The 72089-nt window shown below is 48.7% G+C and overlaps 3 protein-coding genes across 4 annotated transcripts in view; 1 reads left to right on the top strand and 2 right to left on the bottom strand.

Moving 5' to 3' along the window:
• Positions 1-19984: 19984 nt before the first annotated feature.
• map2k6 (mitogen-activated protein kinase kinase 6) lies at positions 19985-49495 on the bottom strand. 2 transcript variants are annotated; one of them, XM_083932913.1, is made up of 12 exons: positions 49168-49495; positions 35966-36029; positions 35535-35583; positions 34134-34247; positions 32902-33021; positions 31300-31416; positions 31110-31161; positions 30401-30528; positions 28847-28924; positions 27288-27427; positions 26797-26842; positions 19985-26584 (listed from the first exon to the last, which is right to left on the bottom strand). In XM_083932913.1, exons 1-12 carry the CDS (start codon positions 49256-49258, stop codon positions 26507-26509), a joined length of 1077 nt encoding a protein of 358 aa, XP_083789039.1. In that variant the 5' UTR covers positions 49259-49495; the 3' UTR covers positions 19985-26506. The 2 variants fall into 2 exon arrangements, with proteins under 2 accessions (XP_083789039.1, XP_083789040.1); XM_083932914.1 differs by lacking the exon at positions 49168-49495 and adding an exon at positions 48970-49064.
• Positions 49496-53437: 3942 nt separating this feature from the next.
• Positions 53438-62832, bottom strand: btbd17a (BTB (POZ) domain containing 17a; the record flags this gene model as incomplete). The annotated part of the gene is made up of 3 exons (XM_083932883.1): positions 53438-54512; positions 58564-58864; positions 62754-62832. The coding sequence occupies 3 exons, from the start codon at positions 62830-62832 to the stop codon at positions 53438-53440; spliced, it is 1455 nt and encodes a 484-aa protein (XP_083789009.1).
• Positions 62833-71313: 8481 nt separating this feature from the next.
• The window catches only part of gpr142 (G protein-coupled receptor 142), a gene marked incomplete at its 3' end in the record, with an annotated part of 15459 nt that continues 14683 nt past the window's right edge, over positions 71314-72089 (top strand). Inside the window, exon 1 of the mRNA XM_083932515.1 lies at positions 71314-71401. The remainder of the gene's footprint in view (positions 71402-72089) is intronic.

The raw sequence follows: 72089 nt of genomic DNA, 5'->3' as shown, positions 1-72089 counted from the left end.
CAGGTCAAAGAAACCTGCAGGAGCCTCTCAGTTCAGTGAAACCCGTGGAGGAGTTCTCCATTACACACTCAGGGTCCATTCCAGTGACAGATTGAGATGAATTGTGTGAAAGAGGTGCGCTGGGTCGCTCTGGGGACACCCTTGAGAGGTGTCGCTGTGCGGCCGGTGACGCTCTCTCCGGGAGCGGGGAACAATAGGTGGAACCAGCTGCTGTGGAGGAGCTGTTTACAGGCAGCCGGCCCGCTCGGCTCAGGCCGGACACCGGCCTGCGTCAGCTCTCCCGCGGTTTATCGCAGCGCGGCCCTGCAGATCTGTGGTGTGTGTGTGTGTGTGTGTGTGTGTGTGTGTTCACCGGCACGCAGGGAAAGGTCAGCCTTCATCACAAGGTCTCCATATGACACTCTGCATACAATGAAGTTTATCTACAGCGACTGTTTGATGGATTGGATAAAAAGCTGCAGATTTTGCATCGACGACACTTTCGGCCGGAGAGTCGAGGCTCAAAGTGCAGCGAGTTCATTTTTGTCTCAAACCCATGAGGAAACAGAGCCCTGTCAGTTTAAAGCTTAACATCCCTTTATCTTTAATGATATCAGAGCGAATTGTAAGACCGATTTCAGAGGAGAAAACTTCGCTTTTACCAATATGACAGTAAATATAGGGGGTTTTTCAATGCGTTTTCAATGTGGATTGACAGATTTGACTCAGGGCCTGTCCCCACGGAGACGCGTTTTCCTGTAACCGCACAACTTCAGTCTGGTTTTGTCTGGTTTAGTCGACCATCCACAGCAGCCGGTGTTATCTGAGCCTGAAAACAGGATCTTTTGAGAACGGGTCCCAGAGTGGGATGATTGTAAAACGCCCCCCATTGCGTTGTGGTCTGGACGGTGAAACCACAGACTTCGTTAAGGGACGGCGTCATGGCCCCACCTTCGACCTCTGACCCTGTGTGTGTCTTTTTGTGGTTGTTTTGTGTCTTTTTGTGGCTGTTTTGTGTCTTTTTGTGGTTGTTTTGTGTCTTTTTTTCGTGGTTTTGTGTCTTTTTGTGGATATTTTGTGTCTTTTTGTGGTTGTTTTGCATCTTTTTTGGTTGTTTTGTGTCTTTTTTTGGTTGTTTTGTGTCTTTTTGTGGATATTTTGTGTCTTTTTGTGGATATTTTGTGTCTTTTTGTGGATATTTTGTGTCTTTTTGTGGTTGTTTTGCATCTTTTTTGGTTGTTTTGTGTCTTTTTTTGGTTGTTTTGTGTCTATTTGTGGAAATTTTGTGTCTTTTTGTGGTCATTTTGTGTCTACTTTGGTTGTTTTGTGTCTTTTTGTGGCCGTTTTGTGTCTTTTTGTGGTTGTTTTGTGCAACCTCTGACCCCGCGGCGTCACATAACAACAACAGTGCTGCTGCGTGAGAGCACAGAGACGGACCCAGAGACTGTTTCCTGAACTGGACTCTGAGCCACATGCATGGGACTGAATGAGGCCCAGCACAGATTTCCCCCTTTTCCCTGATGCTCTGAATAAGGAGCTAAACTGCTCTAGGCTCTGTTTCTAAATCCAGTTCTAAGAAGCTGTGAAAAGTCTCTAAATGTAGTGAGAAAGTGGCGCCTGGGAGTGCTTTGGGACGGGGAAGGGGCTCCCAGCAGACCCCTCTGCTCAGTGAGGACACTAACTGCAGAGTGAAGGGGCTCCCAGCAGCCCCCTCTGCTCAGTGAGGACACTAACTGCAGAGTGAAGGGGCTCCCAGCAGCACCCTCTGCTCAGTGAGGACACTAACTGCAGAGTGAAGGGGCTCCCAGCAGCACCCTCTGCTCAGTGAGGACACTAACTGCAGAGTGATGGGTGCATCAGAGTCCAGAACAGCACCAAAGTCTCCACTAAGACCAGAACCAGGGACACGTTTGTCTCTAGGATGGAGGAGGATTTGGAGAGGAACTCTCCGGTGTTTGGATTCTCCACAGCGTCTCCCCGTCTCTTCTTCTCTGTTGTTGGTGTGTTTCTGTGGCAGTTACAGCGCCACCTCCAGGCCTGGCATGGGTACTACAGCGTTTGGAGTCGCTGCACCTGGTTTCCTGTGGACAAACCCTTAGAAGGCTGCTTCACTACACATTTGACCCTGACAGATTGAGAAATCTATAAATAATAATGAATGAATATACATATTCAAGCAAGCCTGTGTCCGCTGCAGTGCATTCTTCAGGCCTCACGGACGCTCCTCCGTCGTGGGACATCTTCAGTTACGGTTAAGCCGAATGAACACTAATTGCAACAGCAGCAAACACCACATCTGTGCACGTCTCTGCAGAAAGCTGACACGGCTCAGTGTGGAACCGTCTTCCCGCCCTGTTAGCTCCCGCGGTTCATAGCTGTCCTCCTGACCTCTGCTTCGTGCACGGTCTGTGGATGTGCAGCTGTCCCTGTTTTGTGACAGGTAAATATTGTGTTTCACCTTCCGCTCGAAGGGTAGATTCAAAAATAGGTTCTTTTTAAACGCTCCCGTCTTGAGCCACGAGTAAACAGCGCGTGCCGCGGATTCCCCCGGCTTGGGTTACTCTGTTTCTTCTGTCTCCCACTTCACCTATTAAAGGACTCGGTGATGCCCGTTAAAAACCTCTGATGGGAATAACGGAATATTTTCCACGTGTGTAATAACGTACACACTCACGGTGAATCGGCAGGGATCATATGTTTTCCACCTGTCACTCTGTCGTTGGTGATTATGAGGGGAAGGTCAGGTTTGTCAGGAGATGGTACATGACAGGAGGGAATGTCATGTCGATCACACACAAGTGATTATGACCACGAGCTGTGCACTGTGTCCGAGATTAAACCACAGCATGCTGAGTCACTGCTGTGTCAGTGAAGGCAGGAGGATCACAGGAGTCCCAACTGTGGGGAGAGAGCAACTCCAGAAACCCTGTGCTGCATCAGTGTTGGGGCAGAACAAATCTAAAACACTCTTTTAATAAACTCTGGCTTCACTAACTACGCTGTTGCTGCTTTGTTTTGTGTGTAGGGACTCTTCTCATGCTGCTGCAGAGGTTTGCTGTTATTTTCAGCAGTATTAGTGGTTAAAAAAGACCTTTGAATGCCTTCACCGTGCTGACCCGAGCTAATCAGTTTCAGAGTTTCTCCTGCTGGACATCAGAGAGAATGCAGCTTTAAGTGGAGTCTCCTCCTGCTGGACATTAGAGAGAATGCAGCTTTAAGTGGAGTCTCCTCCTGCTGGACATTAGAGAGAATGCAGCTTTAAGTGGAGTCTCCTCCTGCTGGACATTAGAGAGAATGCAGCTTTAAGTGGAGTCTCCCCCTGCTGGACATTAGAGAGAATGCAGCTTTAAGTGGAGTCTCCTCCTGCTGGACATTAGAGAGAATGCAGCTTTAAGTGGAGTCTCCTCCTGCTGGACATTAGAGAGAATGCAGCTTTAAGTGGAGTCTCCTCCTGCTGGACATTAGAGAGAATGCAGCTTTAAGTGGAGTCTCTTCCTGCTGGACATTAGAGAGAATGCAGCTTTAAGTGGAGTCTCCTCCTGCTGGACATTAGAGAGAATGCAGCTTTAAGTGGAGTCTCCTCCTGCTGGACATTAGAGAGAATGCAGCTTTAAGTCAAATGTCCGCTTGCAGATTTACAGAAACGTGGTAATTAACTGACGTTATTTGTGTTGCATTCACACATTCAAAGATTATTTCTTCACACCACTTGACTCACTTGTCATCTGCCACCTTTTCATTCATCTCATAACGACAACCGCTTTAATCCTCCGCTAACATTTATTGGGAAGCGCTCGCCGCATCACTGCACGCTGATACCTCCGGGTCTTAACGGTGGATTAACTCCCTCCTCTCTGCCATTTGCAGGGACACGAATAAAGACAGCAGACAGATGCAGACGGGTATGGTTTCCCAGCAGATACGCGCTAAAACCTAAATGCAACCCCTCCTGCACTTCTATTTTCTCTCTTTAACGAGGGGAAACAAAGTGCAATCAAGGAACGTGATTGGCCGGGGCTTTTCAGACGGAAAAAACACGATGAGTCAAATAAGCAGAAGGGAGGGAAATGCATGATCTCTGGTCTCCTTTTAGCCACTCAGCAACTCCCCCTTTGATGTCTCAATTTTACCCCCAGCCACAGCCAACTGTGTTGTGTGGTCTTGAATTACACAGAGGAAGAGCGAGTGGAAAGAAAGAAGGGCCGGAGACATACGATACAATGGAGCCACAATGGGGAGAAACTGTGTGAGCCTGCCAACATCTCCTCTCCGCCCCCCCTCCTCGCTCACTCCAAACATTCCTGCTCTTAAACACTCGCCCCGGGTTCATCTGTGGACGTTACGCTTCTCTCAGTGAAGCTGGGAGAGAAGTTCGAGCCGTCCTCAGCAGCCTCCTGACCTCCCACCTACTTTTATCTCGACTTGTTGAGAAAAGTTGCCTTTTGGATCCAATTACCTGCAGAGCTAATTGAGTGTTTCCTTATTTCTGCGCTCCTCTGATGGGCTAATCTGTCGGACATCTTGAAATGTCAGACCCGTTGCGATGCTTGTTCAAACAGCTGATTTAGACCAATTTTTCTTATTAAAGCTGCAGTCGGCAGGTCAGGCAGATCAAGTTGACGCAGTTTCCAACTCTCACGCCCCTCCCCCTCTACCGCCGAGCTCCTCCGCTTCCTCCCGTCGAGTGCTCGTCAGTGCACGTGCACCAGAGAAGCCTGTGTTGTCTCGCACCGATAAACAGCATGGAGCACACGCTACATGGAGATAGTCTGGCTAACTTACTCATAGATAGCAACTGCTAACGTCATTTAGCATGCGCACGTGTACGAGCACGAGGCCTACGGTGGTTCGGAGGTCATTTCCTGTGCGCCTGTTGGGACATAGAGAAAAGAAGGAGGGACCATGCGCGGACATTAATAAAAAATGGCGGTGAAAGGTTCACGTTGGTGTGATGCGGAGGTGGAGTGTTTACTGCAGATTTGGTCGATGAAAAGATTCAGAAACAGTCGACAAGACGCACAAAAACTCAGAGGTCTACGGAAAGATCTGGAAACAAAGCCACGCATCGCCATGACGTCGTCAATGCGTGTGACGTGTTACGGCGTGATGACGTATAGGCAGCAAGAAGCATTCTCCGAGGCCCAGGTAGTGTGAGTACAAACGGGCCTGGAGGGGGGGACAGGGACCCTAAAGCACAGGACGGAGGCACAGTGGGAGGGCGGCCTTAGTTACTTTCTGAAATCCACATGAAGTCTGCTCTGCTCCGTGTGTGTGTGCTCTTATCAGCGCCGCCGTTGCAGAACGCATGTAGGAAAAATTTACGTCTCGGTTAAAAATATTTAATGGGTCAAAATCATCAATTACGACGACTCATCACAGCCGCTTCAAAAATGTGCCAAACAAAAGTCAACGTCAACACTGCAGCTGCGTTTGGGCGGGTGTCCCGTGTCTTCACGCTTCTATATCAAGCATCATCCTACAGGGTCCCCGCTCTGTGCACGTGGTCACACGCCCGCTCTTTAAGTCTGTCACTCCACAACATGTTTACATCGTAAAGCCTGAGGAGTTACGCCGAGGCCGTTCACCCTCTTCCTGAGTCGACACCGTGGAGCTGCTAGCAGGTCGTTCAGGGTCACCTCCACATTGTCGCTTAAGGCCCCTTTGTTGCCGGGCAGAGTCTCTCTCATTGCAGCATTGTGACGAATAGTTCCGCAGTTGAAGTTAATCCTCAGTTCCTCCGGCGGCGGCCCGGAGACTTTAACACCTCTGATGATGCAGCGCACAGGGATCAGGTTGGTCACACTTGCTCGTCTGTAAATCATCTGTGTGAAGGTCAGCGCCAATGGGGACTGATCACCAGCATCAAAGGAGCTTTAACGTGTTGTATTCTAATGCAGGGCAGGAAGGAAGCTCGTGTGGAACAACGGTGTCGATGTTTAGCATCTACGCTTCGACTTTGTCACACACAGCGGCAGCGTTAGTGCCTGTATCAGGTTCTAATGCTACAATGCCAGAGACATCACAGTAAATGGGATCATCATATTATGAATCAAACGTTTTGAAGTCAGATGTAAAGACTCGGTTCAGTCAGTCCCTCCTCTCTCCCTTCAGTGTGAGTTTGTCTCCCTCTGTCTGTGTTTCCCTGCATGTCTCCCCTGTGTGTTTGTTTGTCCAGGTCCGGTAGGCGGGTCCTTCCCAGCTGCAGCTGGTTACGCTGATCACCTGTAGGACTATAAAGACCCAGAGCTGACAGGCGTGCAGCGCCAGACCGTTGTTATCCTTCCCCTGGTAAACTCTTCGTCGCATTGGCTCCCGTTTCTCGTTCGTTCAGGTTTGGCGCTCCGCGTTGTTTGTAGTTTGTTGCTCTTTGTTTCTTTCCGTAGTTTCCCGCGTTCCTGTTCCCCTCTACCGTCTCGTCTTTAGTGTCTCTGTTTCCCCCGTATTGATCCTGTTTCTGTCGTGTTTCATAAATATTTGTTTGTACTTTTACCCGTGCCCGTGTCTGCATTCGGGTCCAGTCTCCCAGTGTTGTTTCCCCGCACCGTTCATGACATCAGAGCTGATATATAATAAAGTAAGCTCATGTTTGCATTGAAACATACGCAAACTGAACAATGGATCAAATATATTTCAGCATATATCTTTGAACCTAACTTCAAATACGACAAAACACCAAAAACAAAAGCAGGAACGTGGTAAAAGGAAAAATAAGTGACAGGACTGTTTGCTCCTTGATCGACTGAACAAACAGATGGTTTAGGAACACACCGTGTTAGCGTTAGCTCTGTTATGCTAATGAAATAGCCGCTCTGGTCCCGGAAAATAACTCCTGTTTATCCAACAGCGTGTGCTGTTAGCCTAGCTCCCGGGCGGTGGAGCTAATGTGGCTAATCCAGTATATATCAGCCAGATGGACGTATCTCCCTCCCCCCAACGTCACATACATGCCCTTTTTTGGTCAGAGGAAATAAGGAGGAGACAAGGTCGGAAGAACGGACCCCGACTGAGACGCTACGTCCATTTTTATACAGTCTATGATTTCAAATCAAAGTCTGTGTAGAGAGGAGTCAGGAAACAGAGCGAGGACTTTCTCTCAGGAGATCGCTGTTCGTGCTCCGCGTCAAACCAAGAGTATGTGACATGAGCGTGTTCTGTAGATCACACGACCAAAGTCCTTATTTTAAAAGGAAGAATCACAGTGAGTCGGGCTGAAACAATTACAATAAATCCTCGAGGCAGAGGACGTGTTTTTGCAGATGCAAAAGAAAAAAATAAACTTTGCAAACATGAAGAAAAGCCACCATGATGTCACATAAACCCATCGTTTTAAAAAGAAATAACACCCTGAGTCTCCCCATGAAGCCAATATTACAGAAGAATAATCAGAACAATGAGCTTTAGAGCAGAACTCACTCACTGACACAATCAACACACAACCAATACACAATATCAGCAGTGAATCAAGCAGTAAAATCAACCCAAATCATCTGAGCCCACAATGTCCCCACGAGTCCAACTGATGCAGAGGCACAGAAACAATAAAACCATAATTTAAGTGTCAGACAGCAGAGAGGAGCTTCGGCCTCCATCACCTCAGCCACAGCAACGACACTGTCCATGATGCAAACACCGGAAATACAAACACAACAGCTGCAGCATTAACATGATGACGTCAAATCAAACCTGCACGCACACACACACACACGCACACGCAAACATAAGCAGTGCATCCTAACATGATGAGGTCTAATCAAACCTGCACACACACGCACACACACACACACACACACACACACACACACACACACACACACACACACACACACACACACACACACACACACACACACACACACACACACACACACACACACACACACACACACACACACACACACACACACACACACACACACACACACACACACACACACACACACACACATAAGCAGCTCATCCTTACTGTGTTGAAGCGTCGCTCCGCAGCACCCCCAGGTAAACCTCCAGCCCCTGGACCGACAGGTGGAGCAACCAGCGGCCGAAGAAGAGGTGCGGCCGCCGGCCAGAGTCGCTGCTGCGTGACGGCGGCCGCCCGGAGCTCCAGACACACTTCACTTCCGCCTTAAACTCATAAAATAATGACAATAACGGGTTGGTTTGTGTATGTGTTGCTGCATGTGAAGCGGCGTGACGTGCGCGGGTCAAACATGTGTGCGGGGCAAGAGCGGGTTAAAAGGCCCGCGTGGTTGTAAAGGTTTGATGCAACGTCACCAGGTGAGTTGATCAGCCAATCAGCTGGCTGCTTTCACTCCACAGGTGGAGATAAGGGGATGATCTTCTGAGTCAGCACATCAGTTTATTATTTTAGATATTAGATATGAAAGAGTGACAAATGAACACAATCAGAAGAAGAATTCCTTTATTCATCCCGCAATGGGGAAATTCAATTTTCACTCTATTTTTTCATGTTACACACACACACACAGGCCCGAAATACACACACATGCACACACACACACAGGCCCGAAATACACACACATGCACAGACAGAACCTGTATACATGCAATTAATGGACAGATGTCAGAGCGAGGGGCAATCAGTTCACAGTTCCCAGACAATCTTCACCTGTGAGAAACTGGAACCAACTGGAAACAATATCACTCATCAACATCACTTCCTGCTAAATATTTGTTTGCTGATCGTTTGAGATACATGTAGGTTCTTGTGTTATTTTACAGTGTGTTTTATTCACTTTCTTTGTAAGATACAGTCTTGATTTTCACTTTTATAAAAATAGCTTCCATGGTCTTATTTGGAGTGGCCCCCAGGAAACAGCGAGGTTCATCTGAATTCATCTGCACTGCTTTAATCAGGCGTCTTCACCTCCCAAATGCTGCACGCTCTGTTCTCAGACACAGGACTGCCCTCACATGCATGCACACTGACTGTCCAGAGATCACTCACATGCACATCACATCTCCCCAAACCTAAACATGGTCAGTGCATTATTGCATGGAGGACAGTGAGTATAACCTGGCCTTAATCAACAAAATCCAGATTTTTGTCAACCTGCAGGGCGTACCCCTCCTCCGTAAACCTTTGGTCTTCTTCTTCAGAGAATTTCATAGAATAATTCCTGATATTTTGGGGTGACGACGACGACTAGTGAGAGGAAAGTAAAGAGGGTTCATATGAACTCAGAGTTCACGTGAACCCACTGTGCTCCCTGCAGCGTCCAGCTCCACACCGGGTGTTATTTACCTTGGTGACAGAGGGAGAGAATAGTAGAGGGTCAACCTGTGTGTGTGTGTGTGTGTGTGTGTGTGTGTGTGTGTGTTATTGTTAATAACAGCTGATCCTGTCAGAGCCAATTGTCCAAACAAAAGCCAGAGGGGGGTTTAGAGGGATGTGGTCTTTTGTCAGGGGTGGGGCACATGTTTGGCACCGGGACACATCGTGTAAGCACAGCAGGGGCACCGAGATGCCCACTGTGGCCCGGGCGGGCGGGCAGGCCTGCACACGACCGAGCAGACACTCAGGAATAGACACGCTTTGAGGGCGGCTTTAGGAATCAAATCTGTGGGATTACAGAAGTGGACTAGAATAATTACACTGACATTTGCAAACAACACTGAGAACCTGCTGTTTGTGTGTGAAGTGTGAAAAATGTGTCACAGAAAGTCACAGATCACTCCGTGCACAGTTGCGGTGCAGCGTATTACCACTGCACATGTAAACGGTCCGATACAGAGGAGCATCAGAGAAAGAAATAAAGTTTATGAATAATTAGGGGCGTGGCCTCTTGAGTGACAGCTAGCCTCTGGCCCTCACTTCTCCTCGGAGGCTAGTTGTCAGGATTAGCATCATTAGCATGCTAATCCGTCATCTGGACCTGGACTGTGATCTTTCGTGTGGTGGATGTTTCCATAAGTGACAAGATGGTTTGCTCTTCGATTGACTGTACAAACGGATGGTTTAGGAACACATCGTGTTAACGTTAGCTCTGTTATGCTAATGAAATAGCCGCACTGGTCCCGGAAAATAATCTAAACATTGACTCCCACTCCTGTTTATCTAGCACCGTGTGCTGTTAGCCTAGCTCTCGGGCGTTGGAGCTAATGTGGCTTATCCAGTATATATCAGCCAGATGGATGTTTCTCCCTCCCCCCAACATCACATACATGCCCTTTTTTGGTCAGAGGAAATGAGGTGGAGTCAAAGTCTGACAAGAAGGAGACTCCCGTAGACGCTCAGAAAGGAAACAACATGTGGGTAAAGGAGATTTTCCCTTTGTGTTTAACGTGAATTTACGGATCAAAGGCCCAATTTCAGGAGCCCGGTCCATATTCAACAGAAGGATCCAGAGAACAAAGAGTTAGTGAGCGGCTCGCTCCATAGCTGCTCATCCCATCCGTGGAAGCCTCCATGTTGTTTACACTCAACAGTCTCTTCTGTTTCACTTCAATCCACCAAAGAAACCAACACTGATTGGTTCAAACTGCTCAAACGTCACCAGACTGAGTAAAACACGACGGAGCTCAGGGATCAGGACGGGCTCAGGAGGCTGGTGGACGGGTCCCAAAACACAGGACTTGAGTCCGTGTCGAAGCCCTGCTAACCCTCACCAAGTAGTTTTGTTTCAGTTAACAACGTGAACCAAGAGTTTCACAACGTGCGCCTGTCACTGGGAACATCACTAGTGTTGTTGTATGGGATGGTGGTTTCTGAGCAGACAGGGTTGGGTGCACAGAGGTGCGTTTGACCACATCACATGAGGGATGAAAGCATCCAACAGTTATTATTTCGATTCGGATGAGCCTCCTCAGATCCCAGACGAGCTGCCAGGATGTGGAGGCTCAGGTGCCGCAGGCGGCGAGCCAGGAACAGGCTTTGTCAATCCTGCTGCCACAGATTTGATTCAATAATTTCATAATGTGCAGTAATCTGATGTTCTCTTTGAGTTTAGTGGGCTGTCCGCGCTGCACGTCAGGAGGGGCCCCAGCGTGTGTGTGTGTGTGTGTGTGTGTGTGTGTGTGTGTGTGTGTGTGCAGGAATGTGCCTGCTGAAATGAAAAACATGAATTTTCCATTGAGGAGCTGGAGGACCTCTATAGGAGCTCGCTGTATAGATAGAGAGAGGCAGCCTTCTGGGAAGTAGCTGCACTTTCCCGAGGGCACCGTATAGTTTCCACCTGTGTTTAGTGGCGGGCAGGTTCACATGTTAGGAAGCTTCTCAGTTTCCCCCCGCGCACCGCCCGATCCACTCTCCCTGTGGTTGTTTTGCGGCGTTGGAGGTCGGAGCAGGAAGCATTTGTTGTGCACAGGATGCCCCCTAAACGCACCGCTCCCTCTCGGCTAATAACTTTAACACTTCTTCTTCCCCTTTGGCCGCGCACACAAACGGGACATGTGCACTTCCTCTTTGGCGGTTGTTTCCTTTGTGGTCAGCAGGCACGACGTTCAGTGTGTGTGTGTGTGTGTGTGTGTGTGTGTGTGTGTGTGTGTGTGTGGTCAGACGAGTCGAGTAAAGCAACACTATCTTACACAAGCTGTGTCTCCCCAGGGACTAGCAGGTTATGGACTTTCCAACGGGGTTCTGTTGTGGTTTGGCTTTTTCCATTTGAACCAATCGGTGCTGAGCGTATATTAATAACACTGGGAGGGGTCGCGCACCCCCCCCCCCCCCCCCCCGCTCTCTGCCCTGAATTATTTCTGGCTCCGTTCACGCTGCAGGTCTTAATAAACGATTCCCATTTATTGCTCAAATCTGATTTTTTTTGTTTGTCTGTTTACACTGTCGCCTCGCAGCGAGAAGGTTCCTGGTTTGAATCCCAGCTGGGGCCCTTCTGTGTGGAGTTTGCATGTTGTCCCCGTGTCTGCGTGGGTTCTCTCCGGGTTCTCCGGTTTCCTCCCACAGTCCAAAGACGTGCAGGTGTTCGGTTCATTGATGACTCTAAATCACCCGTAGGTGTGAATGGTTGTCTGTCTCTGTGCGTCTCTATGTGTCCTGTGATAGACTGGCGTCCTGTCCAGGGTGGACCCCGCCTCACGCCCGATGTCAGCTGGGATCGGCTCCAGCCCCCCACGACCCCGACAGGGACAAGAGGAGGAAGATGAATGAATGAATGAATGAATGTTTACATTACGTCTTTAAATGTGGCCTGTGTACGGACTGCTGTGTGAACACCTGACGCTCCTGAAGTGACCCGCATGTTCAGTTGATCATTGATGACATCACACCACAGCGGTGTTTACGGACGCAAACATGGCAACAGCGACCGGTGTTGGACTTAATGGTTTAATGCTAAAAACAGCTAAATCTTTGCACTTTTAACGTCCGCACTGCTTTTATTATCGTGTGTGTTTATTCTCTTTGTCTTTCTGTGATGCATTTTAACTCATGACATGTTGCTGTGAAGCACTTTGAGTCTGCCTTGTGTTTGAAAAGTGCGATACAAATAAAGTTGCCTTGCCTTGCCGAGCCAGAATGACGTCAAAGTCACATTAAATGCGACCTGGCTGTTCAGATCGCAGTATGTTCGTAGCAGTAGCACAGTTAAAAGTGGCCTAAGGGCGCGCTCACACTATCCTCCCGGACCGAGACCCGGACTTTAGGGTACTTGTCCCCCCTCCCTCTCCCCCCCGCGCCCCAGCCCCGTTTGTACTCACACTGCCAGGGCCTCGGCCAATGCTTCTTGCTGTCCATACGCCATCACGGCGTAACACGTCACACGCATTGATCGCGTGTGTGTGGCTTTGTTTACAAATCTTTCCACAGACCTCGGAGTTTTTGTGCGTCTTGTCGACTGTTTTTGAATCTTTTCATCCGACCAAATCTGCAGTAAACACTCCACCTCCGCATCACACCAGCGTGAACCTTTCACCGCCATTGTTGTTGTTGTTAAATGTCCGCGCATGGTCCGTCCTTCTATTTACATGTCCGAACAGGCGGACATAACGCTACTGCCGTAGGGCTCGTGCTCGTGCGCGTACACGTGCGTACGCTCGTGCTCGTACATGTGCAAACGGCTCCGCTAAAGCCCACCTCTTTCAAGCGGGCTGTGGACGGTGCGCTGGCCGCAGTTGAGCGCGGAGCGGGTGCGCTCACACTACTTAAAGGTACTAGACTTTAGCTGAAATACCGGTTTTGGCCGCGGCCAAAAGGACAGTGTGAGCACGCTGTAATTCTGATTTGAGAATGTCAGATTCGATGTGACTTGTGCTGTTCACACTGTGGCAAGAATCAGATATGGGTCACATATGAGCGGAAATATTGGATTCAGGTCAGTGTATCTGTGTAACTGCGGTGTGAACGGGGCCGTTGATCCAGTATCTGATGAGGGACATCTTAAAGTTAGGGCGCACTCACACTGTCGTTCTGTCCCGAGCCAAAACCGTTTTTTCAGCTAAAGCCTAGTACCTTTAAGCAGTGTGAGTGCACCCGCTCCGCGCATAACAGCTGACTGCGGGCCGCCCACGGCTGCTTGAAAGATCTGGAAACAAAGCCATGCATCGCCATGACGTCATCAATGCGTGTGACGTGTTACGGCGTGATGACGTATAGGCAGCAAGAAGCATTCTCCGAGGCCCAGGTAGTGTGAGTACAAACGGGCCTGGAGGGGGGGACAAGGACCCTAAAGCACGGGGCACGGGACGGAGGCACAGTGGGAGGGCGCCCTAACTTCCAGAAAACCCTTCCCTTAGTTTTGACCTCTGAGTTCATTAAAAACATGACTTCATGCACGTAAAAGTGTAAGAATTGTACTATTTTTGAACGGGCTGCAGAACTTTTACGAGTAGTTTCTCATCCCCACGTCTTTGTTTGCTGCTTAATCCGGACATTTACGTCGTACGCGCAGAAATAATCCATACAGGAAGGAGTGAGTGGAGCAGGAAGTGTGTGAGCTGCTGTACGTGACGCCGACACAATATTCTGGGATTTTTCGTTTCTTTTTTTAATTCTAGGGAGTTCCCTCTCTCTCAAAACTTCCCAAAAGGCAGCAGTGTCACCACATCGATCTTAGTCACGGTCATTGTTTTTGTTTTACGATGAAAGGAGGAGTTACGGTTAACGCGTTTTCACTCAGCAACACAGGATCTGATACGCTGGCGCTGGCGCTGGCGCTCACGCGGAGAGACGGTCCCAGTGAAAAGGACGAACGAATGGGAAGTGTGTGTGTGTGTGTGTGTCAACGGGGGGATGAGCTGTATGATGAGCAGAGGTCGGTCAAGAGGAAGCACCCCTCACCCCTGTCTCACCCTCCTCCCCCTCCCATCCTCACACAGACCTCGCTCTGACTGATTCATCTCTTTCCCACTTTCTACGGAGAGGAGCAGGAAAAACAGCATAAACACTTGTGGGATTGGAGGGAGGGAGGGGAGGAGGCGAGGGCCTTTACAGGATGTTGTTTGAGCTTCAGATCCTGTTTTCATCCCTTTTCCCAAGGAATGACTCTAACGCAGGTGCACCAGCAGCCCCGCACCGCTTCATCGCCTCCACCACCTCCCCACCCGCCTTCCCGCAGCCAGGCCCCGCCCGCCCGCTCCCTCCCGCCTCTTGTCCAAATATGAGCAGCTCTTCCCCCCTCGTTCGGTGACGACACTCCTCCTGACGAAGCCTTTTATCGTTGTTTTGGCCGTGCTTCTGTCTGAGCAGCCTGAGGAGATTAAGGAGGACGGAGGGATCAGAGAGTCTCAGGAGGACTTTTACTTTTACGTAACGCATTTTTTAACACATCATCCATTCGGCTCATTAATAGAGGACCTCTGCCTCAGGACAAACAGGAGAAAACGGCTCATCTGGTGGAAAATGGTACAAACTACAGTTCTGAAGCTGGGCTCCAGATAACGCACAACGCATGATTTTATGATGTGTTAAAATTGGGGTTTTTGGGTTTCAGTGAAAGGTCCGAGTGTCTTCATTCACACAGTTTATTATCTAATTATTTAAAAAGCTGAATTTGAACTGATCAAAATATGTGGGGAGAGAAGAAACTCAGCTGACCAAGTATCCGCCTGTTCAGTGTAACGTAACACCCTTTCAAAATAAGATTTCCGGGTCCAAACGCTCCGTTGAAACAAAACAGACGAACATGTGAACAAGTAGCATCACCTCGTTCATCAGTTAGACGTCTTTTATATCGATGAGGAAGAAACAACGGGGAGCGATCAGAAATACGAGGCTTGGACCCGGAAATCAAAACACAGGACTTTCACCTGCAGGACCAGTGTTCATGTCCTGGAAAAACTGAGGGCGCCCTCCCACTGTGCCTCCGTCCCGTGCTCCGTGCTTTAGGGTCCTTGTCCCCCCCTCCAGGCCCGTTTGTACTCACACTACCTGGGCCTCGGAGAATGCTTCTTAATGCCTATACGTCATCACGCCGTAACACGTCACACGCATTGATGACGTCATGGCGATGCGTGGCTTTGCGTGTCCAGATCTTTCCGTAGACCTCAGAGTTTTTGTGCGTCTTGTCGACTGTTTTTGAATCTTTTCATCGACCAAATCTGCAGTAAACACTCCACCTCCGCATCAGACCAACGTGAACCTTTCACCGCCATTGTTTGAAATGTCCGCGCATGGTCCCTCCTTCTTTTTTCTACGTCCCAACAGGCGCACAGGAAATGACCTCAGAACCGCCGTAGGCCTCGTGCTCGTACACGTGCAAGCGCGTTCTACAAAAGCCCACCTCTCCCAAACGGGCCGTGGACGGCAAGCGGGCTGCAGCTAGGCACGGTACGGTTGCACTCACACTGGTCAAATGAACCAGACTTTAGCCGTGAAACCTGTTCGGGCACGGTACGGATGGACAGTGTGAGTGCATCCTGAGACACATTACAAAACTTTTTTCTAACTTTAACCAGGTGGTTTTGGTGCCTGAAGTTACCGTCACGGTCACATATCGGTCCTGGTTTCACAGCCTTAAATAGATCCCTTTTTTAACATAAGGGTCCAATGTCCCCAGGTCGCGTCCAAAGCAGGGATAAAAGGTACGCTCCCCTCGCTGTTCTGCTCCTTTCCTCTGCTGCACTCAGAAGAAAGAGCGGCTCAAGTTTGTCGGATGATATTTTGAGTCTGTGGGGCTCCGGAGGTAAAGCGTGCATTAAGGCCCCATATGTCTGCAGGCGCTCGTTTCCCCCCCTTCAAGTATAACGACATAAAAGAAATCCTGTTGCTGGACATGACAGGATGTAATGGCTGTTTTTGGTTACTGAGAAACATAAATGTCAAAGGTTTAATGAACATTAAAAAGTCCCCGCTCGTGCCCGCCGTCCAGCGCCCAACCCAAACCCAAACCCCCCCTGCCCCCCCAACTCTGAAAAAAGCTCAGGGGCTGCATTTCATTATAAATCATTCTCCAGTTTTTTAAGTGCAGCGCTCAGAAGAGTTTCCATGAGATCATCAGCTGTCAGTATGGGAAGCCAGTCGCTTATATTCTGAAATTCAAACCAGGGCACGCAGCAGCAGCAGCAACATGGCAGGCGTGCGGCGAGGAATCTCCCCCTGGGACATGTGTAGGAACGGTGCAAAACCTGCAACACGGAGATATGAATGCGAACGACCAAAGAGGCGCCATGGAAAAAAGATATAAAGTGCATGTTGGGATGGAGTCAAGAGGTTGTTGGGGGTTGTTTTTACCTCGAGGGGGGGAAAAAGAGCTTAAAGCAGCAGGAAAGCAACACGTCCCGCCGTAAATGTTTATTGAATTAACAGGCGTGGCTGCTGTTTGTTCACGAAGCCACAATCTGTCGTCCCAACATCAAAAGCTGAGTGTGAAGCTCCTTTTTATCATGTTTTTTCTTTTATTACTGATATTCACACGACGCTGAGACGAGGGGAAGCTAACGGCTGCCTGGGAAAGTTGGTAGGAACACATTTTAAAATCAGAAACTGTGCAGAAACATTTTGTTCTACGAGAAAAAATAAGTCAGGAAGTACCGCGCTTGTGAATTCTGAAGCTTGTGTCACACCGCGGTGAAGTCTAGTTCGTTTGACCAGTGTGAGTGCAACCGTACCAGGCCTAGCTGCGGCACGCTTGCCGTCCACGGCCCGTTTGGGAGAGGTGGGCTTTAGTAAAGCATGTTTGCACGTGTACGAGCACGAGCGTGCACACGTGTACGAGCACGAGGCCTACGGCGGTTCTGAGGTCATTTCCTGTGCGCCTGTTGGGACATAGAAAAAAGAAGGAGGGACCATGCGCGGACATTTCAAACAATGGCGGTGAAAGGTTCACGTTGGTGTGATGCGGAGGTGGAGTGTTTACTGCAGATTTGGTCGATGAAAAGATTCAAAAACAGTCGACAAGACGCACAAAAACTCCGAGGTCTACGGAAAGATCTGGAAACAAAGCCACACATCGCCATGACGTCATCAATGCGTGTGACGTGTTACGGCGTGATGACGTATAGGCAGCAAGAAGCATTCTCCGAGGCCCAGGTAGTGTGAGTACAAACGGGCCTGGAGGGGGGGACAAGGACCCTAAAGCACGGGGCACGGGACGGAGGCACAGTGGGAGTGCACAGTTCTTTGGCTGATTTCTTTTACCTTGACCTCATAAAACATTATATATTATTATGACTTAGACAACGACACGTGTTCGCATCTGCATACGACCGAATGAGTTGCTGGGTTCTTTCTTTTTATCGCCCTCGCTGACGGACTGATGTGTAAACTCTCCTTTGGAGGCCACAGAAACGTCACGTAGCGCAGCGGCTATGAGGCGGCGTGCTTCAGGGCTGGGAACTGGACCCGTTGAACTTCCGCGCACGTACAGTAAGAGGATATTGCGTGCGGAAAAATAGAAAATAAAAACATAGAGCCTCCTGCACGACCTGACAAACAAAAGCAAGATGAGAGTGAGGGGCTAAGGAAAGCCTAAACAAACCGAGGAAAACCTAAACAGTGCGCCGAGAGACGATTGGACAAAGCAAACTACCTGTTACCCGATGTTTCTCACACACCACCTGCTCCGACGTGCGTTATTGTGTTTTGACGCACATCCCTCCCCCTCAAGGCTCAGACTTTCATGTCTGGAGGTGGATATTTTTAGCTCTATGCTGCTCTGAAGAACGTCTTCCTTCCTTTCCCGACCATCTCTCAGACTTATGGGAGCAAAGTTCAGCGTACAGTTTGGAAAACCTCCATCCTGCGTTCTTAGAAAGTCACAAAAAAACCCAGACCAATGACACATTTATGCTTTTTTGCGTAGGACTTCACATCCCCTTGAACCCGGACACTTTGTCTGAATCAGGCCACCTCTCAAAGGTAGGCTCAGGGTGCGGGAGATGCCCAACACTACCCGGGGTCACTGGAATGCTGCTCTGCTTATTTTTAACAACTGTTGCTTTTTGTGCTCCAACGATGTGTTTTCTTCTTGATCCTCCAACGTCATCGGAGCGTCCGGTTACACTTCAGAGCACCTCAACCTCACTGAGAGCAGGGGTGGGTTTAGTTCAGTGTCTCACTGTTACACAACACTTTGTTTTTGAGTTGCTTGACTAAAGGAGCACTCCCACTGTGCCTCCGTCCCGTGCCCCGTGCTTTAGGGTCCTTGTCCCCCCCTCCAGGCCCGTTTGTACTCACACTACCTGGGCCTCGGAGAATGCTTCTTGCTGCCTATACGTCATCACGCCGTAACACGTCACACGCATTGATGACGTCATGGCGATGCGTGGCTTTGTTTCCAGATCTTTCCGTAGACCTCGGAGTTTTTGTGCGTCTTGTCGACTGTTTTTGAATCTTTTCATCGACCAAATCTGCAGTAAACACTCCACCTCCGCATCACACCAACGTGAACCTTTCACCACCATTGTTTGAAATGTCCGTGCATGGTCCCTCCTTCTTTTTTCTATGTCCCAACAGGCGCACAGGAAATGACCTCAGAACCGCCGTAGGCCTCGTGCTTGTACACGTGCGCACGCTCGTGCTCGTACATGTGCAAACGTGCTTTACAAAAGCCCACCTCTCCCAAACGGGCCGTGGACGGAAACCGTGCTACTCCTAGACACGGTACGGTTGCACTCACACTGGTCAAAGGAACCAGACTTTAGCCGTCAAATGTGTTTGGGCACGGTACGGAGGCACAGTGTGAGTGCACCCTAAGTGCTTTAACCAGACAGTCGATCACTTCCCTCCAAAGTGAATTATCTCGGATGGATTGAGATGAAACTTAGTACAGATATTGAACGTCTCCGCACAATTAACCCTGATATGTTTGATGATCCTATCCACGGTGATCTTCCTTCATACCTGCAGGAAAAGCACAGGAGCCCGTCAGCTCTGCTCTGAGGATCTGATCTTTCTAACTGGACCCAGAGTCCGGACTGAACTGGGGAACAGGGCGTTCAGGTCAGCTGCGTCCTCCGTATGGAAGCAGCTGCAGAAGGAGGTGAAACTGAAGGAGCTGGTTTCTCTCAACACACTTAAATCCCTGCTTTATAACGTTGAAGCAGACTCTTCATGCTTTCTTTAATGATGATCTGATGGGACTCTGTATTTCTGTGTTCTCCGTTGTTTCTAACCTTTGTCCGCAAGTGTGGAACTGTCTTGGCCAGGACTTTTTTTTATCTCAATGAGACCTTTGTCCTGGTTAAATGAAGGTTAAATAAGACAGAGAGTGCTGCTTTGTTTCCCTCTGACCGCCCAAGAGAAAAGACAAGCTGACACAACAAAGCAGACACGGACCTTATTGTGTAAAAATACCTCTTTTTTATTGAATTTCCATCATTACAATTGCACATAATCAGTCTGAGCAATCTAAAATATGTATAGAAATTCATTGAGCTCTAAATGAACAGTCATCAGTCTTTAGCAGAGGCTTTAGAGATGTGTAAATATACTGAGAACTTCACTTTCCATGGAGGCAACGAGCTGGAGCCACGTACGACCCCTCACCCACGATGTCACCCGACAGCAACCAAAGACCCTCATCCACGTACAGTAGCATCTCCGGACACGTCTACGAAAAACCCAGCCCCCCCCCCCCCACCCCGAATAAAAGAACACAACACCGCAACATCAGAAGTCACATACAGCTGCGTGTACCAGCAGTTTACCACCTGCAACATAGAAAACAGAAAGCTCCGCGGTTCACAAGTCGGGTCGTAGTCTTTCGACCTCGAGGACGCTCCAAGCGAGACGTGCTGTGCGATAGATGGGAAACAAAGAGACCTCAGCACGGTTCACACACACACACACACACACACACACACAACAGGTTTACACTCGATATAATCTGGAAACACAATATTAAAAGACAGATTGGACTCATCCGCTGACACACTTTGAGGATGAGGAAGAAGGTGAGCAAAGTTTCCTCTCATTCTCTCCAACTCACAAATCTCGATCCATAAGAGGTCGTTCCAGTAAAACGCCGCTCGTCTACTGGATGTTACAGATGCATCATCCACTAATACGTGCCCGTCGTGGGGTTCTCAGATGAACGCGGAGGTTAAGAGGGGAACCGCGATGGGATGTGACAATGATCGCCTGCGAAGGACAGTTTCCACTCGGACGTCCTGCCCCCCGTTAACCCCCAGTGACAGAGGTTTACTCAGCAGGTGAACAGGGGCCACAAATAGACCCGCAGACAGGAACTCCCACATGCAAGCAGACTAACATGCACAGACAAAAACAAAGCCTGACATGCACAGACAAAAACAACAGAGCCCGACATGTGAGAGACAAAAAAAGAGCTGTTCTTGATGCATGTTTTAGGGGAGGGGTGACTGTTGTATCTGGGATCGCTTCTTTATCTCCCCAGTAAGGAACAGCAGGGTAAAGACACACACACGCACACACACGCACACACACACAGGAAAATGACGGGTGATTGGACTCTTTTGCATGACTCAGCTGTGACCAGAAAGGGTCGCCGCCGTTTGCTGAGCAGAAGAAAAAAGCAGCGAGCGTGGAGTTAGAAAGTTCTGAGTGCAGCTTTGTAGCATCAACAAAAATAAAACTGAAGGTGACATTAGGAAATGAAATGACAGCCATACATTAAAGGTCCTGTGTGTCCTTTCCCCCTGGTGCTGATAGAAATACTCGAGGAAACACAAATGAAATATGTTGTGGTTTTAGCTGCTAATGTTAGCTCGCTTGCTAATGTGGGCAAATTGCTAGCTAGCTGACGTAGCCAAACACTGACTGGAGTTGATGTTTTGTGGTTTGTCTCAGTTCTTCCAGGACTTGAACACCGGCCCTCCAGGTCAAAGTCCTGAGTTTTGGACCCGTCCTTCACCCCGACCCTCCTCCCTACGGGGAGTTTGACTCTGATGTCTGTCAGGTTACAGTTTGCCGTTCGCTATCAATCAAGAAGAAAAAGGTTTACAAAGAGAAAGCTAAATCTCATCTCATCTCATCTTCAGCCTGTTATCCGGGGTCGGGTCTCGGGGGCAGCAGCTCCAGCAGGGGACCCCAAACTTCCCTTTCCCGGGCCACATTAACCAGCTCTAACTGGGGGATCCTGAGGCGTTCCCAGGCCAGTGTGGAGATCTAATCTCTCCACCTGGTCCAACTGCATATATTCTCTTTTTGTTTAGTGTTGAGAAGTGGTGCTGGAGAGATACTTTACCAGGAATTAATAGAACAGAATAGAAAATACTTTATTGATCCCAAGCTGCAGTAACTCACAGATCAAGCTCACTGGGCATGCATCCAGACCTCTCTGAAGGACTAAATTTGGTTTCTTTTCTAAGGTTTCATGCTTGATTCAGCTGCACTTTCATGTTAAAAGTATTTGTTCTACCAAGCAACATCTGTTTGTACAAGCGGCGCCCTGTTTCGTTTGTGTCTTGTTTGCGCCTCCGCACAAAACCGCGACTATCCCATCGGCCCACAGTCGGTGGTGATAACGCGCTGAAAAGCAGCGCAATGTGTCCGCGAAGACAGAGAAGAAGACCGCCGGCTCATCAACGACAGCAGAAGCTTCAAATACAGATAAGAAGGGAGCAAACACAGCGGCTGTTTGAGAATTATCAGTATTGATGTGATTTCATTTACAGACAAATCAGAACCTTATATTTCCGATATCTCTCCCTCTCAAAGAAGACCGTGTCCACGTAGACCACAACCTTTCAGGGTCAGAACCACGGGTTTCTTTACAGTAACACGCCAACGAAGCGACTCCGTGATACGGCTCCTCAGTACAGTGCAAAACGTGACAGCGACATGCAGCGTCAGTGTGTCCCAGAAACAACAGTGTTTAAGCATCATTCACAAAGATGGACGACATATTTCAAGGTAAACGTTCACCACAGGAAAGCACGGGCAGGCACTTCACAGACCTACAGAGACTACACACACCATCGCTGCTACGACGCCGTGCAGCTGAGGATGAATGGAAGGGGCCTCTGGGTGTTTCCTACAGGTGTCTGGACAGGAGGGCTGCACACGGCCCCCTCCCCGGCCCCTCAGAGCCCGCTGTTCTACACCGTCTCTTGGGTCAGATTCGATAACTTCGTGAGTGGCTTCTTTGCACCTGAACGACCTTTTCACTCTGCTGAGTGAAGCGTGACTCGACTCGAGGGGCTGCACCATATGGCTGAAATCTCCGATTCCCATATAGAAGACCTCAATAACGATAAATATCAGGATTTAGCGAGTTTTCTGGTGATGCAATAAATCAATAGTATAATGAAATAATGAAAATAACATGGTAACGCAGGGCGGGGTGATCAATCATCGTATTTTGACGACTGCACTTTTGTTTTTACGTCCCTCTATTTGCTTTCTCTTTAATTTCACTTGGAACTGTTTCGTTCACAGGAAACTAAGGGCGCACTCCCACTGTGCGTCCGTCCCCTGCCCCGTGCTTTAGGGTCCTTGTCCCCCCCTCCAGGCCCGTTTGTACTCACACTACCTGGGCCTCGGAGAATGCTTCTTGCTGCCTATACGTCATCACGCCGTAACACGTCACACGCATTGGACTCAAGTCAGTTGGGTCGGCAGAAACACGACCCAAACATCCATTTTATTAGGCGGTGTCAAATGTAGGAAATGTTCCGTTAACCCCCCCAAGAGACCACCAAAAAACAAAAAACAAAAGCCAAGTGGATGTTGATTGCAGGATCGACACTATGGGATCATTTGTGACTGCAGAGAGACATGCAATCTTTCCATCAGCCACCATGGCGTGAATAACAACCACTTCTGCTCTGAACCCGTTGTGGGCATCAGTTCCTGACACACTAGTAATCTAAACGCGGGGTTCACCAGGAGTGCGTCTGGAGCTGGAGGTGCAGATTTTGCGGCGATTTGTCGTCAGTAAACGGATCAAACGTGAGCCGAAATAACAGAATCACGATGCTGATTTGTAAATAGTTTAAACTCGCGGTTTGTCAGGTCTGTGGCGAGACGACGAGCAAACGGCTTTTAAACGGGTCTGGATCCATCGTGGTCGTGCCATGCGGGGGAATCTCCACGCTGATGGGCTTTCACAACACGACACCACGAGTTTCTAACCGTCCGGTGCGATTCGGCGTCTCTGCTTTGACTTCGTGCACCACGTGAGAAGTTTGCACGTAGCCGTCGGACCGCCAGGCGCCATGTTTTTAAGGCCCCTGAATTCTTGAAAATGTTAAAGAGACGTCTTCTAAATGAATTCTGGAGCCGCAGCAGACTCCTTTTAAATCACAGGTTGAGCCTTTAAGCAACAATCTAACCTGTGCATGAAGCTCCGATGGACCAAAGACACGAATGAACATCAAGTGAAAACCCAGAAACAAAACATTTATAGGCGAGAAGATGACGTGAATGATCCAACTGTGACAACACTCCACCTCCACCTGCACCTCCACCCTGCCACGTACAGTATTTCAAGTTTCCCGTTTCGTCTTTAGAGTAGTACTTGCATAACAGCTAAAAGGCGTCCGCCCGACGCTTCCTGCCATCACAAACCACAACGGGGGGGACAAAGAGCCGAGGCAACAACAGAGAGGAGGACACATGAGCTGAAGGACAACGCTGACGAGAGACACAGAGTCATGGAGGAGTGGGATCATGACGCGGTGCAGACGGAGGGACGGGAGGCAGAGATCCCTTCATCGTCCTCATCACAACAGATTATTTAGCTTTTCTATAGAGAGGCACATCGAAGGCTTGCAAGTTACAGTTTAAAAGCAATTTGAGCCAAGAAGAACAGAAACACACACTCACACACACACACACACACACACACACGCACACACGCGCGCACAGAAGGCTCCGAGGGGTCGCTCAAGTGTTCAGAGGGAAAACAGCAGTTGTAATAAATAAGAGAAACTGCAGTAAATACGTCTGGGGGGACAAAACAAACCCTGGATCTAAATAATAACAACAGTAATTCATATAATATTAATAATAATAATAATAATCGTAATAATATCCAGTTCTTTTCATGTTGAACGTAGAGTGGAGAGGGCTGTGATTGGCTCAGAACAAAGTAAAACAAGGAGAATTATGGGTAATCTTCTCCCACAACTGACCACGATGTCAACGCGCGCACACACACACACACACACACACACACACACACGCACACACACACACGCACACACTCACATTAGCGTGTCAGTAGGGCTGCATGAGTCATCGGACCTCGTACCTGTGCAGCAGGTCGGACGCCTGCACAAAATGAAGCGCTCCGTATTTTCCCTAAAGTCAAAGGTTGAATCTGGAGAATGAGCAGAACGCCACCGTCTAGCCCCAACAACAAAATATAAGTCCAGCAGTCGGGTTGCCAGGTTGGTTGCAGAGTGTGTCAGCGATCAGCTCCGTGTCAGTGAGGAATCAAACAGGGAACCACTCATTTGGACTCATGAATTAATTTGAAAACTGTATTTAAAGTTTGTCAGTCTGCAGCTGAAGTCTTTCTGTGAGTGCTGTGTCATCGCTCAGCTCTCAACTCAAAATGATTCAACAACAGACAACCCTGGCAACCGGCAACGCCCAACGCTATTGGCTGCTACCATGGAAACACAACGGGACAGGAAGTCACTGTCAAACCTGTCAAATTTAATATTAATTCAGACTCTATATATACAAAGATTCTGCATATTCAACCTTTAAGGTGACCAGATTCCATTTGCATGCGTTTGGGACGAGCCCCGTGAACGTTATTTCACTCTGTGGTCCGGACGGTTCTGCTGCAGCCAATCAGCGCTCTGATACGACTCGAGAGGCGACCGCTCGTTCAACACAACCTACAGAGGTCAGCGTAGAAGCTGCAGCAGCTTCAGCTTTAACAGAACTGGAGACTCTTTGTTAAGAGAACGACACTGAAGTCTGGGGAAATATGTTTTGTCCTTTCTCCTGATTGACGTTGGCGAGAGTTTGATTGACAGATGGTTCGTCCAATCAGCTGCCAGGTGTGTTTTGAAAGCACCTGAAAGCTCGGTTTCCAGTGACGCCTCCTCATCCTTACGATTCGACATCAATTTAGGCTCAAAATCGTGTGTTTTCGAACGCACTAGTGACAAAAACAGCCACAGAATCAAGGGAATGAATGCGTCCAAACAAAATACGAACGTTTGAAACAAATTCTCACGTTCTTTTGTGTGAAATTGTTTGTTTTTACCGCATCGAAACACTACAACCAAGAACGATATGAAGGTACCGCGGCCACGACACCAACGTGAGAATCCTGCTGCCACGCAGACGTGAACAACAGGAGCGTCGCTGTAACGGACCGGCTCTCACGGGCACGAGGGGACGGCCCAGGAGACATAGTGAGAGAAAATCATCAACTCAACTCTGAGCGACAAAAAACATTGTTATGCAAAGTCGTGCAGCCCTGCTACACACACACACACAGGCACACACACACATACACACAGGCACACGCAGACACACACACACACAAACACTCACAGGCAGCCAGAGCCCAAACACGTGTAGTCGACCTCTTGTAACCGAGGGGAAGCAGTTGCAGTGCAGTACCTATTTGTGAGCACTAGGAGGCGCTGAAGTGAAGTCAGTCTGCAGCTCTCTCCTCGTCCGAGCCCGTTTCCACCCAGAGATATATTCTGTACATGCAGTCAACCACTAAACCGATGCAACACTTGCTTTGAGTATACAAACATTGAGATTACACATAGATAGCATTACATCACTCATCTTTATCTATATAATCCGCGCCTCTTTCCACTTCTGCTTCGACCGACTCGACTCCGCGCGGTCGACTCGCTGACTAACACGGGTGTTTGAGTAGTAGGCCGTGCACAGAGGCGGGGCAGATCTAACCAAAGAGGGAGTTCTTGCATACAGACATGTTAAATTATTCCAGATTATGTTTGAGGCACCCATCTCCCCCACCCCCTCCCACATCAGGTACTGTACAGAGGGCCGGGCGGGGGGGCGGGGACAAACTCCTGCTGCTTTGACAGCGTCTCCTCCGGGCTCCGTCGGTCTTTTTCTGGAGGGAGGGGTGAGAATAGGCAGGCGAGAGGGTGGTTGGTGGGGGGAGGGGGTCCTGCAGGTAACAGGGGCTGCGATTGGTGCTTTTTGTTGAATTTGAACAGATCTTCCCTCCCTCCTCTGCAAGGTGGCGGCTCAGTCCCCCAAGATGACTTTCACAAAGCTGGCCACGTCGGTCTCTTTGGCCTCATGGGAGGTGAAGAAGGGATGTTGCTGAGAAGGGAAAATACATTTATTTAGTCGATCAGAAGTCAATATGACGGCCGGTGCGTGTGCTGAAGCATCTACAGCAGCTCCTGTGAAGCAGAGGCCGGTCACACGCAGGGAGAATGGTGTGAGTGCACCCTCCAGTGTCCGATGAGCAGCATTACAACATGCAGGTTATCTGATCTGCCAATGTGACCACAGGTTTGAAAAGCACTCACCATGAGTTCTGTGTAGGTCGGCCGCTCTTTGGAAACTTTCTTCAAGCTGCAGAAGCAAAAAAGGAACATTAGTCAACTCATCTCTGTCCTCGGCCATGAACTCAAGTCATTCTCCAGCTGCAGTCTCAAAGGAACGACCTTTGACCTCCAGATGTGTGAATGTAAACGGGTTCTCTGGGTCCAGATGTGTGAATGTAAACGGGTTCTCTGAACTGAAAATCTTTTGGGTTTGGACAGAAGGAGCACCTTGAAGACATCACCTTGGCCTCTCAAAAATGGTTTTATTCATTTTTTTAAAAAGTATTTCAGAACAAAGAGCCACAGAGTCGCTGAATTATTCTGATATTAACCCTGAGCATCACAAAACGGAGTCTGTGCTGGCGTCCCGCAGGAGGAGCTCAGCCTTGAGTTGGTTATTATGTTAAAGTTAAAAAGAAGAATAGACACATTTGGAGCTGGATGTTTTCTGATGGAGAGGAAAAAAGACGTACCACAGAGAGGAGAAGTCCACAAAGTCCGGGGAGAACTGGTCGGCAGGCAGCTGGGGCGAAGGCTCTTCCACCACCTGCTTAAGCTGCTGGAAGGGCGTGCCCCACGAGTCGTACGGGAAGCGCAGGATGGCGAGCTCGATCTGAAAAGAGGCAAGTATGAAAACGCCTTGATCAGGGTTTAATGGATCAGACCTGGTCATTCATCACCCTGTACCTATGAGACTATCCAGGTTCAGACTGTAGATTAGAAATAATATGCATTTTCCAGGCACGTCCAGCTGGGAGGAGGCCTCGGGGAAGACCCAGGACCAGGTGGAGAGATTAGATCTCCACACTGGCCTGGGAACGCCTCAGGATCCCCCAGTTAGAGCTGGTTAATGTGGCCCGGGAAAGGGAAGTTTGGGGTCCCCTGCTAAAGCTGCTGCCCCCGAGACACGACCCCGGATAAGAGGCTGAAGATGAGATGAAATGAGATTTTCATATGGGGGCTGTAGCTGAGGCACACACCTTTTTTTGAATAAGAGCGACCGTGAGGCGAGGAGGAAACATACAAGCTGTATGTTCCCTTTTCGGCCGTTTGACCAGTGTGAGTGAAACCGTTGGGACATAGAAAAAAGAAGGAGGGACCATGCGCAGACATTTCAAACAATGGCGGTGAAAGGTTCACGTTGGTGTGATGCGGAGGTGGAGTGTTTACTGCAGATTTGGTCGATGAAAAGATTCAAAAACAGTCGACAAGACGCACAAAAACTCCGAGGTCTACGGAAAGATCTGGAAACAAAGCCACGCATCGCCATGACGTCATCAATGCGTGTGACGTGTTACGGCGTGATGACGTATAGGCAGCAAGAAGCATTCTCCGAGGCCCAGGTAGTGTGAGTACAAACGGGCCTGGAGGGGGGGACAAGGACCCTAAAGCACGGGACGGAGGCACAGTGGGAGGGCGCCCTTTATGTCATGTTTATGCATCATCATTATCTCAACTTGCGGGCTCGGCCCAACTTCTAGTAGACCTTCGTCTTCATCACCGGCATCACAACAGACTCCTGCCCAACAGTTCCCAATAAGCTTTCATTCACTTTCTGTCGGACACTGGGAACAACCTCGCCGGAAAACGCCGACTCATGGAAGATGAAGGCGCTGGAGGCGAGGTTCGTCTGTTCTTATGAAGGTGATAAAATAATAACGAGGTCTGAACCGAGACGGAAAAAACTCTTGTAGCTTCCACATTTGCAGCAGCAGCTTCACGACGTCGTTCCCACTCCTCACAGTAAAAGAGGCAGACGTTGCCGTAGATCGCTGAATCCTTGACACTAAAATATTCTCTGCTCTGAGACGGAAATGTGCAAATGAGAACGCTGTGAATATTTAACAGCTGATAATAAAACGTCTAGACGCTACTTTGGCCGGAGCCTCATGGAACCAGATCTCTATTATTACTCATTCTCACCCTTTACACACTTTTATTCTTTGCATTAATGAGAAAAACTGAGATGAACAAATAAAGGGATTTAAAAAAACAAACATTTTCACAGTGAGGAGACATTAAAGCGGGTTACCATGGTGATTCCCAGACTCCAGATGTCAGACTTGACGTTGTAGCCTTTCTGGTTGGTCTCGGGGTTGATCCTCTCCGGCTGTGGGACACAAGGAAGGATGATGTCACACACACACACATGGCAGCAGGTTGTCAGGGACGACGCAAACTTCCTGTACACACACACACACACACAGCGCTATGTTCCCCGAGCGTTAACCTGGCCCTAAAACCCACTCAGCCAATCAGCAGCAGAGCAGACGGTTCAAATGGAACTGGGCTGCGTAAATGTGCGGATGATGATTATGATGAGAGACGGAGAGGTGAAGTTGTTCACCCGTCCGCTGACAGACTGAGGGCCTCGTGCTCAAGGTGGGCTTTAGTAAAGCACGTTTGCACGTGTACGAGCACGAGCGTGCGCACTTGTACGAGCACGAGGCCTACGGCGGTTCTGAGGTAATTTCCTGTGCGCCTGTTGGGACGTAGAAAAAAGAAGGAGGGACCATGCAACAGCTCTTTTTCTCGGCCACATTTCTCCATCCAGCCGTTACAGCTGATGCAGGTGAAATGTAAAAAGCGTTGAAAAAGAAAAAACGGAGAACCTTTCTTTGTTTGTTTGCGCTGATCACTGGCAGCCCCCTGGCTCTAACATCTCTCCATTAATTGCATGTATATAGGTCCTGTTTGTGCATGGGTGTGTGTTTCGGGCCTGTGTGTGTAACATGAATAATAATAAAGTGAAAAAAAATCGAATTTCTCGTTGCGGCATTTATTCTTCTTCTAAAAAAAAAAAAGAAAATAAGTGTGAAAAATGTGTCAAATATAATTTCAGTATGTATAAAAGATCCCGATGTGCACAGTGACGGTGCTGCACGTGTGAACTGTCCGACAAAGAAGAGCATCAGAGGAAGAAAGACTCTGGACACTGTGGTTTAAACGTGGTGGAGCAAGGGTGTCAAACTGATCCAGTGAAGTGAATCAAAAACACACCTGGTCCAACAAATCAACTGCGTGAAGACAGTTCAGGTGATTGCATGACTCGAGTCAGGTGTGTTCTTACTTGGTTGGAATGAAAACCTGCAGCCACAGCGACTCTTTACTGGACCACTTTGACACCCTGCTGTGGAGGAGGAAATTCATTTGATCTCATAGCGCCCTTTAGATCATGATTTACGCTCCTGATGTTGATTTAACAGGTTTGGAGGACGGAGCTTTGATTGAACCTCTTTGATAAAGTTTATGTATTTTCTGAATCTGCGTCCAAAGCCGGGGACAGGAGCAGGAAACATGAAGAAACTCCCGTGTTTATGCTCATGGGTTCTTTTGTTCTTTATGGGGCCATGTCTGTCAATCTGCACACATCCTCCTCTACTTATTTTCTATTTATATGCTGAGTTTTGGCTGTTGTGGACGTATGCTCTGGCGCTCTGGAGGTGTCTGTATAACCCTGTATGTGATGGGTCGTGAATCCCAGACACAAAAACAATAATTCATTCATTCATAGAGCTGAAAAACAGATGCTGCAGTAAAAAAACGACACCATGAGGGGCGTCCCCTTGGGTCTCTCCCTGCTTACCGCCATGTAGGGTTTGCAGCCAGCGTCCATGGTTTTGGCCACGGAGTCGACCAGGTAGCCGCTGATGCCGAAGTCGCACATCTTCACCTGGCCCTGCGTGTTGATGAGCACGTTGGACGGCTTCACGTCTGCAACCACAAAAGCAGCACTTTGAGTTTGTGTTCAGCTGCAAAGAACGACAAACATCAGTCTGGGCTCACTTTGGATTTGTCACTTGTAATCGTTCTGAGCGGTTACATGAAGCTGCCACACGGAGGTCATGGCCACGCCACAGAGGTTTGACACAGGAAGCATGAACATTAACTCTAAGGGTGCACTCACACTGTGCCTCCGTACCGTGCCCCAGCATGTTTCACAGCTAAAGTCTGGTTCTTTTGACCAGTGTGAGTGCAACCGTACCGCGTCTAGGAGCAGCACGCTTGCCGTCCACGGCCCGTTCGGGAGAGGTGGGCTTTAGTAAAGCACGTTTGCACATGTACGAGCACACGTTCCCAGGTAGTGTGAGTACAAACGGGCCTGGGGTGCAGGGGGAGAGGGAGGGGGGACAAGGACCCTTAAGCACGGGGCGCAGTGCGGAAGGACAGTGTGAGTGCGCCCTTAATGAGAGCTGGATGGATAAAGACGAAGAAAGGAGAAGGAAGAAAGAGAGATGATGCATCGCAGACACAGCCTCTGAGAGCTTTAATGGGTTTTCTGCTCGGGCTCTTACCTCTGTGTATGACTTGCAGAATTCTGTGCAGATGCTCCAAAGCTTTTACTATCTGTAATAACAAAGCCCATTAATAAGCAAACGAGAGTCACGGAGCTAACATCTGTCATTGAGCTGAGCCTCCACAGGAAGTACGTCGTTAGCAGTTCATGTTTGATCGCCGCTCAAAGGCGTTTGGAGGTGAACCCACCGAGACGGCGATCTTTCCCAGGATGTCCTCGGGGATGCTCTTGCCCTTCTCGATCACCTGCTTGTAGAACTTGTCGAGGGAGGTGTCCATCAGCTCCATGCAGATCCAGACGTCGCCCTGGCAACCACACAAAGTCACATTATTTGGAAAGAGATCAGGGACAACAAAGCACCAGGATGCATTCCAGACGGACGGACGGACGGACGGACAGGAAGCGAGGGATTTTTCCAGCGTTTGTCGTCGCGGCGAGGAAATCCTGAAACGTCCCGTCGCTGCTGCAGGAAGTTGTCTGCGTCGTTAAACCTTCACACGTGTTTGTGATGAACACACACCGTCGTCACATACCGGGCTCATCACAGATCAGATGCTTTAATATCAGTGTAAATATTAGAGATATGAAACAAAAGTGAAGTCAAAATTAAAAACAAAGTGAGGTCCGTGTGTGTGTGTGTGTGTGTGTGTGTCCCAAGAAAACTTAAATGGATCTACTTTACACTGCATACACACGAAGGCCATAATGTTCTTAATGGGGACAGTGTTTATATGTATGCATAACTGTATGTAATAAATGTAAATAATGTGTTTAAACATATGCAACTAAAATCCAGTATCTGTCAGTGCTAAGGCTACCAAGACAGTCCTTGGTCGGGGGACCACTTAACCAGTGGTGTGTGTGTGTGTATATATATATACACACATGCACGCACGCACGCACGCACGCACGCACCCACGCACGCACGCACGCACGCACGCACGCACGCACGCACGCACGCACGCACGCACGCACGCACAGGTTAAATAAGACAGTGATCGGTGATGTCTGTCTTGTAAAGTTTGCATGTGACCTTCTCGGGGTCGTCCTTGTTCTTTCCAAAGTGATCCCATATTTTAGTTTATTATGATTAAACATGAATTATTAACTGTGTAACTGTGACGTCAGAGGGACCTGCTGTCTTAATAACAAAAACACTGACAGTAAGTCTGTGTGTCACCACTTCCTGTATCCGGCCCTTTAAATGAAAAGCCCTCGGGCGCCGGTCACACAAAGACACGGCTCCAGATGTTTGTTTTTCTCCTGGGACCAAAGGACCAAAGACACTTTGGTCGGCTAATGATTTAAAATCTGAAATAAAGGATTTTGAAGACAAGTGACACGTGATTATGACTTAAGTCCACGTTCTGACTCCTGCCAGTTCACACCAGAGAGACGAGGGTGAGGCGGTGCGTCATGTCCATAGCAACGCCTCTCTGCACTCCCGTCCTGACCTCCGACTTTTCAGCCTTTTTTTGTAGCTGGATATGATTTGACGCATTAACAAACACACATGAGGACAGAATGAGCTGCAGCTGCATTTCTATAGAGATGAAATGGTTAAATTAGCGTTTGATTTCCCTGATTCAGCGCTTTGTTCTGGGTTACGGCGCTCGCTCTGTCGCTCACTCGCTCTATTGTCTGAACTGGACTTAAGACACATTGAAGACTATCGTTTGACATTGCAGCGGGTACCCCCCATGTACCCCCCCATGTATTGGTGTTTCAGGCTCTAACTGGACTGGTTGACTCGTCTTGCGCGGCCTTGTCAGTGTGGTGCGTCTCAATACCTCTCTGAACAGCGCTCCGTAGAAGGTGACTGTGTAGAAACAGTCCACGGTCCTCATGGAGATGTCCAGGTCCATGAGCAGCCTCTTCTGCTCCTGCGTGTTCACCGTGGCCCGGATCCGCTGAGGGACGACCACAGAAAAGCACAACATGAACGGCAGAACGGTCGAGGTCTTTCTCTTTGAACACACGGAGTCAGTATTTCTGATGCAACTTCAATACGGCCTTAGCGCGCCCTCCCACTGTGCCTCCGTCCCGTGCCCCGTGCTTTAGGGTCCTTGTCCCCCCTCCAGGCCCGTTTGTCCTCACACTACCTGGGCCTCGGAGAATGCTTCTTGCTGCCTATACGCCATCACGCCGTAACACGTCACACGCATCGATGACGTCATTGTGATGTAACATTAAAACAGAAGACGACGGACTCTGAGCTCAAAGTGGTAATCGGAGCTCCAAAATGCTCGCAGCAGGATCACGTGAATAATTCTAGGTCAGGGGTGGGCAAATCCCGTCCTGGAGAGCCACTGTCCTGCATGTTTTAGGTTCCTCCCTACCCTAACACACCTGAGTCCAACACACCTGAGTCTAACACACCTGAGTCCAACACACCTGAGTCTGACAATAATCAAACTGTGACGAGCTTCAGCTGCTTGATAACGAGCACAGCATCAGACTCAGGAGAGAAACCTGAAACATGCAGGACAGTGGCTCTGTTCTAGGTGAATAAAACTCTTCTTTTTTTCATTGGTTGTTGCGTTAAATCTTACCCAGATACAGTGGTGCTATTTTCTATTGTGTAGCCCCTGTCTATTTTTTGGGATTTGCTGGTAAGTGGCAGCTCGACTGAGCTCCAGAGGAGACGCCCTTGATTCCTGCCGGTTCCATAGTGAGAGTCGTATAGTCAGCTTAGTGTTAAATGTTTTTCTGCGTGAGAAACACAACGTCTGCGTCTACAGAGACCCAAAGGAGTGACTGCACCACTTGACAGCTCTGTGACGGTGATTGACCGTATGACCGTACAAGTCTGATCGCTCTGGTCACCGCAACGTGACGCCAGGGTGCATTTTTCCAACGTTGCGCTGCATTTTTTTCCAGCTAACAATCCTGTTTGTTTGCGTGTGTTTGAGACGAAAAAGAGAAAACATCAGTCCATCGTTATCCACTTTCCCCCACTCAACATGTGCCACTGTTCCAGCACCTTCAGTGTGAAAGCCTGAGGGGCGGTGGACGGACTCACCTTCACAGCCATGATGAGTCCACTGGGCACGTGCCTCATCTTGTCCACCACGCCGTACGCTCCCCGGCCGAGCTCGCAGATCTGCTCCAGGTCATCTGCCTTCACCACGAAGTTCTGCTCCGGACACAACGAGAGAACAACGCCACAGGTCAACAGTGCTGACAGAGACTGCACGCAGGAAGAGCGCGGAGGATAAACCCGAGGAAACAGCTGCAGGGATCTCTCCTCTGTGTCTAAGAGCGCCCTCCCACTGTGCCTCCGTCCCGTGCCCCGTGCTTTAGGGTCCTTGTCCCCCCCTCCAGGCCCGTTTGTACTCACACTACCTGGGCCTCGGAGAATGCTTCTTGCTGCCTATACGTCATCACGCCGTAACACGTCACACGCATTGATGACGTCATGGCGATGCGTGGCTTTGTTTCCAGATCTTTCCGTAGACCTCGGAGTTTTTGTGCGTCTTGTCGACTGTTTTTGAATCTTTTCATCGACCAAATCTGCAGTAAACACTCCACCTCCGCATCACACCAACGTGAACCTTTCACCGCCATTGTTTGAAATGTCCGCGCATGGTCCCTCCTTCTTTTTTCTACGTCCCAACAGGCGCACAGGAAATGACCTCAGAACCGCCGTAGGCCTCGTACTCGTACACATGCGCACGCTCGTGCTCGTACACGTGCAAACGTGCTTTACTAAAGCCCACCTCTCCCAAACGGGCCGTGGACGGCAAGCGTGGCGCTCCTAGACGTGGTACGGTTGCACTCACACTGGTCAAAGGAACCAGACTTTAGCCGTGGAACCTGTTTGGGCACGGTACGGAGACACAGTGTGAGTGCGACCTAAGGATTCACACCAGCTAGAAAATGCAAAGTGTGACCCAGTGATGGTGAGCGTTGTTGTCTAGCTCTGCAGCTGTGTCTTTAGCCGTGAAGCGTGCTTGGGCACGGTACGGAGGCACAGTGGGAGTGCGCCCTTAAAGAACCTGCAGAGCTCCAGCACCATGAAAAAAAAAGGTCCTAACGCCTAAACACAGTCTCCTTCACAGTGTAGTAAGTAGCCAAACTGCGCGTCTTTGACGTTATTGAAGTGAACAGAGGAAATGTGTCTCTTTGGCGTGCGGCCGGCTCGAGCACAGAACAAACAGACACGGATGCCGACCGGAAAGTTCCACTGATTTGAAGAGTTGAAGTGAATCTTTTTACGGCCTGACGGGCGATAAAAGGCATTCCAGCCTCCCCACGATCAGAAGATTTCAACTGGGCCCTAATGTCCACCGGGGCGTTCTTTACAGCTGACACTAAGGAGCCGACGTCCGCGGAGCAGAAACACACCAGAGTCAACAGGGAGGAGTTACGCAAGAGTCCGCGGGGACATGAAGTGAATGAGGAGGGGTGCAGAGAAAATTACCTTCTCTCCGATGGTCACGCACGCTTTGGAATCCAAGTCTCTTGGGGGTCTGAAACACACACACACACACACACACACACGCGCACACACACACACAGTGAGTCAATGTAATAAATAAAATAATACCAATAAAAATATAAAAAGAGAACATTTAAAAATATATTTAATCGCTGTTAGATTTCCATTGCACATGTTCAGAATTCAGTCTACAGAGGTACACACACACACACACACACACACACACACACACACACACACACACACACACACACACACACACACACACACACACACACACACACACACACACACACACACACACACACACACACACACACACACACACACACACACACACACACACACACACACACACACACACACACACACACACACACACACACGGTTGTAAACATGATGGAGAGTCTTACACTGCGGCGGGAGGAGGCTGCTCAAACGCCTCCTTGGGGAGCTTGAGCACCGGCTTCCTCTTACCTGGAAACACAGGAAACACAGAAGAGCGTTAGAAGAGAGAAGACGGCGAGGACGGGCCGACGGACACTTGACAGACCGAGCACAGACTCAGAATCAGTGTTCCTGCGTAATGAAGCATGAGGATGTCGCGGTCACGTTGACCTGTGGGATGTGAAATGTCATCACCTCATCATGCGTCCTGTGAGGTCACAGTGACTTCACCGACGTTCTTGAGCCGATATTTGGAGCTGATACGACTTTTACTGACTACCGACTGTGGATCAGTGGGTCGTCCTCCATTCAAGAGATCGGCGGTTTGATCCCCTCCTCCCCCATTCCACATGTCGAAGTGTCCTTGGGCAAGACACTGAACCCCGAATTGCCCCTTGTGCTGCGCATGGGTGTGTGAATGTGTGTGAATGGTCAGATTAGATGGTCTGTAGATGTCCACTGCCATCAGTGTGAATGTGACAAACACTGTGAAAGCACCTTGAGTCGTCAGAAGACTAGAAAGGCGCTTTATAAGTACAAGTCCAGTTACCGTTTTACTTTTGCTCCCTCAATTTACATAAAAATGACATTTATTGAACTTTAAAAAGGAGTCTCCAGCAACACGGAGCTGCCTGTGGACGCTGTGTCTGTGAATATAATATAATATAATAAATATATCTTATAATAATGCCGGGAATAAACGGCAAGCGTTACCTTACATGTTTAAGGTGTTAGGTCATGTTCGGTGAACGCAGCAGCAGCACGCATCGGCCGATACGACACGCCTACAAAACGCAAATAACAGCCAATAACCTCGGCCAGTCCGTCACAACTGGACACTCGAGAGAAAGAAAAGTCCGATCAAACTCTCTCTACGTCGTCCTCAGACGCCAACCATCCTTAAGGAACCACTAGAGCGAATCGAGTGACTGCACGTATCTGCAGATTCACGACGACGCTCTGCTCTGCTCTTCAAAACTCCCACCGATGCAAAATGACTCAAACGTCCTGCAGACAGCGAACGCCTCCCCTGTGTCACATCCAGGCTGCACTCGTCTGAATCTCCTGCTCACACAGCAACAGCAGCAGCGACCCGAAGCTCCGTCTCATCATCGACACTTACGGTTGGATGCAGTGAGTGACTCCAAATCCTGAGAGACTGAAACAGGCGCTGAGAGCGAGAAGAAGAGGAGGAGGAGGAAGAGGAGGAAGAGGAGGAGGAGGAAGAGGAAGAGGAGGAGGTGGAGGAAGAGGAGGAGGAGGAAGAGGAGGAGGAGATGGAGGAGGAGGTGGAGGTCTGGCAGCTCAGGTGTGCTCGCTGCATCTGGAGGTGCTGCACTGACTTTAATGGGCGCGTTAACAGGGCGTCACAGGTTCTAAGGGTGTGACTCTGCGTGTGTGTGTGTGTGTGTGTGTGTGTGTGTGTGTGTGTGTGTGTGTGTGTGTGTGTGTGTGTGTGTGTGTGTGTGTGTGTGTGTGTGCGTGTGTGTGTGTGTGCGTGTGTGTGTGTGTGTGTGTGTGTGTGCGTGTGCCTTGTTTCCAGACAGCATCTGGCGCAAACCTCCTCAAACTGGGTTCAGTTGCTATAAGCCAGTCCGCGTTTGTGGCGGCGGTAAACACACACCGAGATGTGTGTTCTGACGCCGTGGGGGAGGGGCGGCCGTGACGCACAAAGTAATCTTTAAGGTGACACTTAAGAGCGCCGCGCTCCCTGTGCGCCGCCCGCTGACGTCACAACGTGCTATTAAAAGTAAAAGTGAAGGTGTGTCGGCTTCAAAAGGCTCCAGAGGAATAACTGGAATTTCTCACATTGCCGTCCCGTCTGTGAGAAAACGCAAACACATGTAGCTGAGGACACACACACATGCACACAAACATGCACACACACGCACACACACGCACTCGTATGTGTCCTGGTTTGTTCAAACAGAGCAGGGTGTGACACCGCTGTGCTATGCGGCCCTCCACCGGCGGCCTCTTGCAGCCGGCCTCCTGGTCTCCACTTTCCAAAGCAGCTTTGTTGCAGTAAAATGTCAGCGTGAGCCCCTCCTCCACGCATTCACACACACACACACACACATACATACACACACACACACACACACACACACACACACACACACAACAATGGGAACTGGAAACCAACTCTCTGCAAACAGCAAACTCTCACACAGACAGAGCCAGAGAGCACCTGCACACACCCCTCTGTGTGTGTGTGTGTGTGTGTGTGTGTGTGTGTGTGTGTGTGTGTGTGTTACTGGGGTTCTCATCTGCCTCTATAGACTTTGTGTTTGCACGCACTTTCATACTCCACGACTACAATGTGACGATTATTGATGATTATAGTGAATCTGACAGGAGTGTAAATGTAAACAGCATGTTCTGTTTCATATTACGATGATATTAAATGCAGCATTTTCAGATGAAGACGTGACGGACATGAAGATATGATTCAGGCTTCAGGAGCATGTTAAAGGCTTCTTGGTGCCGTTCAACCTGGACCCTGGCTCTCTACCTATTTGCGCACACACACACACACACACACACACACACAGGCTGCAGCGCTCTGGCTCGATACTGGACCAACTCAGACACATTTAAGAGCAGGAAATCGTTCGGGAAACACCAAAAACCAACAGTTTGGAGCAACACACACTTTCAAACATGATGGACGACACCACAGCGCCGAGCAGGGAGGCTGTGCACGGTCAAACACTGCACGGTGACACACCTCACTGACACAGCATGTGAACCCAACCATTAGTGGAATATTCACTTGCATTAGCCACGTCTGCAGCCGAGTAGGAATAGAAACAAACACAGTGAGCGTCTCCTTTCCACCAGACTGTCCTTGACCCGACAACTTTCACTTTCACTTCAGTGTCGCACAAACAGTGTTCATGTGGCCTCACAAGTGTGTTAACAAAGTGTGTTAGCGAAGCAGAAAAGCACTGAATGACATGACCCAGCATATTAATATAAAGGTAGAAACACAGTATTAAGGATATCTGCTGAAACATGGGCGCGAATGGATGAATCAGGGTTTAAAGTATCGAGGGAAATGCAGACTCAGCAAAAAAATGGCACGGGTGGGACTGAGGAACTCTGACTTGTGACGCTTTCCGTGGTTCCTTCGTTCATATGTTGCATTCACGCCCCGTGATCGACACGAGGAGAACAATAAATCAGTCCATAAGTACTTTTTTATTGCGTGAACTCAACGCAGGACTTTCTCAGATGATTGACTTCAAACAGTGTTGGGAAACAAAAGCTGCACTGTGCGATTACAAATGCATCCGCAGCATCCTTTTCCTCCGCCTCACAGCCGTCAGTGCGCTCCGAGAGGAAGGGGACACATTTATGCTCCAGACCTCAGCACGCACATTAACATGCACGATGCTTCTTTAAGTCCACTTAAGTATACGGACGGGCGAGACGCGACGCGAATAACTGGCTGCTGCAGGCTCCGGTCTGCGTGTGGAACGCAGTAAGTGATGCTGCTGCGGTGGTGAGGCAGCAGAAACGCATGCAAATCAGCGGCTCATGTGCACGAACACGTCTGGAGTGAGAGGAAGGCTGCAGGGGAAGAGCTGCTGCTGACCGAGAACAGAGAGAGGAGGAGGAGGAGGTGGGGGGGGGGGTGGTGGAGGGGGAGGTGGAGGAGGAGGTGGTGGACGAGGAGGTGGAGGAGAAGGTGGTGGACGAGGAGGAGGAGGACGAGGAAGAAGTGGAGGAGGACGAGGAAGAGGACGAGGTGGAGGGGGAGGAAGAGGAAGATGAAGAGGAGGAGGGGGTGGAGGAGGACGAGGATGAGGACGAGGAGGAGGACGAGGAGGTGGAGGAGTGGGGTGGTGGAGGAGGAGGAAGAGGAGGAGGACGAGGATGAGGTGGTGGAGGAGGTGGAGGAGGAGGAGGACGAGGTGGAGGAGGCGGGGAAGACCCAGGACCAGGTGGAGAGATTAGATCTCCACACTGGCCTGGGAACGCCTCAGGATCCCCCAGTTAGAGCTGGTTAATGTGGCCCGGGAAAGGGAAGTTTGGGGTCCCCTGCTAAAGCTGCTGCCCCCACGACCCGACCCCGGATAAGAGGCTGAAGATGAGATGAGATCTTATCTATGACTCTACCTAAAACTGCACATTTTCTAATTCAAAAGTCAAATATTTCCCTCTGACAAACAGGGAAATGTTAAACTCCAGTGAAGTAGCAGCAGCTCCGGCTCTGCTGTACTTAGTTACTTTGCCCCGAGCTGACGCGGAAACACAGTGAGCCATCTATAAATATCCCATTTCACATGTTCTCCAGATTCGGTTGCATAACTCAAATACACCATTCCTCCCTTTATTCTTGCTGAGCTCAGCATCAGACTCTGGTACTGTGGCAGGCAGTGAGTGTTAATTAAAAGCAGCAGCAGCAGCGGCAGCAGAGGCACGCGGGCACGTCGGTCCCGGTGATTTGCAGCACATGAGCTCAAGTATTCAGTGAAATGCCAGAGCGAGGCCTCAGGAGACGTGTGTACGCTCCCACTTTCTGAACAAAAATGCTGACAGGGAGGTTTGCAGGGGAGTGTGCAGAAACAGAAACATGCATGCAGAAAGACTGTGTCTGTGTGTGTGTGTGTGTGTGTGTGTGTGTGTGTGTGTGTGTGTGTGTGTGTGTGTGTGTGTGTGAGGGGAGAGAACGGCCGGACGGCGTGATAATGAGCCCTGGATCACGGGGAAACACGGCGCCCGCTGCTAACCCGCACATGCACTCGGGCTGGAATTCCAACAATCCCAAACGTTCCTCAATGGAATTCCACGGAGCCGGAGGACGGCGGATCAATCGCAGACGGCGGGAGGCGGCGACACGAGGAAGGACAGAAAAAGAAAGGGCAGAGGGAGGGAGGGGGTCTGAAAATAACTCCAGTCCCCCTCCGACAGTTGTGAGACACTCTACACTTCCAAAGATGGCAGCTCCTCTAGGTTACAGCTGTTGGAAGCTCCTTTGGGAATCACGCCGTCACCGGCTCGCGCTATACTTCCTGCGCACTTGACTGATACTCGCAGGAAGCGTGAGGGTGTCGGGGTATCAGCTTCAGGTGGCCTCGGAGCAAGAATGCCGCCTGCACAGCCACAGAGTCCAGGACGCCGGGACAAACGGCCACGATGGCACGGACACGGCGCGTACAGAGAGACCTGAATAAAGTGGTGGAAGAATTTCCCCCGCGCTGATTCAGGGGGGCTCAAAAGCGCGGTGTGTAGGTTGATGCACTTAATGCAGAACCGTCAGCAGCAACAGGCGCTGAGGTTGGCTCAACACGCAGGTCGGCGTGCAGGTCAGTCTCACTATGATGAGAGCGAATGAACTGGAGGAGATGGAAGACCCGTCGGCACGTTCCTGTGCAGCTACAGAGAGGGAGGGCGGTGTGTAAGAGGAGCGCGGTGTGTCGCCGTTGTCTGTGAACGCTCCACCTTCTGTGAAGAAGATGAGTACGAGCCGATCAGAGGCAGAGTTGGGCGGGTCTTGATTAAGGTAGAAGGGGAAAAAGAAACGTCCAACCAAAGCTTCATGACGCAAAATGAAGTATTTCCTTTATTTCCAATAGTCCAATGAGTCCAATAGATGCCACTCACTGAACGCATCACCAGTCCTTGAGCCATCTAGTAGCTTCATCCATTCATTCATCTTCAGCCTCTTGTCCCTGCTGGGGTCGTGGGGGGCTGGAGCTGATCACAGCTGACATCGGGCGTGAGGCGGGGTCCACCCTGGACAGGACGCCAGTCTATCACAGGACACATAGAGACGAACAGAGACAGACAACCATTCACACCTACGGGTGATTTAGAGTCATCAATGAACCCAACACCTGCACGTCTTTGGACTGTGGGAGGAAACCGGAGAACCCGGAGAAAACCCACGCAGACACGGGGACAACATGCAAACTCCACACAGAAGGGCCCCAGCCGGGATTAGAACCAGAAACCCTCTTGTTAGGCGACAGTGCTAACCACCACAGCACCGTGTCGCCATCTAGTAGCTTCATGAAGCTTCTCCAGGAAAAAGACCAATGGCTGTGAAACAGCTCAGTTGGCATGCGGATGACAAAGTGCTGCACAAGTTTCTTGCACACTTGTTGCCACAGGTCAAGCCGCCGCGGGCCGCTGGTGCCACCTGTGCCCAAGGTCTCTGACACAGGGCCGTGATGTGAATGCATCATGAAGTTATGAGCCAGTCTTCTAATTCTTTTTCATATTTGTTACAGTGAAACAAGGGTGAGAAGTTCAGCATCCGTGAGGAACTCGGAGTAGAGCCGCTGCTCCTTTGTGTTGAAAGGAGCCAGTTGAGGTGGTTCAGGATCATCTGGTAAGGATGAACCCTGGGCGCCTCCCTAGGGAGGTGTTCCAGGCACGTCCAGCTGGGAGGAGGCCTCGGGGAAGACCCAGGACCAGGTGGAGAGATTAGATCTCCACACTGGCCTGGGAACGCCTCAGGATCCCCCAGTTAGAGCTGGTTAATGTGGCCCGGGAAAGGGAAGTTTGGGGTCCCCTGCTAAAGCTGCTGCCCCCGCGACCCGACCCCGGATAAGAGGCTGAAGATGAGATGAGATGAGATGAGATGAGATGTTACGGTGAAACATGACCGCAGAGGATGTTAATGGTGGTGTGAACGTTACACATTTCTGCTCAGATATCGTTGCAAATGTCCTGACCGAAAAACAACAGCGGTGGATACGATGGAGGACGAAGGATGAGAGAGAAATACTCATAACGTGGGCGACACAGAGCGTTCAGTGACCTCCAGGTTCACTGCAGAAAAGAAATCATTAATCAGCTCCATGTCCTGTGTTTCTCTCCACGGCCTTGAGCGTGTTCAGTTCATCCTCCATATTAAAACAGATCAGATTATAATAAATGTATCTTATTATCAGTAAAAAGTAAATAAATACCAGTAAATGGATCTGACGGCTGAAGGCTGAGACACCGTCATGGACAGACTACATGATGCACAACGTTCATGTATAAGAGGATCCACCAGTGAGGAACTGACTTCACCGTTTCTCACACTGGTAAAACCGAGTCCCTGACGTCAGGTTCAATGACACGCTCTGCGTTCACGCGGCTGTGTGACGTACGTCTGGGGAGACACGGGAGACACCCAGTGTTGCACAAACACAGACGTGTGCATCTGCTATTCATGCCTCCGCCTGTTTTTGGACCATATCTGCTTCCATAGGTGAAGGCAACAGAGTTCACCCATCAGCTGATCGTTAAGGGGGGACACTACAGGTGAAGTTAATAACGTTTAAACTCACAGATAGCACCAGGAAACTTCCCAAGTTAACCACTGACATTAAGACGAATGCATTTTCTATTACAAGTTTTCTGAAATGTTGTTTTAAATTATGCAAATGAGGCATTATCTAATGCTAACTTTTGGTCAATTAAGGAGAAATGTACAGACACAAACTACAACGGCGTATAAGGGCCAAGCACATACCGCTGATTTACACACACACACACGCACACGCACACGCACACTGCACGTGTACGAGCACGGGGCCTACGGCGGTTCTGAGGTCATTTCCTGTGCGCCTGTTGGGACGTAGAAAAAAGAAGGAGGGACCATGCGCGGACATTTCAAACAATGGCGGTGAAAGGTTCACGTTGGTGTGATGCGGAGGTGGAGTGTTTACTGCAGATTTGGTCGATGAAAAGATTCAAAAACAGTCGACAAGACGCACAAAAACTCAGAGGTCTACGGAAAGATCTGGAAACAAAGCCACGCATCGCCATGACGTCATCAATGCGTGTGACGTGTTACGGCGTGATGACGTATAGGCAGCAAGAAGCATTCTCCGAGGCCCAGGTAGTGTGAGTACAAACGGGCCTGGAGGGGGGGACAAGGACCCTAAAGCACGGGGCACGGGACGGAGGCACAGTGGGAGGGCGCCCTAATACGCCGTCGTACAAACAGATAAAGACAGCATAATATTCAGGTGTGCAAATCCTCTTCAGTTGCTAGGAGCACGATTAAACTCTTCCAACATATTTAAGTTGACTCTTTCTTAACACACGTTTTAAAAAGTCACACGAGCCAATTAACAGGGATTCTTTTTCTGTCCAATCACGGCTGAGGTGTTAACTGGAGCTGGTGATGAGCTGTTTGATTCAACACAGGCACACAGGTGTCAGAGCCGCTGCCTGTCGGGTAACGTCAGCGTGAAGAGAACCTGCAGGCCGCTCTCACACAGCTACAACCGCTTCAAACCTGGAGCCAGAGCAAACAGCAGCCCCTTTCCTAAATCACCACCCACATGTGGAGGGAAATGTTTGGCAGCGACTGAGTAAGGAAAGGAGAGGAAGGAATGCATCACGCAGTTAAACCGAGCGGATCGGCGTCTCGATCCGCCTGCAATAAATTATGATATTTACATGACCCAGTATCCTGCAGTGCAAGGCCGTGCTGAGGTACAACACCCTCTCCCTCCTCTCCCTCACCCCTCAGCCCCTGTCAGCGGTGAGATCTGGAAGCCTGCCGCCTCCAGGTCGATCAGGATTTATGTGTCACATCTCACGGTTGCATCATATGCCCCTGCATGCATGAACGCCTGAGCCCAAGCTGAAATAAACAGGAACTGTCCTAAATATTGTCGCTGGCTCTCGTCCTTAGAGAAGCTGCTGCAGCCTGAACGCACACACGCTCGCTCAGTCGACACCCCTCCGAACAATTCGACTGTTATTGCAGCAGAAGAGAAACGGCACTATAGGTCTGGAACCGCTCCAACAAACAGCCCGTCCAAACAGCAAATTTAGTATCTGTGCAGCTGAAAGCGCAGCCCCCCATTTGCATGACAAACGGGACGTTTGTGCAGGGACGCGAGGGCCCGGTCGAGGCTGCGGGGGGACACGAGCCGGGAGGACCATGGGCCGGCTGAGCACACTAACGCACTCAGCACAGCGCACAATGGTGGGGGCAGAGAGTGACGGGGCAGCGCTCAGCGAGGACACACAGGACCTAACATGCATCTGAGCCCAGTGATGTGAGAAGAAAGGAGAGCAGGGTGAAGGAAGGGTCTCGGTCCAGCGCGGTCTGGCGTCAGTTCAATAACACACGAGGGCACGATGCTTGTTTTAGCTTCGCAGATTTGTACTCATTTCCTCCAGTGGTTGGAAGTTATACAACACCTCGTTGTTGCACGGCTGCGAGGAACAGTTTGTTTCTGTTTTTGGTAGCAACCAGAGTGTGTTCGTGCAGCAAGGACTGAAACCTGTGCAGGGTTATCAGGGTTATAATGTGTTATCCAAGTTATCTAAATCTGTTTTCTGTGATCAGGTCATTCAAAGCTTCATCGCATCATTTTGCCACATTTAGGCTCCATCCACGAGACTACGTTTTGGTTCTAAAACAGCGTTAAAAACTAAAATGACAAGTGTGTGCCTCGCGTGACGTTAGCTCGCCACGCGGCAAAGGCGCCATGATGGAACAAAAACTGACTTCAGTGCTACTGCGGAGTTAAGGATTTATCTGCAGTTTGAATTCATTCAGTTTAATTCTGTGTTATTTCACTAATTCAGCCCAATAACTTAGTGTAAAAGTCAAATATATGGAATTTACAATCATACCAAACTGAAAAACATTAAATCTATTATCACATCAGCAGCAGACTCACAAACGACAAGCTGGGACTGAGGAATGAACCACCGGACGTGTTTGTTGTCGTCTTGCAGTCGCCTGTAATTAACCCCACCTGTGCGTATTGTTCCTGAAATTGCCTGAATGCACGAAGAAGAGGAGCTGTGTGGCCGTTAGGACGGGACACCGACACATTCCCCTGTGTGTTTGTCGGGTCGGTGTTCACTTTTCATTTATTCTAGCTGCAGAATAAGAAATCCTTAGAAGAGAATGCCTTTAATTACATGGAAGGACGAGTGCAGCTCAGTGCTGTGCGCCCCTATACAGTAACGTGGGTTGGGTCCAGAGCGGTCCACTGACTGGTTCTGCTGCCAACATTAGCTGCTCCGTTTTTAAGACTAAAACACGTTTCACTTTCTCACTACATTAAGGGCGCACTCCCTCTGTCCATCCGTACCGCGCCCAAACAGGTTTTGCAGCTAAGGGCGCACTCACACTGTCCTTCTGGCCGGGGCCAAAACCGTTTTTTCAGCTAAAGCCTAGTACCTTTAAGCAGTGTGAGTGCACCCGCTCCGCGCATAACTGCAGCCAGAGGGCCGTCCACTGCCCGCTTGAAAGAGGTGGGCTTTAGCGGAGCCGTTTGCACATGTACGAGCACGAGCGTGCGCACGTGTACGAGCACGAGCACGAGCACGAGCCCTACGGCAGTAGCGTTATGTCCGCCTGTTCAGACATAGAAAAAAGAAGGAGGGACCATGCGCGGACATTTTACAACAACAACAATGGCGGTGAAAGGTTCACGTTGGTGTGATGCGGAGGTGGAGTGTTTACTGCAGATTTGGTCGATGAAAAGATTCAAAAACAGTCGACAAGACGCACAAAAACTCCGAGGTCTGTGGAAAGATTTGTAAACAAAGCCACACACACGCGATCAGCGCATGTGACGTGTTACGGCGTGATGGCGTATGGACAGCAAGAAGCATTTGCCGGCCCTGGCAGTTTGAGTACAAACGGGGCTGGGGCGCGGGGGGTCGGGGCGTGGCGGTGGGACAAGTACCCTAAAGCCCTGGTCGCGGTACGGAAGGACAGTGTGAGTACGCCCTAAGTCTAGTTCCTTTGACCAGTGTGAGTGCAACCGTACCGCGCCTACGGTCCGTTTGGGAGAGGTGGGCTTTTGTAAAGCACGTTTGCACATGTGCTGTGGACGGTCCGACTAAACCAGACTAATGTTGTACTGTTACAACCCCATGTGAAGGGGCCCTGAGTCATATCTGTCAATCCACATTGAAAACACATAGAAACGCACTATATTTGCCGTCATATTGGTAAAAGGGAAGTTTTCCTCTCTGAAATCAGTCTTGAAATTCGGTCGGGCTCTGATATCAATAAAGGTAAAGGCGATGTTAAGCTTTAAAATGACAGGGCTCTGTTTCCTCAAAAAATGAACTCTCTGCACTTTGAGCCTCGACTCTCCTGCCGAAAATGTTCACGATGCAAAATTTGAAAACTCGTCTGTGTGTGTGGACGAGCCCTAAATAAAGAGAAACACGGACAACGGGCCGTGTGCAATGCTCACGCACCGGCTCCCTCTAGAACATGGGTGTCAAAGTCAAGGCCCGAGGGCCAGATCCGGCCCGTGAATGAACTATCTCGGCCCCCGGGATGATGTTTGATTAGTATTAGAACCGGCCCGCACGCCACAGCCGCCTGCTGGTGTTTGACACGCACCAAAACTACATTACCCACAATGCAACGGTAGCCCACGAACTCACTGCAAAAATGTTTTCATTGGAAATCACTGACAGAGCCAAACAAAAATCTTGGATTATTCATTTAATTGTGTAATAAAATACGGTTCACTGTGTTAGGTCTTGGTTCAACAGCTTATATACAATAATTTTAATATGTTTTAATAAATATTGAACCAGTCCGGCCCTCGGCTTGTAGCAAATTAGGTTTTTTGGCCCTCTGATGTGTTTGACTTTGACGTTCCTGCTCTAGACCCGTGCTGCCTACTAGTTAAAAAATGGCATCCAGGAAAACTCTAGTGTCAGTCAAAGAAAAGTCAAATTGGAGTCCTGTCCTAGTCTCGCCTTCATAAAACAAACAATTAATGCCTTTTAAAATAGTTATTTCTCAGTAATAGACCATTTGTTGCAGCTCTTATTCATGATTAGTGTGAACTTTACGGAGGATCAGTCTTTTACACGGCTGCAGCACGACCATCGCTGCGGCCTGCGCGTCCTTTGGTTCTGGTTTTTCACACTACGACACTTCTGTGTGTGTGTGTGTGTGTGTGTGTGTGTGTGTGTGTGTGTGTGTGCAACATCAATGAATGACGGAAATCTACTTCTGCTCTCAGGAAAGTCCCAAACCGACTCATTCATCGACAACAGCAAAATAAACGCGTGTGCATTATTCATCATGATGAACCTGCTGCAACAAGACGGTTCCTCTGTGTAGGCGGGAGGACGATGCAACAGTGTGAGGCTCTGACCATCGGGCGCTCTCTCTCCTACCTGTTTGTCTCTGTGTGGGTGTGTGTGTGTGTGTGTGTGTGTGTGTGTGTGTGTGTCCTGCCTGTTGTGTAATGAACCAGCCTCACTTTGGACTTCTTGGAAAACACGGTGCAGGGAGGAAAAAGCGCCTGTGCTGCTTTCACTGCAGCTGTTTTTCTCCAAACTGACTCAGCGATGGGCTTTAAAGCCGTGTGTGTGTGTGCAGGACGTGGGTCCACAGCTCCTGCTGCTGCTGCTGCTGCTGCTGCTGCTGCTGCTGCTGCTGCTGCTGCACACGGTGATAAAGTCGGGGTCAAAGTGTGAAACGCATGCTTTCGTGTGCACGCTGAGGGGTGGGGGGGCTGAACATCAGTGCACAGCACCCAGGGGTTTGACATGTATCCAGCTGCATGGACAGAAGCAGCAGCAGCAGCTGACAGAATGGGACTAAAGAAGCCCCTGTTCTTGAACGCACCACCGCTGCAACAGCTCACAACACATCCTATTCTTAGATTTCCATTTTCTGTCCCATAAGCACAAACAAATTAGCACCCAGCCAGTAAACAGCCAGAGCTGACCCCCTGACAGCTGCGGGGCAGGCTGTCACGTCATACATGCATGCACCCCCCCCCCTCCCTAAACCACGCACATTCGCACGCATATTTAACTTATGCAATGTGCACGAGCCGTGCATCAACTCGTGCAGAGTTCTCCCCCTAAAGAGTTGCAGTGTCCGTGTGAGAGGCGCGCTCCCCGTCCCCGCCTGCTAATCACGTCAACATGAGCGCGCGCACACACACACACACACACACACACACACACACATACACACACATACACACACACAGCATCGTCTTACCAGGAACTGTGCAGAGGGGAAGATGTGAAACAGGAAACGCAACTGACCCCCGTAAACCGTCGAACTTTCAACATGCACCTGGCCGTGCACGAGCTGCAGCGGTGCGTGTCGCAGCCCGTGCAGCAGTGATTGCACGGCGGCGGGTTTGCACACACGCACACACACACACACACACACACACGGGCTCGGTGTTCTTACCTCCCTTCGGCTGAGACATTTCCCCTCTGCTTTGATGAGGGGGAGGGGAAGCACAAAAGACTTTGCCTTCTCTCTCACTCCCTCCCTCCATCGCCCTCGCGCCGGAGCTTCAGCGGCTGCCTCGCGTTTGCAACAAAGATGCAAAATACGAGGCTCGATCTTCATGCACTTGGAGCCTTTTTGCGTCCGAGGCGTGCGCGTCCGTGCGTGCGGCGGCGGTGCGCTTGCACGAGCCGCGGGGGCGTCGGGAAAAGCGCGATTTTCTTGCAAACTGCACTGCAAAGGATCCTCCGCAGCACTTACATGATGGGCCGGGGCTGGCAGCTGAGAGCTCCTAACTTGGATCAGTGTGAGCCCCTGCGAGGGATCGCTCTTCCTGCTTGGAGCGCAAAGGATGATGGGAGATGTAGTGTGCAGCGGGCTTATTGACATGTCGTGTGTGTTGTGCGCTGTTTATAATCAGCGACATTGGAAATTGAGAGTAAACTGTTTTTACTTTAAACAAATGAAATGAGTTAATGCGCAGATGTTTATTGATTATTAGTAATGTTATTGTTTTTTTGTTGCACACATTTTATATTTTATCATTTGGTTATTTTTTAATTATCATAATGATGTATAAGCCTTGTAAAATAAATAAATAAATGTGTTTGATTGTGCTTTACTTTTAGTTTGTGTATTTCTACTCCTTGTCTGTGCTGGTGTGTGTGTGTGTGTGTGTGTGTGTGTGTTTAATGCTCATGTGTGTGTTTAATGCTTGTGTGTGTGTGTGTTTAATGCTCCTGTGTGTGTGCATGTTTAATGCTTGTGTGTGTGTGTTTAATGCTCATGTGTGTGTGTGTTTAATGCTCATGTGTGTGTGTGTTTAATGCTCATGTGTGTGTGTGTTTATTGTTCGTGTGTGTGTGTCTTTAATACTCATGTGTGTGTGTTTAATGCTTGTGTGTGTGTGTGTTTAGTGTTCGTATGTGTGTGTGTGTGTTTAATGCATGTGTGTGTGTTTAATGCATGTGTGTGTGTGTGTTTGATGCTCTTGTGTGTGTATTTAATGCTTGTATGTGTGTTTAATGCTCGTGTGTGTGTGTTTAATGCTCGTGTGTGTGTGTGTGTTTAATGCTCATGTGCATGTTTAATGCTTGTGTGTGTGTGTGTTTAATGCTCGTGTGAGTGTGTGTTTAATGTTCGTGTGTGTGTGTCTTTAATACTCATGTGTGTGTGTTTAATGCTTGTGTGTGGGTGTGTTTAATGCTTGTGTGTGTGTGTGTGTTTAGTGTTCGTATGTGTGTGTGTGTGTGTGTGTGTTTAATGCGTGTGTGTGTGTGTGTGTTTAATGCTTATGTGTGTGTGTGTGTGTTTAGTGCTCATATGTGTGTGTGTGTGTGTGTGTGTTTAATGCTCATGTGTGTGTTTAATGCTCGTGTGTGTTTAATGCTCATATGTGTGTGTGTGTGTTTAATGCTCATGTGTGTGTTTAATGCTCATATGTGTGTGTGTGTGTGTGTGTGTGTTTAATGCTCGTGTGTGTGCGTGTGTTTAATGCTCATGTGTGTGTTTAATGCTCATATGTGTGTGTGTGTGTGTGTGTGTTTAATGCTCATGTGTGTGTGTGTGTGTGTGTGTGTTTAATGCTCGTGTGTGTGTGTGTTTAATGCTCCTGTGTGTGTGTGTTTGTTAAATGCTCGTGTGTGTGTGTGTTTAATGCTCCTGTGTGTGTGTGTTTGTTAAATGCTCCTGTGTGTGTGTGTGTGTGTAATGCATGTGCGGTTTAATGCTCATGTGTGTGTGTGTGTGTGTTTCATGCTTGTGTGTGTGTTTAATGCTCATGTGTGTGTGTATGTGTTTAATGCTCATATGTGTGTGTGTGTGTGTGTGTTTAATGCTCATATGTGTGTGTGTGTGTGTGTTTAATGCTCATATGTGTGTGTGTGTGTGTTTAATACTTGTGTGTGTGTGTGTGTGTGTGTTTAATGCTCATGTGTCTTTCCTGTTTATGTTTTTTAATGGTGTTGATGAAACATGAAATCACATCACAGGACGACTTTCAATTTACTTTTAAAACTTCCGTAAAAATCTTTATTATCAGGAAACATCAGCTAACGTAACAGTGGATCTACGTCGTGACGTAAACACATGAATCAACTAATGACAAGGTGACATCTACGGAACTGTGGTGTGAGGGTGTAGAAGAGTGGTTTAGTAAATACATCATGACTAAAGTAATAAAACGTAAAAACGTGCCTGTTGGAGCACCTGACGTTCAACAGTAAGAACTGATTTAGTGATTTTCAGGTCACAAATGTCTCGTCTACGTTCAAACCGGACGGAAGTATTTCATTTTTGACATCTACGTTAGGTACGCTATGGTTTTATTCATTCATTCATTCATCTTTAACCGCTTATCCTGGGGTCGGGGTCGCGGGGGGGCTGGAGCCGATCCCAGCTGACATCGGGCGTGAGGCGGGGTCCACCCTGGACAGGACGCCAGTCTATCACAGGACACATAGAGACGAACAGAGACAGACAACCATTCACACCTACGGGTGATTTAGAGTCATCAATGAACGCTATGGTTTTATGTACAAGTTAACAGTTTAAACGGAGACGTCTTGATGTAGTTTGACCTGTAAATCACCACCTCAGTGCCTGCAGGATGATGAATGAACACTGGGACCCCGTGATTGTAAATGGGGTGAAATAGCACCAATATTTAGAAACAATACACAGGAAATGTAGCAGGAACAGAACCTCAAGCATAAAGGATAAAGCTGGTGATATTCTATGTTTTTCTTATTGTCAACAAATCCCATTAAAGACCAAAACCAGCAGTGTGTTCATCTGACTTCCTGTCTGTGGCGGAGGACATTGGTTCCTACTAAAATACTTAAAAACAGGCTCAGTCATTTCTAAAACAGCTGGTCACTGTCGTTGTTCGCAAATGTCACTCAAACGGGAGGATAGACTGCATTTGCTGGGGACTATTTGGGATTTTGGATATTTTAAGCAACGCATTAATCCAGCAGGAAGTCGGTGGATTGTTACTCCAGGTAGGGAATGAGTCCTGACCCCAAGTGAAGGAGTTCAAGTACCTCGGGATCTGGTTCACGAGTGAGGGGACGATGGAGCGTGAGTTTGGCCGGAGAATCGGAGCAGCGGGGGCGGAGCTGCAGTCGCTCTACCGCACCGTTGTGACCAAAAGAGAACTGAGGAAGACAAAGCTCTGGATCTACCGCTCAGTCCTGGTTCCTACCCTCACCTATGGTCCTGAAAGCTGGGTCAGGACCCAAAGAACCAGGTCGCGGGTACAAGCGGCCGAAATGGGGAAGACCCAGGAACAGGTGGAGAGATTAGATCTCCACACTGGCCTGGGAACGCCTCAGGATCCCCCAGTTAGAGCTGGTTAATGTGGCCCAGGAAAGGGAAGTTTGGGGTCCCCTGCTAAAGCTGCTGCCCCCGAGACCTGACCCCAGATAAGCGGTTGAATATGAAATGAGATGAGATGAGATGGTGCTATCCTGAGTATTCAGGGTATGCTCACTGTTCGTACCTATAGCTGCAAAAATGAACGCAGTATTTCATTCCTATACAACCTCCACAACTGTGAGTCAGGATGCGTAGGGTTGCCTTGAAGGAGGAAGTCATGTAAAATAGTATGAAGAGCGAAGGAGTTGTGGAGGAGGTTGCGGTTGGAGGATCGTCAACAAACACACCTATCGGAGTCGCAGGCGGCTGGAGCTGATCTCAGCTGACATTGGGTGTGAGGCGGGGAACACCCTGGACAGGGTAGAGACGGACACAAACAGCGACAGACAGCCGTTCACACTCACATTCCCACCTACGGGCAATTTAGAGTCATCAATTTACCTAACACGCATGTCTTTGGACTGTGGGAGGAAGCCGGAGAACCCGGAGAAAACCCACGCAGTGTGCTGTGAGGCGACAGTGCTAACCACCACACCACCATGCCAACCCGGAAAATATAATAAATAGTAAGAACATTGGTCTTTCAATGGGATTTGTTGACAGTAAGAATAGCACCAGACTTATCCTTTAAGACACATTTTATTCTGACTTTTCAACAGTCATGAGGAACGCTTTAGTGTTAGTTGCCCAATGAAAACAGTAGTAATGTGAGACAAGACAAATGATCCAAACATCACACACGAGGAGGATTCAGATCCTCGTCCCCATGATGTGATATGAGCGAGATGTCACTTCACGAGGTTGGATGATGTTCGGTGAGATGAGGTGGCTCAGAGAGGAGGGTGGAGGGTCAGTTCTTGCTGGTTATGAGGGATTGGTACAGCGGCTTCACCACAATATGGAGGAAGAGGGAGCTATCGATGAGGTATTCAGACGTCCGGCGGTAAAGGTCGGCTTCGGCCAAGAAATCCCCGTTTTCTTCCGTGCTCTGGTGGAAGTTGTAGACGTGTTTCACCACCACCTTCCCTTGCTGCTGAGCCATCACGATCACCGTCTTCTGGAAGTTCACCCCGGCGAAATCTGCGCTGGACGTGGCCGGTGTGATGATGATGCGAGGGCGCCCTCCATCTACGCGTGTAGGCTGCATGGCGCCCGTCTCCGTGTACATCGGCCTCATGGTGAGGGGTAACCAGCGCGGTGAGAACAGGGCATTCCATGTCACCCGCTTGCTGGAGTCGTGACCGCTGGGCCCCAGCTGGGTCTGGAAGCTGGTGCTGCGGTCGTCTCGTGAGGGGTTGCTGATGATCCAGAGCGCCCCCCACGCTGACGACAGGTAGTTCCTGGGCATGAAGAGGCTGCAGTTCACGTCAAAGTATTTGGCCATGTGCAGAGGCGACGCAGAGTGAAACTGATAGGACATGTACAGCAAGTCTCGCACCGACTCCTGATAGCGAGCCAGGATTGCGGACTGGGTCTGCAGGCGGAAGAGGTCCTGCGGCGGCATCATGGCGTAACGCACAGCTCTCAATGCGTTCTCTGCCGTCAGACCGTCGGGCTCATTCCGGATAATCCAGGCCTCCAGCGCTGCAAAGAGCTCCATCTCACTCTGCAGGATGAGGTCCGAGCGCTGCAGCAGGGACATGAGCAGCTGGCTGCTGATGGTCACCCATTCTCCGCTCTGCATCACCGACGACAGGTTCCAGGCCATGAACTGAAGACAGCTGTCCCTCAGAGTCACATCCCCGGCCAGCACGGCGTACTCGTACCAGCCCGCCACGTGGCCCGAGGAAGAGTCCCGGCCCAGATTCTGAGTCATATACTGGGTGATGCCCTGCTGGAGACCCATCACTTGGTACTTAGTGGCGAGCTTGTGTAAAGGTGTGGCCTGTTCCAGACGCAGAGAAATCTCTCCACAGTACAGATACCTGCTCAGAGAGAGGAAGTAGAAGTTGAGTGTCGGAGCATCTGAAGCACAACATGAACCTCTTTAAACCACTCATGTAGAATAACAACATGCATACAGAATGGGGCCATTCATTTGAGAGATGCAAGAACTTATTTTGGCCACTTTGGGTCAAAAGAACATATTATAACTTATGAAGTGGACATGTTATGGCTAACATGTTAGCAAACAGTCAGTAGTCATGCAGATGGATTTGTTCATGTCCACCTGCTGAATGTTGGCCCTGTTCAGAGCTGCCGTTGAGATGCGTCTTAGGTGATCTGATCCCAAGTGGACTCTGAAGACGAAAGTGGACAACTGACATACTTGATGTCAACTTCATCACTCAAGGAGCATGTTAATGTCAGGTCTGATGAGGGTTTATCCAATATTCACTCTCCTTTTAGCTCTGTTTGGTCTCCACTAACTCCTGAACTCCTACAAACAATGAAAGACGATCTAGAAAAGAAACACTAAAGTGGCGTTGCATTCTCACTTTTTATTCCACGTTTAGTCGAGCGTCTTTGGCGGGAAATCTGTGTGCAACAGGTGACGCAAACTTTGTGAAACTGGATGTAGTGTACATGCACCCAGAGCTAGTGCATGCTGGGAAACGTCCTTCTCCTTCTCTTCTTAACAGCGGAGAAGCAGGACGCCGTACAGTGAGACAGGGATCTGCAGCACGGTCTGCAGCCTCCCACCGCCTCGGCTCCACCCAGGACACTTGAACGTCCCACTGATGGAAACAGTCCCACGTGTTTGTTGTTGTTTACCTGAACTCTGCACACGGATGCTACAGAAACACGTGAGCCGGCGTGAGCAGATCAGAGCTCACTTTAGTGTTTTTACCTTTACACGCAAACACACCGCTGGAGCAGATCAGAGCTCACTTTAGTGTTTTTACCTTTACACGCAAACACAACGCCGGAGCAGATCAGAGCTCACTTTAGTGTTTTTACCTTTACAGGCAAACACGACGCTGGAGCAGATCAGAGCTCACTTTAGTGTTTTTACCTTTACACGCAAACACAATGCTGGAGCCTTTTTAACATTTACACTCTGGAGGGGGGTTTACCTTTTTTTGTGTTTTTGAGCCCCAAAAAATGCTGTCATCGTCCAAACAAAAGGCACATCCAATCAAATATGTTGTTGTTTTCACCCGGGAGCGTTGTCGTGTAAACAGGGCCTTAGGGCGCACTCACACTGTCCTTCCACACCGGGCCAAAACAGGTTTTTCGGGTCAAGCCTAGTGCGTTTGACCAGTGTCAGTGCAACCACTCCGCGCATAACTGCGCTCAGCTGGCCGTCCACGGTCCGTTTGAATGAGGTGGGCTTTAGTAAAGCACGTTTGCACATGTACGAGCACGAGCGTGCGCACGTGTACGAGCACGAGGCCTACGGCGGTTCTGAGGTCATTTTCTGTGCGTCTGTTGGGACGTAGAAAAAAGAAGGAGGGACCATGCGCGGACATTTCAAACAATGGCGGTGAAAGGTTCACGTTGGTGTGATGCGGAGGTGGAGTGTTTACTGCAGATTTGGTCGATGAAAAGATTCAAAAACAGTCGACAAGACGCACAAAAACTCCGAGGTCTACGGAAAGATCTGGAAACAAAGCCACGCATCGCCATGACGTCATCAATGTGAGTGACGTGTTACGGCGTGATGACGTATAGGCAGCAAGAAGCATTCTCCGAGGCCCAGGTAGTGTGAGTACAAACGGGCCTGGAGGGGGGACGAGGACCCTAAAGCACGGGGCACGGGACGGAGGAACAGTGGGAGGGCGCCCTTAGTCTGCCATTCGGTTCTTGACGTTTATCGTACAGTGGGTTTATTTGAGCTTGTTTTCTTCTGGAGACTGAACCGAACAGGAACTGTGCTGTTAAACCAACACAAAGAGCTAAAAGAAGCTGGAAAACCTTATACAGCTGCAAGAATGGTAATCAGTCATTTGGTGCATTGATTCATTGACTCATCGTGGTCTTAAGTAAACTCTAAGCAGCTCCTTTCTGTAAGTCCCCATTGAAAAACTCTTGTTCTGTGAGCAGCTCCAGTCTGGCAGGTGGCAGGTTCACCGGGGGTCAGGTTTTCATCGACCTCATTAGTGTTTTGAGATTAAAAATAGATTTAGTTATTGATTGTCGCAGCACAGGCTCCTCCGTGTCTTACTGCTTCACCACAGGAGCTGCTATTGAGCAACGCAGCAGTTCTCTGATTGGTCAATTTGTTTTCTGCTGGACTCATTGATTGTTGGGGCTGCAGTTGCGGAGTTCATCCCTCTAGAGGGCATGATAACTCAATCAAAGAGGGGGAAGCGGAGGGTGGAAGTGGCTCTTATGTGCTGCGTTTCAGTAGTTTCATAACACGCCCTTCTTCACTTCCTGAGCTGCAGGAAACTGGGCGGGTGGAGGAGCGGGTTGTGAAATGGAATAATTCTGCCCTCGTTCAGCCCAAACTGTCACGGATCCACCACCAGGTGTAGTTTGAGTGCATTAATGCTTCTTACTAATAATCAGAATTTGCTTCAGACACATTTATATGAGATATGAAGGTGTTTTCGACGGACACGTCTGCACCGTCAGCACTTTGTAAACAGCTGCATCATCTTTGATTCAGAAACTTCTGTCTGTGATCTGTAGCGTCATCATTATTATTATTGCTCTGAAATGTTGCAAAATAACATTTAATGCTGAGAAGAAAACACACACGTATAGATATATAAACTAAAATAAGTCAACTAAATATTTACTGCAACACCCCAAGTGAAGGAGTTCAAGGACCTCAGGATCTTGTTCACGAGTGAGGGGACGATGGAGCGTGAGTTTGGCCGGAGAATCGGAGCAGCGTGGGCGGAGCTGCAGTCGCTCTACCGCACCGTTGTGACGAAAAGAGAGCTGAGGAAGGCAAAGCTCTGGATCTACCGCTCAGTCCTGGTTCCTACCCTCACCTGTGGTCCTGAAAGCTGGGTCAGGACCCAAAGAACCAGGTCCAGGTCCAAGCGTCTGAAATGTGTTTCCTCAGGAGGGGGTCTGGAGTCTCCCTTAGAGAGAGGGGGAGAAGTTCAGCATCCGTGAGGAACTCGGAGTAGAGCCGCTGCTCCTTTGTGTTGAAAGGAGCCAGTTGAGGTGGTTCAGGATCATCTGGTACGGATGAACCCTGGGCGCCTCCCTAGGGAGGTGTTCCAGGCACGTCCAGCTGGGAGGAGGCCTCGGGGAAGACCCAGGACCAGGTGGAGAGATTAGATCTCCACACTGGCCTGGGAACGCCTCAGGATCCCCCAGTTAGAGCTGGTTAATGTGGCCCGGGAAAGGGAAGTTTGGGGTCCCCTGCTAAAGCTGCTGCCCCCGAGACCCGACCCCGGATAAGAGGCTGAAGATGAGATGAGATGAACAGGTCAAGGCACCGAACCCCCAACTGCTCAGGGCGCGGATCCATTGGCAGCCCCCTCGCTCTGACATCTCTCCATTAATTGCATGTCTAAAGGTCCTGTTTGTGCATGTGTGTGTGCAACCTGAATAATAAAAGAGTGAAAAAAATGAATTTCCCCTTGCGGGATTAATAAACTTCTTCATTTTTCCTTCAAACATGAAGCATGAATGAGATTTTCTTCAGAAACGATCGGATAAACAGGAGAACGGCCGACACGTGAAAGAAAACAGACTCATGATCAGATATTACTGATGATTGTTGAAAACTGAAACTATAAAACATGTCGGACAGTTAAGAGTTTTAATGACGATGAAAGAAAAGCAGATTATTCTTCTTTAGTGCTGAGTAATCACAGAGTTTTAAGCCCATTACTGCCTCCGACCCATGGATGAATTCACTTCCACCAAATGCCAAACTGCAGTGCATTGTGGGTGATATCCACCCCTGGAGTGACCATGGTTGTTCACGCCCCTGAGGGTCGATCTCACCAAGTTACCTTCAGGTTTTCAGACGATTTGAACGACATTGGCGGTGGGTATCTGAGGGTGAGTGAGCGAGGGCGTGTTGACCCGATACTGAAACATCAATAACGCGTGACATCTCCTCACCTGATGAACTTGTCGAACACGGCAGCGCAGTCGGAGCTCTCTTTCAGGACCAGCGTGCTGCTGTTGCGGCCCAGCAGGAGCTCCTCAAACACGGGGCTCTGCAGGGAGAGCACCAGCGCGTGAGCCTGGATCACCTTCACCTCGTCCGCACTGGGCGTCTCCACCCTGAGCGAAACGTCACTGCCATTGCCCTGGATCAGCAGGGCCTCCAGACGCTGCACCAGGGTCAGAGAGTGGCTGATGGTGTCCCCGCCGCCGCCGCCGCCACTTCCGTCCTGGGACATGTCAACTTTTAGCATGCCTGGTGGAAGGGAAGAGACGGGGAGATACGTTAACCTGCTGTTAAGAAGAAGAAATACACACACATGGACCTGTATACATGCAATTAATGGAGAGATGCCCCGAGCAGTTGGGGGTTCAGTGCCTTGCACAACAGTGCCCAGGAGATGAACTGGCACCTCTCCAGCCACCAGTCCACGCTCCATTCCTCCTGTTCCCAGCCGAGTCACATATGGACTGAGCTATTGCCCCCCCCCCAAGACGTGACGTAACACCCTTTGAAGAGCCCCGTATTTCTATGACGCAGCAGCGACGTGTTCCCCGTTGTTTGAACGTATCTGAGTTTTGGAAAACCCCGTAATTGTCATTTCACCTCTTTCTTATGGATAATAAAAAGGCGTCTAACCGACCAAAGAGGTGATCCTAATTCTTCACGCGTTCGGCCGTTGTTGCACTCGGGAGAACAGTTACTGGATGAGAAAGTGTGATTTCTTTCACGGCTGTCTTCATAACCACGTGCAAACCGTGTGTTTCCTATAAAACGCTGCTGACACTGAGATAAATAAACGAAAATTCATTGATTCATTGACAGTGACATCAAACTCTAAGCTCTACCAGGGCCGGACACATCTTAAAGGGGACCCTGGGGCCAAAATGAGCAGTGACGCCCTCCACTGTGTGAACTGTATCCGTCAAAGTATGATTTCCAGGTCCGAGCCTCGTGTTTCTCCAACGCCGCAGTGCCGTGTGCCGCGTTGTTTGAACAGAAACAACGTATTTGTCATTTGACCTTATGGGTGAAAAAGACGTGTAACTGATGAAAGAGGGGATCCTCATTGTTCACATGTTCGGTCGTTGTTGTCTGCTTTGATTCAACGGAGCGTTTGGACCCGGAACTCTTATTTTGAAAGGGTGTTACATGAGACTGAACAGCCAGAAAGGATTTGAAAACGATTTAAATGCAGAGGTGTAAAAAGCAAACAGCAGCAGTTGCGTGTCAGTTATTTACGGGGGCAGAGAGCCGGGCAGTGTCACCCAGTTCGCTGCCATTGATCGGCCCGGCTGCACACGCCGTCTGGATAATGAGGGATTGTGGGTCACGTTTAATTAAAGCTTTGTTTCAGCTGAGGCGGTCGTAGCGCACCACCCCTCCTCCGCCTCCTCACTCTGCTAATACACTGAACTGAGCCTTGATTCATGTTTGCAAAGTACGGTGACTCGTTCTGATGCTTCATAAATATTTGCCACTTCCTGTCCCGCTGATAAAAACGCAACACGACGCAAAGTCAGATGAGGGCCGTGGTGTCCCCTTTAGATCACAGCCGGGCCTGAGGACTCTTCCTGGTGCCGCCCGTTCACACATCAGGAGGGTTTCAGTCCCACATCTCTGTGTTTGGGGGAAAAATTTCCCCTCTGTGGGAAAAGTTGCTCACTATGTTTCACTGAATCTGTAATCTCTTCTAACCTGGTGTCTAGGTTCAGCGACCTACCCCTGAAAAATAAAAACTCCCTAAACCACATTGTGAGGTGGGCTAGAGGGCTGATCGGAGAGCCACAGCTGGACCTGGAATCCCTACACAGCAGGCAGCTACAGAGGCTCGTTGGGTCAATCTTAGAGGATAGATCCCCCCCACTACACCGCCAATTTCAGCCCCTGCCATCAGGCCGCAGCTACAAAATGGCCGCCTGCAAAACTAAAAGATACAGAGGCAGTTTTGTTCCCTCAGCCGTCATAATATTAAATAACACTTAGGCTTTTAGACTACACACACACACACACACACACACACACACACACTCATTTATCTTACTTATTGACTGCACAGCCTCTTAATGTATTTATATATTTATTACTTATTCTGGCTTAGCTGCGAGAATCTGTTAGGACGACTTTTATTCTGGATTTTATCCCCTGAAATATAAATATATGAGATTTAACCATGTCTCTATGTCTGGAGCACTGTTGCCACTGTTATGTCAATGTCTTCTTGTTTTTTGTCAATGTCATTAATGTCGTCTGTGTGTGTGTGTGTGTGTGTAAGCAGCCTACTCTTTTTAACTGCAACAAAATCTATCCTTGGGTACAATAAAAGTTACCTTACCTTACCTTAATGAAGGAAGATCTTATCTCAAAGTTGTCACTGAGGTCTAAAGACTGAAGGAAGGGCGATGTTTAAATATTTAAAGGTCAGTTCATCCGATAAATAAAGAGAATAAAGTTCAGATATTCTGAGAATGAAGATGTGAAAGAGTTTTACTCGTCAAATAAGTGACGATATAATCTGAAATTCACCAATAAGCACCTTTAGAGGTGATTTAGAGGGGGACGGAGGGGGGTTGTTTCACTTTTTCTTAAAGGGCCTTTGAAGATATAATAAATAATATATAGTAATATATATTAATAATTTACATTTAGCATCAATTGGATATTGATATAGCCCTGTATGTTGTTCCCATACAACTAAACTGCATTCTCAGTTACGTCTCGGGGGAAACGCACTGTGATTATGTCTGTTTTTGATATTTCACGAATATATTTCTAATCAAAGTCCATGTGGGGAGGACGCGTGGAAACAAACACGTGACTCTCCCGCAGACAAACAGAACTTATCAGATAACCTACTTAACATACATCAGGTAACACACGTAACTTACACATAACTTACGTCAAATACGTAACACACTTAACTTATATGTTACAAACATCAATGTAACATAATTATATGTCTTATTTGTACTTGTACGCTGATTTTAATGTGCATGCTTTTCAGTTTGAAATGTTTCATCACGCATCGGTTTGATGACAATAAAATACACTAACATGCTCAACTTTCATCACGTACGTAACACAAACGTACTCGTTTTAACCCAAACCGTGATCTTCTCCTAACCAAGACACTTTGTTTCTAGCACAACGTTAAGCACGTGCTGCGTGCAAGAGTTTCACGATGTGCGTCCGTCTCTGCGACGAGAAAATATATTTTGGTTGGGAACATCATATTTTTTAGGAGAAAGGTTTGGATACAGAGACTGAACCATCATCTGCATAAAACATTACACACCTCGATATGTAATGTTAGTATGAACGATGTAACTGTTTAAAGGTAAATTCAATTCAATTCAAATATAAATCAAGTGGCAAAGAAATTTAAATTGAAAAATTCTTTCTTGAAACATGCAGATTACCCTCCTCCGTCCCTTAAAAATTAAAAACTTCCTTTATTGTATTCAACAAAGTCAGGGGTGCAGATCCGATCCCCCATATGTACCTAAACCAAGCCACCATAATACTGAACTGTTATATTAGTAAATCATCATTTATTTAACTGTTATATTCGTAAATCATCATTTATTTAACTGTTATATTAGTAAATCATCATTTTAAGGGTCTTTAAGCGTCATGTAAAGTCTCCTCAGCCCCAGTCCTTCTCTCCATCCTCCTTTTCCCCAGTGTAGGAATCTACTTTCTGCAGGATTCGTTGAAATGAATGAATATGAAAATATAAAAACCCTTTTTTAAAGCGTCTGTGTAAGAAACCCCCGTCCGTGTGTGTTGTAGAGGAGCAGAGATGAACGTGGAGTCAGAAATATGTTATTTTATCCATTATTTCAATAATTTCTGTTTAGACGTGAATCTAAAATGTGAAGTCTGAAAACACATTTGTTCAATTTTGAATCATTTAGGTTATCTTTAAGGGGGGGGGGGGGGGTTCGTGTTGGTTATAAATCGGGGGGGACATGCCCTCCGAGGTCTGCACCCGTGCACAAGTACTGAAAATTATACACAGTCTTCGTTTTCATGCAGAGGAATCCACCAGTAGTTTTTAACGCTGATTCACAGCAGCACCCCCTCTGACCCCCCCCCCCAGGATCATCACACTACAACAACACGATGAGGGCTGAACACTCACCTGCAGCCGCGGCCCCCAGGTGCAGACACAGAGCCAAACACAGCATCCCAGCATGCACTTCATCAACTTGCTTCACCATCTTGTCTCAGTCTTCCTGCGTTCGTCCGTCCGTTCGTTCGTTCGTCCGTCCTCACTACTTTCACTCTGCTGTGGTGGACGAGGGGGTCTGTGTCTGAATGTGGGACAGGGGTTCTCCTCGGCACATCCGGCCCACCGACACACACACACACACACGCACACACACACACACACACACAGAACCTCATCGATTGGTGGGTGGAAACAGGCCTGGGTTGTTTCCATGACTACCACTTTGATTCTGACTTTCCTATCCTTGGGTATTAAAGCTCGCTGCTGCATGACATTGATTCAGCGAGGACGCCTCTCAGACAGCGGTGGAGCGGGAGACACTGTGATGTTAAAACACACAATGTGATCTAACTGCAGGTCTGAGTCCTTAGACTTTATTTCAACCTGTTTAACTGTTACAATCAGGGATATGTGCGAGCGCCAAGGCTTGATCATGAACTGCCAGGGTGAAGAATTCAGCCACATGTTGTTATCATGGATGCATTAGTGAACAGACACAGGGACCATAAAGTCAGGGGCACTGACTCATAAGATGTTGCTAAAAAAACACACACGTAATGATCCCAAAGAGATGCCGAATGACCACAAGTTTACACAAAACGACCACTTAGAGACAAAACTGCAGCATAGACGCACAAAATGGTTTTCAAAAGATGCAAAAACACCACAAAAAGATGCAAAAATACTTAAAATAGATGCAAAACCACCACAAAAAGATGCAAAATGATTAAAAATAGATGCAAAACCACCACAAAAAGATGCAAAATGACTAGAAATAGATGCAAAACCAGCACAAAAGATGCAAAATGATTAAAAATAGATGCAAAACCAGCACAAAAAGATGCAAAATGACTAGAAATAGATGCAAAACCACCACAAAAAGATGCAAAATGACTAAAAACAGATGCAAAACAACCACAAAAAGATTCAAAATGATTAAAAATAGATGCAAAACCACCACAAAAAGATGCAAAATGACTAAAAATAGATGCAAAACCACCACAAAAAGATGCAAAATGGCTACGAAAAGATGCAAAATGACTAAAAATAGATGCAAAACCACCACAAAAAGATGCAAAACCAACACAAAAAGATGCAAAACCACCACAAAAAGATGCAAAATGACTAAAAATAGATGAAAAACCACCACAAAAAGATGCAAAACCAACACAATAAGATGCAAAACCACCACAAAAAGATGCAAAATGACTAAAAATAGATGCAAAACCACCACAAAGAAAACGGCAGTGATGTTCCTATGTAGACAGAGTGGGGGGGCTCTTCCATGTCTGTGCCCAGGGGCCCGTTGTCTCAGAGTCCGTCCATGGCGTTATGTGTGTCAGTGTGTTCACCCAGTTGCGAGCGTGTGCGTGACACAGCAGCACGAGCGATTTTTGCACAGCTTCAGGCGTCAGCACGCTTCATCAGAGGGGGAGTCAGTGATACGATCGATATCCCCCTCTTCATGATATTCACGCAAACCCTCAAACATGATGTCAGTGTTGGTGACCTCAGCCTGTGTGTGTGTGTGTGTGTGTGTGTGTGTGTGTGTGTGTGTGGATCATGTGTGGGTCACAGTCGATGGATGAGTTCTCGTGTACCAGTGTGATCCCTGTGTCTGGGTGTCAGCCAACAGGTCGGTCGTTCAGTGGTCTTCAATGTGCACAGAAAGTGTGTGTGTGTGTGTTTGTGTGCAGAGTTGAACGTCAAATATTTAGAATCTTTATTTAAAAGCTGGATTTAAAAAAGAAGAAGAAGAAGAAGAATTCACCCACGGGCGTTTTGAGGGGAACAGAAATAAAGTGTTTTTCCATAAAAAATATATATTTGGTCTCTATTTCACATGTTTGACGATGACTTCCTGTCCCCCGTTGTGTTTCCATAGTAGCAGCCAATAGCGTTGGGCGTTGCCGGTTGCCAGGGTTGCCTGTTGTTGGGTGCAGCTACTGTAGGCTGGCACTGGGTGAAATGGAGTTAGCCAATCCTGCAGCTGCTTGGGAGCCTCAGTGAAGGGGGCGTTCTTTGTCCCAGCAGCTGAGTGAGCGGAGACGGGCAACAACCAGAGTCACTATAGGCCGAGCATTCACTCCATGGACTGAGAGAAAGGAGAGGAACGGGATTCAAACACACGCCCACATGGCTACGCTGCTCCTGGATGCTAACATCACTTTCATCTGCACTTAGCTGGAACGGGACGGGTTCAAACAGGCTCAAGAGCAAACGTCAGTGAGGACGACCGTGCAGCTGATCGGTCTGTGTCTGATCTGGTTTTGCAGGACCATGATGTCAGTGTTGGTGACCTCAGCCTGTGTGCACGTGTGTGTGTGTGTGTGTGTGTGTGAGTGTGTGTGTGTGTGTGTGTGTTTGTCTGTGTTTCTGTGTGTGCATGAGTGTGTGTGTGTGTGTGTGCAATCCTGTCAGTTGTATTCACACGTCACGTCCACTGGAGGGCAGACTCACAGCATCTGAGCAGCCGTCACAGAGAGGAACATGATTCTCATACAGAGACAAACATATGAGACGACTGCAGCTCAAGGTTTTCTCTCTTTAAGAACGTCTTTATTAGCAGCACTTGGGGGTTCGGTGCCTCGTTCAACAGCACCTCGGCTGTTGATCCCCAGCTCCAGACAAAGACAGAGACAGACACACTTCCAGTAACTATAATAATATCTATAGTGATGTGAATATGACTTATTAACACAGCAGAATAGTAGAAACAAGCACAGCTAAGGTGATAGATTATAACAGCAGCAGGAAGCGTCACGCAGGACCACGGCAGCAGGCACCACCACTATCAGCAGAGACCTGCACACACAGGACCACTTCAGCAGGCACCACCACCATCAGCAGAGACCTACACACACACAGGACCACGGCAGCAGGCCCCACCACCATCAGCAGAGACCTGCACACAGGACCACGGCAGCAGGCACCACCACCATCAGCAGAGACCTGCACACACAGGACCACGGCAGCAGGCACCACCACCATCAGCAGAGACCTGCACACAGGACCACGGCAGCAGGCACCACCACCATCAGCAGAGACCTGCACACAGGACCACGGCAGCAGGCACCACCACCATCAGCAGAGACCTGCACATAGGACCACGGCAGCAGGCACCACCACCATCTGCAGAGACCTGCACACAGGACCACGGCAGCAGGCACCACCACCATCAGCAGAGACCTGCACACAGGACCACGGCAGCAGGCACCACCACCATCAGCAGAGACCTGCACACAGGACCACGGCAGCAGGCACCACCACCATCAGCAGAGACCTACACACAGGACCACGGCAGCAGGCACCACCACCATCAGCAGAGACCTGCACACAGGACCACGGCAGCAGGCACCACCACCATCAGCAGAGACCTGCACACAGGACCACGGCAGCAGGCACCACCACCATCAGCAGAGACCTGAGAGATGACAAAACACAAACAACTCCGGGGAAGAAGTTGAATTAGTAACATGCACTGATGAGACATGAATGATACAGAGAGGAGAGAAGCTGTTACGGTGGAGAGTAACCTAAAAAATGCAGGACAGTGGCTCTCTAGGACCTGAACTGTCCACCCCTGGATTAGATGGTATGTAGATGTCCACCATCAGTGTGAACATGTGAATGTGACATGTAGTGTGAAAGCACCTCGAGTAGTCAGAAGACTAGAAAGGCGCTTTATGAGTACAAGTCCATTTATCAAAGATTGAGCACGCAGTCCTGCTGAGTGTGTGTCCGCCCGGGGGATGAAGTAACCGTGTTTGCGCGGAGAGCTGCTCGTGTTACAGCCACTGAGACTCCTGCAGCCTCTTGAAAGCTGCACAGAGGGACAGTTTTTCAGAGCTGAGGTTCTGGCTGGTGTCCAGACCCAGGTGACCTGTGACAGGAGCTCTGCCTCGCCATCAGTTTATCTCCCCGCTGCAGCTCCATTAGCTCTTCCCTCCCCACCCCCCCCAGCTGCAGAAGAACATTCGTTTGCAGTGGCAGTGTTTGTGTGGGATGATCCGACCGTAGGCAGATAGAAATCGACTCCTGTGTTCAGTGAACCTGAGTTGCCAATAGACTGTGCAGGCGTGAAATTGGCTCCGTGAGTTATGCATCCTCTAAAGAGATGGTCATTATATATTTGAAAATGACCTCCCCGGTGTAAACACAAATTGTGTAATCAGAGGCGGAAAGCATCTGAGTACATTTATTCAAGTCTAGTAAATATTTGAGTTCATGTTATTTCGGTTTCAGGCGACTTTCAAGAAGCTTTTCTCAGAAACAGGATGTGAGACAATCTTGTAATCGCTCAAAGTGTTTCATAACATTTGAATTCCTTCGGTTAAAGTCTTCTGTCTCTGTCTCTAAAATGTTTGACATGGACTATCTGGGTGTTCAGTCTGATGTAACACCCTTTCAAAATAAGATTTCTGGGTCCAAATGCTCCGTTGAAACAAAACAGACACAACGGCTGAACATGTGAACCATTACGATCACCTCTTTGGTCAGTTAGACGTCTTTGTCATCCATGAGAAAGAGGTAAAATGACAATTACGTTGTTTTTAAAAAACTCAGATCTGTTCAAACTACGGGGAACACGTTACTGCGAGGCTCGGACCGGCTTAGATCCGGCTTGGACCCGGAAATCATATTTTGAAAGGGCGTCGTAACAGCCAGATACTGACTTGTATCGATCAAAGTTCGTCACTTCAGAGGTGTTCTCGCATTCCTCTCCTGAAGGAGGCGATGTCTGAGCACTTCTCTGAAATCTGACAATCAAACGGATCTGACGCTTACAAGCTAACAAGCTAACATGCGACAGAAACTAATAAAAGAGGCTAACTACACTTAGCATTCTGATACATCTGCTCGTCGTCAAAATCCTCATCTTCTGACTGATGCACAAGACTCAAACTGAATCTCTCGTGCACTGCTCTTTCACTGCTCAACCTAACACACTCTTTCCACGACCACTTCATAGTGAGCTAGCGCTACTTTCAAGCCTGCCGGTGTTAATGGCCCTGGGCTAGTCTTTATAAAAAATGGACGTAGCATCTCGGTTGTGGTCCGTTCTCTCAACTTGATCCAATCGTCCTCGTCTACAGGAGTCTCCATCTGTCAGACTTTGACGCCGCTTCATTTCCTCTGACCAAAAAAGGGCATGTATGTGACGTTGGGGGGAGGGGCGTACGTCCATGTGGCTGACGTTTACCCCCGAGGAGAAGTGAGGGCCAGAGGCTAGCTGTCACTCAAGAGGCCACGCCCCTAATTATACATCAACTTTAACCTCCAATAAAATAAAAACTAGCCCCTCCCCCTCAGTGTTGTCATGGAGACATGAGCTAAACACACAGACTAGAATGTTCTTTTGTCCTTAAACAGGTTTAATGATGCTGTGTAAACGGCCTGTTTAACATGGGGCTCAATGAGAAACTGCTCTGTTATGAAACCTGACCCTAGTGGACACTCAGAGAACTGACGCTTTTTAACACTTCTGTAGTGGATCAACCAGGAAGTAGCTGTTGATCGGGGCTAGGCTACAAACCAGGAGAACAATAACCATTTACCTTTCCACTGTCACTGTGATAATCGTTTTTCTGGGTTCTTCAACGCTAATGAGAAACGAGCTGTCGCACACATCTACGCCCAGAGGCTCTTGACACCGCCTCAGGCCACGGTTGCCCCCGGATAAACGGTGGGCCATATTTGCAAACTGGGCCTGACATGGTCCGACCACAGCGCGATCTAAAACCGGAAATGACAATGGGAAAGTGTCTGGCTTCAGCACGCACCAAGCATTTGATGCAGTAGGGGAAAAGCAGCAAATGAGAGAAATGAGAAAGAGTGGATGGGCTTCTGGCGCCTTTTCAGAGTTTTTTTTTTACTTTTTATGTGGGAAACCATGTTAAACACATCATAGCAGAGCAATTTTACATACTTGAAGGGATAGGGCTGGTGTTATATATGTAAGGCACACACTCTGGGTTGTCTAAGGTGACTCCTTTCCTTCATAGGGAGAAAATCTGATTTCTGTGGGCCGTGGTGATGAATATCAACTCTTAAAACCTCATACGTAGCTTGATCCTTATTTATTCCCTTGGCATCATGTGCCCTTAATCTAATAGGTCTGATCGATAGCGAGTCACGTCTTTACGTGATCGTTCGACTTGACCCCCGCTGCACTGTAAAGTCAGAGGTGAATCACTGTAAGTCAGATAAACACGGTAAATGATATGCAGCTGCAGGGTGCGTGGAGCCAAATTGGACCGCGGTGAGCGCACATAGTCCCAGGTTTGGTTTGTCAACAGACCGCACTGATGGATGAATAAGTTCTGCCAATCTGCTGCTTAACGCGCTGTTTGCTTTGGAGCTCGGCTATCGTCAATAATTTGTAGTCGTGCGACGTGCTCTCTCAGAGGATTTAGCTGAATTAAGGACACATTTGTCTTGTGCAGAACAACAACTCTGCTCCCACACCGGACGCTCTCAGTGCTTCTCATGATGTGAATGCGTTTAGTTTCCAAGGTGGTTACGAATACACGCGTGCAATTAGGAAGCTGCTGCTGCTGGGTGCCAGTATTCCTCTGTCCTCACTGGTGTTAATGTGTGTGTGTGTGTGTGCGTGTGTGTGTGTGTGTGCGTGTGTGCGCGCATCACAAATATTAGTGAAAAGGAAGTATTTGTTTTAGCCTGCAGGATGGGGCAAGTAAGTTGCAGTCATACATATAGAAGAATAATACATTGTTGGGTACAGATATTGGATAGTAGATCCTGAAAACATTTTTGTTCTTGTATTAAGACGTTGTGGGGACGTCTGTTCACATAGTCCATTATGGGGACACAAGTTCTATTTGGGGACAACAACTTGGTCCACAGTTTATGTTTTTGTTAAGGTCTTTCTTGGATCAATGAAGGTCAACGAACTGTCCTCTAAAGTGACAAATACAGGTGTGTGTGTTTAATCCCTCTGAGACCTCTATGAGCTAATGCACGCACACACACACACACCGACGCTGTGTCCTAAACATTTAAGTGTGTCCTTACAGATAAACTGCTTTCTCAGGTAGGTTTTGAGGTTAACACATTTTCTCCCAGATAAGTTTGGATTACTGTTTTACACAAAACTACCCGGTTAGGTTCAGGGAAATATCGTGGTTTGGGTTCAAATGTTTACATTTGCGTTCACACATAAGTCAAGAGACTTTGAGATTAGAAATTCACTTTATTCTTATTTTTAGTGCCAAACCGTAACTAAAGTTGCCACTGACACCGGGCTCCTGAAATTGGGCCTTTGATCCGTAAATTCACGTTAAACACAAAGGGAAAATCTCCTTTACCCACATTTCCTTTCTGAGCTTTGCCTCCACGCTGTTAGCACGTCACACGCTTCAGTCATCTGATTGGTTGGTTTGGCCCGTGTGTTGGTGACAGACAGATGGTTTATCCAATCAGAAACCAGGATTTTCACCCCTTCACAAAGATCTTTAAACCAGAGTTCAGATGGATCTGCTGAGACCATGAGAATCAACACATCTGGAGGACACAGGTTAGCATTGCTGGGTCTCTTTAAATCAAATAATTGAATCTACTCTTAATGAAAAGTGTCCTGAGACAACTTTTGTAATGATTTGACACAATAAAAAACATTTAATTGAATTATAACACAACTATGAACCAATCAGATTGCTTGATTTGAGCAAAACCTTTATAAAAACGTCTTTATTGTTGCCTAATGCTAAATAAAGTAAAGTCCAGTTAGCACTGTCGCCTCACATTAAGGAGGTTCCTGGTTCGGATCCCAGCTGGGGCCCTTCTGTGTGGAGTGTGCATGTTGTCCCCGTGTCTGCGTGGGTTTTCTCCGGGTTCTCCGGTTTCCTCCCACAGTCCAAAGACGTGCAGGTGTTCGGTTCATTGATGACTCTAAATCACCCGTAGGTGTGAATGGTTGTCTGTCTCTGTTCGTCTCTATGTGTCCTGTGATAGACTGGCGTCCTGTCCAGGGTGGACCCCGCCTCACGCCTGATGTCAGCTGGGATCGACTCCAGCCCTCCGCGACCTCGACAGGGACAAGCGTTTGAAGATGAATGAATGAATGATAAAGACATTGGGACACAGCATTAATCTGCATACTGACTCTTTCATGTATTTTTATTTTCTGTCAATATGAAACTGGAACACGGCCTGAAACATCATCACTTTTTATTCCCTGACAGACTTTTCCATCAGTTTTTCTTGCTCTCCGGTCTTTCCCCTCCCTCATTCACCTCTCTCCATCCACATATCCCTCCTCCCTCCCTCCCTCTCTCTCTCTCCTTCCTCACCCTGCCCACATTGTCACTCCCCTCTGCCTCCTTTCTCCCCTCTCCCTCCGCTCACTCGTCGCAGTGATGAACCGGCTGCCTGGACTCCACTCGTCCTCCTCCTCCCCTTCTCCGTCCTCCTCCACGTCTCCTCAGCGGGTGTCCAGCAGCGATGTCGGGGACTCTGTAGGGTCGCCCGTGGGAACGGCAGAGCAGAGCACTGGCTGTAAACCCGGTGGAAGGTCGCTGTGAAGCCTGGATGTGAAGGTAAGCATGCAGACGGACCATACAAGGGCAAACAAAGCCAAGGAAAACTCTCTCCTTCCACTGATCATGAACGAGTGCCTGCGCTGCTCTTTTGTACAAAGATGAAATGATTCTGTTTCTTGTGCAATCAGCAGCGCTACACATCACTGACTTCAGATGTTGGTGCAAGGTACAGGCTTATTAAAAAGTTATTTCAGGAAACAGGGAGTCTGGACTGTCTCACTTCCAATTGTTTCATAATTGCCGTTGTCTTGAACTCATCTTTTATAGTAACGAACGTTTACTTAAAGTGTTTTCTTGTTATTTCACCCCCCTAAATCTTCTGAGAAAGAGGCGTTTGTCATCATATTAGCCTGTCACTTCTGCCAAAACGCACTTCTGGAGTCTGTCTTCCTAACCACGCGGACCACGGGTCAGGATGTTGGCCTCATGAGTGGACTTTGAACAGCAGCTCCATCTTCATGATGAGGATATTTCTTCTCTAGTGTTGCCTTTCGACATCGATTTCCCCTCTGGGCAAAAGGAGCCCGTATATATATATATATAAAACTATTTGTTCTCCAGCTTCCACTGTAAGACCTTGAGTCGCTCCCACTTTCCAAATAAGCACCTAAGGACCTGTTTAGACGAAGACGAGCTAGAAAGGAAATGCTAAAGTGGCGTTGCGTTCTCACTTTTTGTTCCGCGT

Source organism: Echiichthys vipera, assembly GCF_963691815.1.
Source record: "Echiichthys vipera genome assembly, chromosome: 18".
NCBI lineage: Eukaryota > Metazoa > Chordata > Actinopteri > Perciformes > Trachinidae > Echiichthys > Echiichthys vipera.
This window is presented reverse-complemented; position numbering and strand designations above follow the sequence as displayed.

Coding starts and splice junctions, on each gene's coding strand:
- map2k6 (XM_083932913.1), bottom strand. CDS start 49,258: ATGGAGGGAGGGAGTGAGAGAGAAGGCAAAGTCTTTTGTGCTTCCCCT. Junction 30,529..31,109: donor TCTGCAAGTCATACACAGAG/GTAAGAGCCCGA, acceptor TTGTGGTTGCAG/ACGTGAAGCCGTCCAACGTG. Junction 26,585..26,796: donor CGACCTACACAGAACTCATG/GTGAGTGCTTTT, acceptor TTCCCTTCTCAG/CAACATCCCTTCTTCACCTC.